Source organism: Somniosus microcephalus, chromosome 34, assembly GCF_052327205.1.
Source record: "Somniosus microcephalus isolate GS21.2 chromosome 34, FLI_Smic_1.0, whole genome shotgun sequence".
Lineage (NCBI taxonomy): Eukaryota > Metazoa > Chordata > Chondrichthyes > Squaliformes > Somniosidae > Somniosus > Somniosus microcephalus.
This window is the reverse complement of record NC_141020.1, coordinates 3,797,992-3,855,915: the sequence shown is the minus strand read 5'-3', so window position 1 is coordinate 3,855,915 and position 57,924 is coordinate 3,797,992. Positions and strand designations below refer to the sequence as shown.

Sequence of the window (57,924 nt, the reverse complement as noted above, 5' to 3'; positions counted from 1 at the left end):
GGAGGGACAGTACTGAGGGAGCGCTGCACTGTCGGAGGGGCAGTACTGAGGGAGCTCTGCACTGTCGAAGGGGCAGTACTGAGGGAGTGCCGCACTGTCGGAGGGACAGTACTGAGGGAGCACCGCACTGTCGGAGGGACAGTACTGAGGGAGCTCTGCACTGTCGAAGGGGCAGTACTGAGGGAGCGCCGCACTGTCGGAGGGGCAGTACTGAGGGAGCGCTGCACTGTCGGAGGGGCAGTACTGAGGGAGCGCCGCACTGTCGGAGGGGCTGTTTTTCAGATGAGACGTTACACCCAGTCCCCGTCTGCTCTCTCAGGTGGATGTAAAAGATCCCAAAACAATTATTTCGAAGAAGAGCAGGGGGGAGTTCTCCCCGGTGTCCTGGGGCCAATATTTATCCCTCAACCAGCATCACTAAAACAGATGACCTGGTCATTATCACATTGCTGTTTGTGGGAGCTTGCTGTGCGCAGATTGGCTGCCGCATTTCCTACATTACAACAGTGACTACACTTCAAAAAGTACTTCATTGGCTGGAAAGTGCTTTGGGACGTCCTGAGGAGGTGAAAGGCGCTATAGAAATACAAGTCTTTGTTTTTATACTCCCAGGATCTCCGAAACAAAATCTGTGTAAAAGACGACATTGTGAGCAGGTTTGTTGTTGGGATCGTCGGGAGCCCTGACCATTTTATCTCCTATTTGTCACTGGAGATCAGGCCTGGAGTAATTAAAACAAATCTCTACCTGGTTTGATGTCATTTTAACACCAAACAGCTACTTGGAGCCTCCAGCCTCTGTTTCTTTTCACAGATTATCTCTTCCAGTATAAACAGTTGCTCGCAGTGCTGGACGCTCATGAAAGGAAAAATACTTTCAGAACAGAATACCAAAAATGGTGAAGCAGTTTGAGTAACCACAATCCCTGTCAGCCTCCAGTAACCCCACTAATTCCATCAATATGTTGTAAACACACTTATCGCCAACTCATTTCCTGGTTGGTGTTACTGCAAAAACAAAGCTATTGGTCTTCGATATTTATGATACACGTGATCGACGAGGGCTTTATTGTTGTGTGCGTTTCATCCCAAAATACTTCAGTTTAATCACAGCTAAGTTAATGAATGAATACTGTCAGCGGGCAGCACTCTCGCCTCGGAGTCAGGAGGTTGTGGGTTCAAGTCCCATTCCAGGGACTTGAACACAAAAATCCAGACTGACGCTCCCAGTGCAGTACTGAGGGAGCGCCACACTGTCGGAGGGGCAGTACTGGGGGAGTGCCGCACTGTCGGAGCGGCAGTACTGAGGGAGCGCCGCACTGTCGGAGGGGCAGTACTGAGGGAGCGCCACAGTGTCGGGGGGGCAGTACTGAGGGAGCGCCGCACTGTCGGAGGCGTAGTACTGAGGGAGTGCCGCATTGTCGGAGGGGCAGTACTGAGGGAGCGCTGCACTGTCGGAGGGTCAGTACTGAGGGAGCGCCGCACTGTCGGAGGGTCAGTACTGAGGGAGCACTGCACTGTCGGAGGGTCAGTACTGAGGGAGCGCCGCACTGTCGGAGGGGTAGTACTGAGTGAGTGCCGCACTGTCGGAGGGGTAGTACTGAGTGACTGCCACACTGTCAGAGGGGTAGTACTGAGGGAGTGCTGCACTGTCGGAGGGGCAGTACTGAGGGAATGCTGCACTGTCGGAGGGGCAGTACTGCGGGAGTGTCGGAGGGGCAGTACTGAGGGAGCGCCGCACTGTCGGAGGGGCAGTACGGAGGGAGTGCTGCACTGTCGGAGGGGCAGTACTGAGGGATCACTGCACTGTCGGAGGGGCAGTACTGAGGGAGTGCTGCACTGTCGGAGGGGCAGTACTGAGGGAGTGCTGCACTGTCGGAGGGGCAGTACTGCGGGAGTGTCGGAGGGGCAGTACTGAGGGAGCGCCGCACTGTCGGAGGGGCAGTACTGAGGGAGCGCCGCACTGTCGGAGGGGCAGTACGGAGGGAGTGCTGCACTGTCGGAGGGGCAGTACTGAGGGATCACTGCACTGTCGGAGGGGCAGTACTGAGGGAGTGCTGCACTGTCGGAGGGGCAGTATTGAGGGAGTGCTGCACTGTCGGAGGGGCAGTGCTGAGGGAGTGCCGCACTGTCGGAGGGGCAGTACTGAGGGAGCGCCGCACTGTCGGAGTGGCAGTACTGAGGGAGCGCCGCACTGTCGGAGAGGCAGTACTGAGTGAGTGCCGCAGTGTCGGAGGGGTAGCACTGAGTGAGTGCCGCACTGTCGGAGGGGTAGTACTGAGGGAGTTCTGCACTGTCGGAGAATCAATACTGAGGGAGCGCCGCACTGTCGGGGGGGTAGTACTGAGGGAGCGCTGCACTGTCGGAGGATCAATACTGAGGGAGCGCCGCACTTTCAGAGGGGCAGTACTGAGGGAGCGCCGCACTGTCGGAGGGGTAGTACTGAGGGAGTGCCGCACTGTCGGAGGGGTAGTACTGAGGGAGTGCCGCACTGTCGGAGGGGTAGTACTGAGGGAGCCCTGCACTGTCGGAGGGGCAGTACTGAGGGAGCCCTGCACTGTCGGAGGGGCAGTACTGAGGGAGCGCCGCACTGTCGGAGGGGTAGTACTGAGGGAGCGCCGCACTGTCGGAGGGGTAGTACTGAGGGAGCGCCACAGTGTCGGGGGGGCAGTACTGAGGGAGCGCCGCACTGTCGGAGAGGCAGTACTGAGCGAGTGCCACACTGTCGGAGGGGTAGTACTGAGTGAGTGCCGCACTGTCGGAGGGGCAGTACTGAGGGAGCGCCACAGTGTCGGGGGGGCAGTACTGAGGGAGCGCCGCACTGTCGGAGGCGTAGTACTGAGTGAGTGCCGCACTGTCGGAGGGGCAGTACTGAGGGAGCGCCGCACTGTCGGAGGGGCAGTACTGAGGGAGCACTGCACTGTCGGAGGGGCAGTACTGAGGGAGCGCCGCATTGTCGGAGGGGCAGTACTGAGGGAGCACTGCACTGTCGGAGGGTCAGTACTGAGGGAGCGCTGCACTGTCGGAGGGGCAGTACTGAGGGAGCGCCGCACTGTCGGAGGGGCAGTACTGAGTGAGTGCTGCACTGTCGGAGGGGCAGTACTGAGGGAATGCTGCACTGTCGGAGGGGCAGTACTGCGGGAGTGTCGGAGGGGCAGTACTGAGGGAGCGCCGCACTGTCGGAGGGGCAGTACGGAGGGAGTGCTGCACTGTCGGAGGGGCAGTACTGAGGGAGTGCTGCACTGTCGGAGGGGCAGTATTGAGGGAGTGCTGCACTGTCGGAGGGGCAGTACTGAGGGAGTGCCACACTGTCGGAGGGGCAGTACTGAGGGAGCGCCGCACTGTCGGGGAGGCAGTACTGAGTGAGTGCCGCAGTGTCGGAGAGGCAGTACTGAGTGAGTGCCGCAGTGTCGGAGGGGTAGCACTGAGAGAGTGCTGCACTGTCGGAGAATCAATACTGAGGGAGCGCCGCACTGTTGGGGGGATAGTACTGAGGGAGCGCTGCACTGTCGGAGGATCAATACTGAGGGAGCGCCACACTTTCAGAGGGGCAGTACTGAGGGAGTGCCGCACTGTCGGAGGGGCAGTACTGAGGGAGCGCCGCACTGTCGGAGGGGTAGTACTGAGTGAGTGCCGCATTGTCGGAGGGGCAGTACTGAGGGAGCACTGCACTGTCGGAGGGTCAGTACTGAGGGAGCACTGCACTTTCGGAGGGTTAGTACTGAGGGAGCGTCGCACTGTCGGAGGGGTAGTACTGAGTGAGTGCCGCACTGTCAGAGGGGTAGTACTGAGGGAGTGCTGCACTGTCAGAGGGGTAGTACTGAGGGAGTGCTGCACTGTCGGAGGGGCAGTACTGAGGGAGCACTGCACTGTCGGAGGGTCAGTACTGAGTGAGTGCCGCACTGTCGGAGGGGCAGTACTGAGGGAGCGCCGCACTGTCGGAGGGGCAGTACTGAGGGAGCGCCGCACTGTCGGAGGGGCAGTACTGAGGGAGTGCTGCACTGTCGGAGGGGCAGTACTGAGGGAGTGCTGCACTGTCGGAGGGGCAGTACTGAGGGAGTGCTGCACTGTCGGAGGGGCAGTACTGAGGGAGTGCTGCACTGTCGGAGGTGCCATCTTTCGGATGAGACGTTAACCTGAGGCCCTGGTCTGCTCTCTCCAGTGGACGTAAAAGATCCCACGGCCAATATTTTGAAAATGAGCAGGGCTGTTCTCCCTGGTGCCCTGGGCCAATATTTATCATTCAATCAAAATCACAAAAACAGATGATCTGGTCATCATCACATCGCTGTTTGTGGGAGCTTGCTGTGCACAAATTGGCTGCCGCGTTTCCCACATTACAACAAAAAGTACTTCATTGGCTGTAAAGCGCTTTGGGACATCCTGAGGCCGTGAAAGGCGCTATAGAAATGCGAGTCTTTCTTTCTATTACAGCTCTTTACGTAAGAATTAGCAGCAGGAGTCAGCCATTCGGCCCCTCGAACCTGCTCCGCCATTCAATGAGATCATGGCTGATCTTCTACAGGAACTCCACTTACCCAGCCGATCTCCATATCCCTCGATTCCCTTAGAGTCTAAAATATCTGACCTGGTTGTATATTGCTAGGTATTTACCCAGCTCAGTAGTAAGAGAGTGGGTAGAATGTTCGAGCTGCTTAAGGGATCATTGCCATTGGGGTCTCCGGATATACACTGTGTGAACTCCCTCAGGAAACACAAGGCCATTCAGAGAACTAAACCTAACAGGGGCTGCACCTCAGAAGTGATTGACTGTAGGGTTTATTCCCCGATCGGGTAATTGCTTCCAGTTCCTGACCTCATGCCCCTTCAAACTGGTCCATGCGAGTGAGTACTCGATTGGGGAAATCAGCCCTCTAGACCTTGTTTTGAGGGACATCCTGAAGAGGACGTGCTCTATCAATGCAAGTTCCTTCTTCATATGATGCATCGTTCTAGTGATGTTGATTGAGGGATAAATATTGGCCCCAGGACATTGGGGAGAACTCCCCCCTGCTCTTCTTCGAAGTAGTGTCATGGGATCTTTCACATCCACCTGAGAGAGCAGACGGAACTTCGGTTTAACGTCTCATCCGAAAGACGACATCTCCGACAGTGCAGCACTCCCTCAGTACTGTCCCTCCGACAGTGCAGCGCTCCCTCAGTACTGCCCCTCCGACAGTGCAGCACTCCCTCAGTACTGCCCCTCCGACAGTGCAGCGCTCCCTCAGTACTGCCCCTCCGACAGTGCGGCGCTCCCTCAGTACTGCCCCTCCGACAGTGCAGCACTCCCTCAGTACTGCCCCTCCGACAGTGTGGCACTCCCTCAGTACTGCCCCTCCGACAGTGCAGCGCTCCCTCAGTACTGCCCCTCCGACAGTGCAGCGCTCCCTCAGTACTGCCCCTCCAACAGTGCGGCACTCCCTCAGTACTGCCCCTCTGACAGTGCGGCGCTCCCTCAGTACTGCCCCTCCGACAGTGCGGCACTCCCTCAGTACTGTCCCTCTGACAGTGCAGCGCTCCCTCAGTACTGCCCCTCCAACAGTGCGGCGCTCCCTCAGTACTGCCCCTCCGACAGTGCGGTGCTTCTTCAGTACTGCCCCCCTGACAGTGCAGCACTCCCTCAGTACTGCGACTCCGACAGTGCAGCGCTCCCTCAGTACTGCCCCTCCGACAGTGCAGCGCTCCCTCAGTACTGCCCCTCCAACAGTGCGGCACTCCCTCAGTACTGCCCCTCCGACAGTGCAGTGCTCCCTCAGTACTGCCCCTCCGACAGTGCGGCGCTCCCTCAGTACTGCCCCTCTGACAGTGTGGCGCTCCCTCAGTACTGCCCCTTGGACAGTGCGGCGCTCCCTCAGCACTGACCCTCCGACAGTGCAGCGCTCCCTCAGTACTGCCCCTCCGACAGTGCGGCTCTCCCTCAGTACTGCCCCTCCGACAGTGCGGCGCTCCCTCAGTACTGCCCCTGCGACAGTGCGGCGCTCCCTCAGTACTGCCCCTCCGACAGTGCGGCGCTCCCTCAGTACTGCCCCTCTGACAGTGCGGCGCTCCCTCAGTACTGCCCCTCCAACAGTGCAGCGCTCCCTCAGTACTGCCCCTCTGACAGTGCGGTGCTCCCTCAGTACTGCCCCTCTGACAGTGCAGTGCTCCCTCAGTACTGCCCCTCCGACAGTGCGGCGCTCCCTCAGTACTGCCCCTCCGACACTCCCTCAGTACTGCCCCTCCGACAGTGCGGCGCTCCCTCAGCACTGCCCCTCCGACAGTGCGGCGCTCCCTCAGTACTGCCCCTCCGACAGTGCGGCGCTCCCTCAGTACTGCCCCTCTGACAATGCGGCGCTCCCTCAGTACTGCCCCTCCGACAGTGCGGCGCTCCCTCAGTACTGCCCCTCTGACAGTGCGGCGCTCCCTCAGTACTGCCCCTCCGACAGTGCGGCGCTCCCTCAGTACTGCACTGAAGTGTCCGCCTAGATTTTGTGCTCAAGTCTCTGGAGTGGGACTTGAACCCACAACCTTCTGACTCAGAGGCGAGAGAGAGATACCCACTGGGCCACGGCTTGACATAGCATCAAACCGCGGTTTGAATGACCATCTAATACCACAGAGGCAGGCAGTAGAAATGAGCGAGGGGCGAGCTGGAAAAAACACAGCACTCGGGACAGCTGGAGAGTAATTGCACCCTTAAGTCCCTTTAATTTCGGAATATTTTTAACCACATGTGCTACCCTCATCTGATTAGTCCTTTGTGTGGTTAGGAATTATCTTGGAAACTACTTCAGAGAATTTCTCAACTCTTCCCAAAAATCCTCTGCCTCCTATTTCCTTGAAGTCTTTGTACAACCTTCCTCGATTCTGTTTAATTGCCCTATTCGTCGGTCTTGCGGACCCCTTATTAGCTCCATGTATTTTATTGGGTGTGTATATATCCTGTGTAGACAACATTATAATTTGAAGGGTTTCATTTGCCCTCAACCGTGGTTCCTGCTTAGCTTTTCCCTCATAGCTTTGAAGTTTTTTTTAAAGTTTCATATATATATATAATAATAATCGGTCTCCGTCCTTGCAGATAATAATCTATTTAAGTGTAATCGCGATGTGGTCACTGCTCCCCAGAGGCTGCGCCGCTAGATTACAGACAGTTACTCACTGAAACTAGGTCCAATTGCCAAATAAAGTTGGAGTAAAACAGCTTGGATTTAACGAGGGCTGCGTCGCCTCAAAACATCTGTGAAGATAATGGCCTCTACATTCGGCCGCACCGTGCCAGTGTTATTTCTGCCGTGGCTCAGTGGGCAGCACTCTCTCTCACCCTCTGAGTCAGAAGGTTGTGGGTTCATAGTCCCACTCCAGACACTTGAGCACAAAAATCCAGGCTGACACTCCCAGTGCAGTGCTGAGGGAGTGCCGCACTGTCAGAGGGGCAGTACTGAGGGAGCGCCGCACTGTCGGAGGGGCAGTACTGAGGGAGCGCCGCACTGTCGGAGGGGCAGTACTGAGGGAGCACCGCACTGTCAGAGGGGCAGTACTGTGGGAGCGCCGCACTGTCGGAGGGGCAGTACTGAGGGAGCGCCGCACTGTCAGAGGGGCAGTACTGTGGGAGCGCCGCACTGCCGGAGGGGCAGTACTGAGGGAGCGCCGCACTGTCAGAGGGGCAGTACTGAGGGAGCGCCGCACTGTCAGAGGGGCAGTACTGAGGGAGCGCCGCACTGTCAGAGGGGCAGTACTGTGGGAGCACCGCACTGTCGGAGGGGCAGTACTGAGGGAGCGCCGCACTGTCAGAGGGGCAGTACTGAGGGAGCACCGCACTGTCGGAGGGGCAGTACTGAGGGAGCGCCGCACTGTCGGAGGGGCAGTACTGAGGGAGCGCCGCACTGTCGGAGGGTCAGTACTGAGGAAGCGCCGCACTGTCGGAGGGGCAGTACTGAGGGAGTGCCGCACTGTCGGAGGGGCAGTACTGAGGGAGTGCCGTACTGTCGGAGGGGCAGTACTGAGGGAGCGCCGCACTGTCAGAGGGGCAGTACTGAGGGAGCGCCGCACTGTCGGAGGGGCAGTACTGAGGGAGCACCACACTGTTGGAGGGGCAGTACTGAGGGAGCGCTGCACTGTCGGAGGGGCGGTGCTGAGGGAGTGCTGCACTGTCGGAGGGCTGTACTGAGGGAGCGCCGCACTGTCGGAGGTGCCGTCTTTCGGATGAGACGTTAAACCGAGGCCCCGTCTGCTCTCTCAGGTGGATGTAAAAGATCCCACGGCCACTATTTCGAAGAGCAGGGGAGTTCTCCCCGGTGTCCTGGGGCCAATATTTATCCCTCAACCAACATCACTAAAAACAGATGATCTGGCCATTATCACATTGCTGTTTGTGGGAGCTTGCTATGCGCAAATTGGCTGCTGCGTTTCCTACATTACAATAGTGACTCCACTTCAAAAAGTACTTCATTGGCTGTAAAGCGCTTTGGGACTTCCTGAGGCCGTGAAAGGCGCTATAGAAATGCGAGTCTTTCTATATGAAAGCCCCAATATGGCGGGCAGGAAGCAAGCGCACATTCCCAGCCGGAAGTGCACCGCCCACCATATTGGAAATGTAAAAAAATATCTTGGTGCAGTTCCGAGGCCTGAAACTGGCGTTTGGCTCTTTGTGTTTGAAAATAAGCGGCCGATCGCTTGTTTGAGGCCCTCGCTGCAAGATCGGCCGGAACGATTCAGGAGCACATCTTGTACCCATCACAGGGGACGGACAGGCTGACACCCCTGGGAGAGCAGAACAGCTAAACCCTGGTCGCTGTCTTCTCTCGATTAATAATTCATCTCCTGCAGCTGATGTCTCTTGTCTAACAGGCTCTGTATCTGTGGCCAGGAGGGACTCGGTCCGAGCTGTGTCAGCAGAGGGCCAGCCTGCCCGGAGCTCGGCTATCACAGTCGCCCTGTCTTTCAAATAGAAACAAAAAAGAGGGAGGGATCTGCACAATAGCTTATTAAATGCTCAAGGCTTTCCCTCTCCTGCCTTCTGCTCAGAGTTGTGTTGTGAATTTTGCAACAGGTCACTGCTTTCAGGTTTATCCCACTTACCTCATTCGATGAAATCTTGAACTTTCATATCTGAAGATAGCGAGGAGTCAGTACTGCAGAAAGCCGAGAGGAGTAGAGACGGTGTTTTTGTGACTGGAAGGCGGTTTCCAGGGGGGTTCTGCAGGGCTCAGTACTGGGTCCCTTGCTTTTTGTGGTATATATGAATGATTGCAGTACTTTATTTAGACTTCAATGTAAAGGCATGATTAAGAAGTTTGCAGATGATACTAAAATCGGCCGTGTGGTTGATAATGAAGAAGAAAGCTGCAGACTGCAGGAAGATATCAATGGACTGGTCAGGTGGGCAGAACAGCGGCAAATGGAATTCAAGTGGAATTAAAAAGGAAATTAGGAAAGTCAAGAGAGGGCATGAAAACATATTGGCAAGGAAAACCCAAAGATGTTTTATAAATACATAAAGAGCAAGAGGATAACTAAAGAAAGTCTATTAGAGACCAAATAGGTAACCTGTGTGTGGAGGCAGGAGGCGTGGGTATGTATACTTTCTTAATGAATACTTTGCGCCTTTCTTCACAGAAGAGAGGGACGATGCAGACATTGTAGTTAAGGAGGGAGAGTGTGAAATATTAGATTGGATAAGCATAGTGAGAGAAGAAGTATTAAGAGGTTTAGCATCTTTGAAAGTAGATAAATTGCCAGGCCCGGATGAAATGTATCCCAGGCTTTTAGGAGAAGAAAGGGAGGAAATAGCAGAGGCTCTGACCATCATTTTCCAATCCTCTCTGGCTGCAGGCATGGTGCCGGAGGACTGCTAACATTGCACCATTGTTTAAAAAGGGAGAAAGGGATAGACCGAGTAATTACAGGCCAGTCAGCCTCACCTCGGTGGTGAGAAAATTATTGGAAAAAATTCTGAGGGACAGGATAAATCTTCACTTAGAAAGTCACGGATTAATCAAGGACAGTCAGCATGGATTTGTTAAGGGAAGGTCGTGTCTGACTAACTTGATTGAATTTTTTGAGGAGGTAACAAGGAGGGTCGATGAGGGTAGTGCGTTTGATGTAGTCTATGTGGACCTTAGCAAGGCTTTTGATAAGGGCCCGCATGGCAGACTGGTCATGAAGTTAAAAGCCCATGGGATCCAAGGGAAAGTGACAAGTTGGATCCGAAATCAGCTCAGTGGCAGGAAGAAAACGGTAATGGTCGAAGGGAAGATATCAATGGACTGGTCAGGTGGGCAGAACAGTGGCAAATGGAATTCACTACGGAGAAGTGTGAGGTAATGCATCTGGGGAGGGCTAACAAGGCAAGGGAATACACAATAAATGGTAGGACACTGAGAAGTGTAGAGGAACAGAGGGAGCTTGGAGTGCATGTCCACAGATCCCTGAAGGTAGCAGGCCAGGTAGATAAGGTGGTTAAGAAGGCATACAGAATACTTGTATTCTATGCCTCAGCTAATAAAGGCAAGAGCAGGGAGGATATGCTTGAACTGTATAAAACACTAGTTAGGCCACAGCTAGAGTACTGCGTGCAGTTCTGGTCACCACATTACAGGAACGATGTGATTGCACTAGAGGGGGTGCAGAGGAGATTTACAAGGATGTTGCCTGGGCTGGGGAATTTTAGCTATGAGGAAAGACTGGATAGGCTGGGTTTGTTTTCTTTGGAACGGAGGAGGCTGAGGGGAGACCTTATTGAGGTGTATAAAATTATGAGGGCCTAGATAGAGTGGAGAGGAAGGACCTATTTCCCTTAGCAGAAGGGTCAATAACCAGGGGACAGAGATTTAAAGTAATTGGTCAAAGGATTAGAGGGGAGTTGAGGGGAATTGTTTTCACCCAGAGGGTGGTGGGGGTCTGGAACTCACTGCCTGAAAGGGTGGTAGAGGCAGAAACCCTCATCACATTTAAAAAGTACTTGGATGTGCACTTGGGATGCCGTAACCCACAGGGCTATGGACCAAGAGCTGGAAAGTGGGATTAGGCTGGGTAGCTCTTTGTTGACCGGCGCGGACACGATGGGCCGAATGGCCTCCTTCCGTGCTGTAACTTTCGATGATTCTATGAAGACCGCCTCAACACCCACCTACAGCACATCAGGCGTTACTTCTCCACGCGCTTCCTGCGTACAAAGCCTTACTCCCTCCTCACATTTTTTTCACACTTTAACGTCAGCTTTCCATATCCGTATTTCATTCCCAAATCTGTCAATCTCCCTACAAAAAGAATTTGCAACTGTTAGATGCTGCTCTTTCGCCTGTGTTTGTTCGGTATATTTGCCTGTGTTTGTTCAGTATATTTGCCTGTGTGTGTTCGGTATATTTGCCTGTGTTTGTTCGGTATATTTGCCTGTGTTTGTTCCGTATATTTGCCTCAATTTGTTCGGTATATTTGCCTGTGTTTGTTCGGTATATTTGCCTGTGTTTGTTCGGTATATTTGCCTGTGTGTGTTCAGTATATTTGCCTGTGTTTGTTCAGTATATTTGCCTGTGTTTGTTCGGTATATTTGCCTGTGTGTGTTCAGTATATTTGCCTGTGTTTGTTCGGTATATTTGCCTGTGTTTGTTCGGTATATTTGCCTGTGTGTGTTCAGTATATTTGCCTGTGTTTGTTCAGTATATTTGCCTGTGTGTGTTCCGTATATTTGCCTGTGTTTGTTCGGTATATTTGCCTGTGTGTGTTCAGTATATTTGCCTGTGTTTGTTCGGTATATTTGCCTGTGTGTGTTCAGTATATTTGCCTGTGTTTGTTCGGTATATTTGCCTGTGTGTGTTCGGTATATTTGCCTGTGTTTGTTCGGTATATTTGCCTGTGTTTGTTCGGTATATTTGCCTGTGTTTGTTCGGTATATTTGCCTGTGTTTGTTCGGTATATTTGCCTGTGTTTGTTCGGTATATTTGCCTGTGTTTGTTCGGTATATTTGCCTGTGTGTGTTCGGTATATTTGCCTGTGTGTGTTCGGTATATTTGCCTGTGTGTGTTCGGTATATTTGCCTGTGTTTGTTCGGTATATTTGCCTGTGTTTGTTTGGCATATTTGCCTGTGTTTGTTCGGTATATTTGCCTGTGTTTGTTCGGTATATTTGCCTGTGTTTGTTCGGTATATTTGCCTGTGTTTGTTCGGTATATTTGCCTGTGTGTGTTCAGTATATTTGCCTGTGTTTGTTCAGTATATTTGCCTGTGTTTGTTCGGTATATTTGCCTGTGTTTGTTCGGTATATTTGCCTGTGTTTGTTCGGTATATTTGCCTGTGTTTGTTTGGTATATTTGCCTGTGTTTGTTTGGTATATTTGCCTGTGTTTGTTCGGTATATTTGCCTGTGTTTGTTTGGTATATTTGCCTGTGTTTGTTCGGTATATTTGCCTGTGTGTGTTCGGTATATTTGCCTGTGTTTGTTCGGTATATTCGCCTGTGTGTGTTCGGTATATTCGCCTGTGTTTGTTCGGTATATTTGCCTGTGTTTGTTCGGTATATTTGCCTATGTTTGTTCGGTATATTTGCCTGTGTTTGTTCGGTATATTTGCCTGTGTTTGTTCGGTATATTTGCCTGTGTTTGTTCGGTATATTTGCCTGTGTTTGTTCGGTATATTTGCCTGTGTGTGTTCGGTATATTTGCCTGTGTTTGTTCGGTATATTTGCCTGTGTTTGTTCAGTATATTTGCCTGTGTTTGTTCGGTATATTTGCCTGTGTTTGTTCAGTATATTTGCCTGTGTTTGTTCGGTATATTTGCCTGTGTTTGTTCAGTATATTTGCCTGTGTTTGTTTGGTATATTTGCCTATGTTTGTTCAGTATATTTGCCTGTGTTTGTTTGGTATATTTGCCTGTGTTTGTTCGGTATATTTGCCTGTGTTTGTTCGGTATATTTGCCTGTGTGTGTTCGGTATATTTGCCTGTGTTTGTTCGGTATATTTGCCTGTGTGTGTTCGGTATATTTGCCTGTGTTTGTTCGGTATATTTGTCTGTGTTTGTTCGGTATATTTGCCTGTGTGTGTTCGGTATATTTGCCTGTGTTTGTTCGGTATATTTGCCTGTGTTTGTTCGGTATATTTGCCTGGATTTTTATTGGTCCCCCCTACACCTAATACTGTAGATTGAAAATTAACCGAGAATGGAAACAATTGTTCTGCTTTTGGTAAATAATAACGGCATATTTTACTTCCACCTGGTTCAGGAGGATGTAGCTCATTAACCCACACAACCCACTTCTCTACAGAGCCATTTCTGCTCTGATTCTGCCTCATTCCATCCCCATGTATTCGGTCTGTTCTCCCTCTCGGCCTCTCTTCCCTCCCTAATCTGTATTAGTGTGTCTTTCGATGATTGTGTCTGATTCTCTCTCCCTGTGTCAGTCTCTCTCTCTCTCTCTCTGTCTCAGTCTTTCTCTCTCAGTCTCAGTCTCTCTCTTTCCTGCCTCTGCCTGTATTTCCCTCTTACTCTGCCCTCCCTCCCACCTTTTCCAACTGCACTACGAGACAATAAAAAAAAATAAACCCTTGGCTGTTAATTCAGCTCAGTGGAATAAAACAAAACTGTCCCTCTAAACAGAGACTTAAAAAAATCTCAGCTTCCCTTTTCAACTTTGCAGGTGGCTCTCTCGCACCTCCTGGTGGCTATGTCAGGAACAGCAGAATCCTGAAAGACTTGCATTTCTGTAGCGCCTTTCACAACATTGGGACGTCCCAAAGCAATTTACAGCCAATGAAGCACTTTTTGACATGTAGTCCCTGTTGTAATGTGGGAAACACGGCAGCCAATTTGCGCACAGGAGAAATGGGTTTTGCTTCCTGGGACACTGGCACCAGTACTGGGGCAGGAGGGAGCTGTTCCATTGGGACGGGCTTCACTTGGCCAGTGCTGGGACTAGAGTCCTGGCGGATCATATAACTAGGGCTGTAGAGAGGGCTTTAAACTAACTAGTGAGGGGGAGGTTCCTAGAGTGCAAATAATACAAATGACAACAGAGAAGGTCATAGACTTAGGTAGTAGTGGGGAAATTAAAAACCAGAGCGTGTCAGGAAGGGGCAGAAGGTATGGAGTAAAAGGTAAAGTAATAAAAAGGGCAAAAGCAGGAACTAAGTGTCACAAAACATCTTTGAAAGTTCTCTATCTGAATGCACGTAGCATTCGTAACAAAATAGATGAGTTAATGGCACAAATAACTACATATGGGTATGATCTTGTGGCCATTACAGAAACATGGCTGCAGGGTGACAATGCCTGGGAATTAAGCATACCAGGTTATTTAACGATCAGGAAGGACAGGCAGGAAGGAGGGGGAGGTGGGGTGGCTATGTTAATAAAGGAAGGAATCACTGTAATACAGAGAAATGATATTGGGTCAAAAGATCAGGACAATGAAACAGTTTGGGTGGAGGTAAGGAATAATAAGGGGAAAAAAACACTAGTGGGCGTAGTCTATAGGCCTCCGAACTGTGGCAACTCTGTTGGACGGAGTATCAATCAGGAAATAGTTGAGGCTTGTAATAAGGGAACATCTATAATTATGGGGGATTTTAACTATCATATTAATTGGACAAATCAAATTGGGCAGGGCTGCCTTGAGGATGAGTTCATTGAGTGTATTAGGGATGGGTTTCTTGAGCAGTATGTAACTGAACCGACCAGGGGGCAGGCAACCTTAGATCTGGTCCTGTGTAACGAGACAGGATTAATTAAAAATGTCCTAGTAAAGGATCCCCTTGGAATGAGTGACCATAACATGGTTGAATTCCATATTGAATTAGAGGGTGAGAAGGTTGGATCTCAAACAAGCATGCTAAGCTTGAATAAAGGAGACTATGAAGTTATGAGAGCGGAATTGAGTAGAGTGGATTGGGAAAATAGATTAAAGGGTAAGACGATACATGATCAGTGGTGTACATTTAAGGAGTTATTTTACAACTTCCAAAAAATATATATTCCACTGAGAAGAAAAGGGTGTAAAAGAAAAGACAGCCATCCGTGGCTAAGTAAAGAAATTAAGGATAGTATTCGACTAAAAACAAGGGCATATAAGGTAGCCAAATCTAGTGGGAGGATAGAGGATTGGGAAAACTTTAAAAGACAGCAAAAAATAACAAAAAGATTGATTAAGAAAGGGAAGATAGAATATGAAAGTAAATTAGCAAAAAATATAAAAACAGATAGTAAGAGTTTTTATAGTTATATAAAAAGAAAAAGGGTGGCTAAAGTAAATGTTGGTCCCTTAGAGGATGAGACCGGGAAATTAATGGTGGGAAATATGGAGATGTATCAGTCTCTACAGTAGAAGACACTAAGAATATCCCAACACTGGACAAACAGGGGGCTTAAAGGGGGGGAGGAGCTAAACACGATCAAAATCACTAAGGAAGTGGTACTTGGTAAAATAATGGGACTCAAGGCGGATAAATCACCTGGACCTGATGGCTTACATCCTAGGGTCTTGAGGGAAGTGGCGGTAGGGATTGTGGATGCATTGGTAATAATTTTCCAAAACTCCCTGGACTCGGCAATGGTCCCGGCAGACTGGAAAACTGCTAATGTAACACCCTTATTTAAAAAGGGCAGTAGACAGAAGGCTGGAAACTATAGACCGGTTAGCCTAACATCTGTGGTAGGTAAAATTTTGGAGTCCATTATTAAGGAGACAGTAACAGGACATTTGGATAATCATAATTTAATAGGACAAAGTCAGCATGGTTTTATAAAGGGGAAGTCATGTTTGACAAATCTGCTGGAGTTCTTTGAGGAAGTAACATACAGGGTGGATAAAGGGGAACCAGTGGACGTAGTGTATTTAGACTTCCAAAAGGCATTTGACAAGGTGCCACACAAAAGATTATTGCTTAAGATAAAAATCACGGGATTGGGGGTAATATTCTGGCATGGATAGAGGATTGGCTATCTAACAGAAGGCAGAGAGTTGGGATAAATGGTTCATTCTCAGACTGGCAATCAGTAACTAGTGGTGTTCCGCAGGGGTCAGTGCTGGGTCCCCAACTCTTTACAATCTATATTAACGATTTGGAGGAGGGGACCGAGTGTAACATATCAAAGTTTGCAGATGATACTAAGATGGGGGGGAAATTAGTGAGTGAGGAGGACATAAAAAACCTTCAAGGGGACATAGACAGGCTAAGTAAGTGGGCAGAGATTTGGCAGATGGAATACAATACTGGAAAGTGCGAGGTTATGCACTTTGGCAGGAAAAATCGTAGAGCAAGTTATTATCTTAATGGCAAAAAACTGGAAAGTACTGAAGTACAAAGGGATCTGGGGGTCCTGGTGCACGAAACTCAAAAGGTTAGTATGCAGGTGCAGCAAGTGATTAAGAAGGCCAATGGAATGTTGGCTTTCATTGCTAGGGGGATAGAATATAAAAATAGGGAGGTATTGCTTCAGTTGTACAAGGTATTGGTGAGACCGCACCTGGAATACTGCGTACAGTTTTGGTGTCCATACTTAAGAAAGGACATACTTGCTCTCGAGTCAGTACAAAGAAGGTTCACTCGGTTAATCCCGGGGATGAGGGGATGGACATATGAGGAGAGGTTGAGTAGATTGGGACTCTACTCATTGGAGTTCAGAAGAATGAGAGGCGATCTTATTGAAACATATAAGATTGTGAAGGGGTTGGATCGGGTGGATGCAGGGAAGATGTTCCCGATGATGGGTGAAACTAGAACTAGGGGGCATAGTCTTAGAATAAGTGGCTGCTCTTTCAAAACTGAGATGAGGAGGAACTACTTCACTCAGGGTGGTAGGTCCATGGAATATGCTGCCCCAAAAAACTGTAGAAGCTACATCATTACATAAATTTAAAACAGAAATAGACAGTTTCCTAGAAGTAAAGGGAATTAAGGGTTACGGGGAGCGGGCAGGAATTTGGACATGAGTCTAGGTTCGGATCGGTCATGGCCCTGTGGGTAGCGGAGCGAGCCCAGGGGCCGTGTAGCCTGATCCTGCTCCTATTTCGTGTGTCTAATTCTGTTAGATGCAGGAGATAGTCCTGTCATAGTGGATTGGCGGTTAGGATCAGATCAGCCATGATCTTATTGAATGGCGGAGCAGGCTCGAGGGGCCGATTGGCCTACTCCTGCTCCTATTTCTTATGTTCTTATGTTCTCCCACAAACAGCAAAGTGATAATGACCAGATCATCTGTTTTTTTAGTGATGTTGATTGAGGGATAAATATTGGCCAGGACACCAGGGAGAACTCCCCTGCTCTTCTTCGAATAGTGCCATGGGATCTTTCACGTCCACCTGAGAGGGCAGACGGGGCCTCGGTTTAACGTCTCATCTAACAGGGCACGGAAAGAGATGATTGGGATCCCAAACTCCGCGTGTTGCAATGATCAGCTGTCTTGAGTCTTGTTTAATGACGATTACTTCGTTACATTGGTAGAAGTGAGCAAAGTCTCTTAGCCCCACATTAACCTGGATCAGGTTAACAGGTGGGGGTTTACGGGACTGAAAGTAGCCGAATGTGGAGATTGCGTAAGCAGTGAGAGTGGATCCGCTGAGGGAGAGGTCCCCTTCAGGCGTCTCCTGCCTGATGCACGCTCGCCCCGAGACCGCTTGTGTCTCTTCGAAGAAAGTTCAGAGAAGGAAGAGGTTTGAGGAACCAGGGAGATGAGGAACAATGACATCTCCAAGAGCTTGACGTTGATGCCTCAGGTCACAGCAGGTTGTCAATGGTACTAACACTGAACGCACTTGGAGCAAAATCCTCTCTCCATTATTTTAATAGAGGGGTTAAACTGTTTATTTCAAATAAATGAACATCTCTGTCAAAATAGGAGAGAAGACTTTCATATGAACACATTAAATGTTTGTAACATCACACAAAATGATCTCCAGACCGGTAGAATTAGAAATGGTGACAGTAGAATTAACATTGAACAGGAATAGAACGCTGTCAACTCACACATCTGTAGTGTATGTAACGTTCCACCTTTAAGAGAACTATTTTAAGGGTTGCACTACTTTGTCTTGGCTACTGTATACTGTAATACCGGTGGTGACCACACCGGTATATAAGTGCTGTGTAAGGATTGATTGGGCAGATTCGCCCTGACCTTCGAATAGTAAAGTCCTGTTAAAGTTACTCTTGTAGTCTGTGTATTAATTCACCATATAACCCACAGACTTTACAGTGGCGACGAGTTCGATCTTACCCTGCGGCAGCGATACATCCGAAGCAGTTAACGAGCGTCGAGAGGAGGCACCCGCCCTCGTCATTCTGCTGAGAGAAGACTCGAGTCTGCAGAGCAAGGAAGAAGGAAGAATTCAGACACGAAGCCTTCCATCAGCAACAGGCAGTGATCGTCCCTTCTGCCACGGTGGTGAGTGAGCCGATCAGCCACGAGAAGCAAGTCGGCCACGTTGACTGTGAGTAGGGGGAAAATTAAAAAAAAGAACGGAGGAAGGGCGGTGAACTCGACCACGGTCGGGGGGGAAAGGAGCCGGACAGAAGTCGGGCTCAGAGGCGCTGAGACTGGGGCAGCGTGGGGCACGGAAGCCGCGGTGCAAGCGGGAACGCAGCCGGGGTGAGAGACCGGGCTACCAGCGGGAACACAGCCGGTGAGAGAGACCGGGCTACAAGCGGGCTGGGAGACGCAACAGCGTCGTGAGACAGCTCGACCGCGACCGGTGAAAGGCCGGGCAGCTACCGAGGCCGCGAGGCGCTGCGACCGGGATCGTAAGGCGCGGGAAGAAATAAAAATAAGAAACCGCGGAGAACTCAGCCGCAGCCGGGGGAGGAAAGGACCGGACTGCGAGAGGGCTGGGAGGCGCGATTGGAAGCCGCTGAGGGAGAGACAGAGCCCGAGCGAGCGGGAGAGACAGAGCCGAGCGAGGGAGACCGAGGAGATTCAGCCAGCGGCTGGAACTGTTAGCCGTCAACGGGTTGTCCCCAGCGCCGGTTGCCCTGCCGAGAAAAGGGAACAAAGAACGCACTGAAGCCGGCGCGCAGGCTGCGAACCTCGAAAGCCAGCAGTCGTCGCCCGAGGGAAAAGCTTACCCCTCCCGCCAGTAGGCGGAGAAGAAGACAGGAGCGGGAAACCGCCATTTTGAAAGTGGGCGGGGAAGAAGACAAGCGCGGGAAACCGCCATTTTTGGAAAAAAAAAAGTTAAAGAAAAATTTCGTTGTTGTTTCTCAGGAAGATTGTGAAGATGCCTAAGCGTGGCAACATCAACGAATTCGATTCTGATGTGGAAGATTGGACCACGTATGTAGAACGCATCGAGATATATTGTAAGGTCAATAAGATAGCAAATTATGATAAAGCTCTAACCTTACTAAACTCAATGGGTGCGAAGACATACGGGTTATTGAAGCATCTTCTATCACCAGCTAAACCGGCGGATCAGTCTTTCGCTAATATTGTTGCTGTCCTGAAGGATCATGTGAACCCCACACCGCTGATGTTAGCAGAACGAGCTAAATTTTACGGGAGAACGCAACTAAAGGAGGAAAGCAACGCGGAGTACCTGGTTGAACTGCGTAAGCTAGCAAAATACTGTCAGTTTGGGGTAAATCTGACAGAGGCACTGAGAGACAAGTTCGTGTGCGGGATGTCGAAGGAAGGAACACAAAAGCGACTGCTCGAAGATAACGATCTTACACTTGATAAGGCTGTCCTTATTGCAGCATCGCACGAAGCCGCAGCGAGAGGCACGGCGGAAATGCAGCTGAAGACAGCGGTACTCAGTGTGGATCAAATGACTTCGGGTACAACAAAATGTTACCGTTGTGGGAAGACAACACACGACCAGAACCAATGTTGGTTTAAAAACCAGGAATGTAGAAAATGTGGCAAACTTGGTCACATAGCTAAAGTATGCCGGTCAGGAAAGAAGACCAGCAACAATAAGTCACCGCAGAAGAAGTACAGAAAGGTACATAAGGTGACTGTGAAGAGTCCAGATGAACTGAATTCGGATTCAGACCCCAACAGCAAGGAACTGGGTAGTCTGAGGATTCACAATGTGAGTAAAGAAGCTGACCGACAAACTATCTGGGTCACACTGCAGATTGCAAAAGTCCAAGTGAAGATGGAAGTGGACACCGGATCGGCGTTGACGGTCATGAATAAACAAGAGTACAAAAAGTTATTCAAACATATTCCCCTACGGGATACGGAGATAGTATTGCAGACATACACGGGGCATAAAGTATACCCCATCGGAAAGATAAAAGTCAAGGTGAGACACAAGGGCAAAGATCACCAAGGAATGGACTTATATGTACTACCCGAGGGAGGTCCACCACTTCTGGGACGGGAGTGGATCAGGAAAATAAAGATAGACTGGCACTCACTAAACACAATGACGGTAGATTTCGGAAAGAAAGATGTCAAACCTGAACGGTTGTCCAGAATATTGGACGAGGCTAAAGAGGTATTCCAGCAGGGACTGGGAACACTGAGAGGAATTAAGGCAAAAATCAAGATTGCAGAACATGCAAGCCCAAAATTTTTCAAAGCCAGATCGGTACCTTACGCGATACGACCTGCTGTGGAGGCAGAACTGGAGGAGCTTGAACGTGCAGGGGTACTGTCGAAGGTGGACTGGAGTGAGTGGGCCACGCCCATTGTTCCCGTCATGAAGTCTTCATCAAGTAACAAGCCAGGGGGACCGGGGAAGGTCCGCATCTGCGGAGACTTCAAGATCACAGTTAATCCGGTGCTTCACACGGTACAATACCCGATTCCGCGGATTGAGGATATCTTTGCTTCATTGTCTGGCGGGAAACACTTCACCAAGATAGACCTGGCACAAGCATAGTTACAGATGGAGGTCGAGGAAGAGTCACGCCAGTATCTCACAATCAACACGCACAGAGGCTTGTATCGATATAATAGACTGGTTTTTGGAGTAGCTTCGGCTCCAGCAATTTGGCAGAGGGCCATGGAGCAGGTCTTACAGGGTATTCCAAGCACTCAGTGTTACTTGGATGATATCCTGATTACGGGAGAAGACGAGGAGGAACACCTCACAAATTTGAAACTGGTGCTCACCAGGTTGAAGGAATATGGCCTTCGAGTTAATCGCCAGAAATGTGAGTTCTTCCAGAAACGGATCTCGTACTGCGGTCATGTCATTGACCAAGAGGGGCTGCACAAGTCACCTGACAAGATCGAAGCGGTCGTGAAGGCCCCCGCTCCGGAAAATGTATCACAGTTGAGGTCGTTTCTGGGGTTGATTAATTATTACCATAAGTTTCTGCCAAATCTATCCACGGTGCTGCATCCGCTGAATGCTCTGTTGCGGAAAGAAGTACCATGGAAGTGGAGCGAGGACTGTAAGAAGGCCTTTCGCAGAAGCAAGGCGTTGATTACCTCTGAGGAAGTGTTGGCTCACTTCAACCCAACGCTACCTCTTCGTCTAGCTTGTGATGCTTCCCCTTATGGTATTGGAGCTGTACTCTCACACAAGTTACCAAATGGCTCGGAAAGGCCAGTCGCATTTGCGTCCCGATCATTGACCTCCGCTGAGCGAAATTACGCTCAGATAGATAGGGAGGCTCTCAGCCTTGTGTGGGGAGTAAAGAAATTCAATCATTACCTGCAGGGCAAGAAGTTTACATTGCTGACAGACCACCAGCCGTTGGTGTCCATATTCAACCCTAACAAGGCCGTTTCCACTATGACAGCACAAAGGCTACAGAGGTGGTCCGTTCTACTAGGGGCACACCAATATGACATCGAATACAAAAGGTCCAAACAGCATGGAAATGCTGATGGGTTATCGCGCCTACCGTTGCCAGTGGAAGAAGAGGCGACTACAGTGGACCCAGTGGAGATGTTCCACTCAACCATAATGGAATGTCTACCAGTAACAAATTCCATGATCGAAAAGGAAACAAGAAATGACCCGACTCTCTCACGAGTCTACGATTTAACGGTGGAGGGATGGCCAGTACATGGCGAACCAATGCTGCCAGCATTTTCGCACAGAAGAGAACAGCTGTCAGTGTGCCGAGGAACCTTGATGTGCGGATCTAGAGTGGTGATTCCACCCAAACTCCAGCAGAAAGTACTAAAGGAACTTCACGAGGGGCATCTGGGTGGAGTGAAAATGAAGAACCTAGCCAGAGCATTTGTGTGGTGGCCAGGTATTGATGGAGACATCGAAGAAATAACCAAGAGCTGTCTAGGATGCCAGAAGGTTCAAAACGCGCCACCACAAGCTCCTCTGCATCCATGGGAGTGGCCCTCATCTCCATGGCAAAGGGTACATATCGACTTTGCTGGTCCATTTATGGACTCAATGTTTTTAATCACGGTGGATGCACACTCCAAGTGGCCGGAGGTAATAAGAATGTCCTCCACCACCACGGAAAAAACCATCACAGTATTAAGGACCATATTTGCCAGGAATGGGCTGCCGGAACAGATCTGTTCTGATAATGGACCGCAATTTGTGTCCGAAGAATTCAGGAAGTTCTTAAAAAGCAATGGGGTTAAGCACTATACGTCCGCCCCATACCATCCCGCCACCAATGGATTAGCTGAAAGGTTTGTCCAGACCTTCAAGAAGGCCATAAAGGCCATGGGCAATGAAGACATAAATCTACAACATAAGGAAGATAACTTCTTGTTGGCGTACAGGAATGCAACACATGCGGTCACAAACCAAACTCCCGCCATGATGTTTTTCAATAGAAGAATAAGATGCCGGCTGGATTTGATTAAGCCAAACATCAGAAGGGACGTAGAGAACCGGCAATTTCAAGGCATGAATGAAAGGCCAACTAGATCCTTTCAGATAGGTCAACAAGTTTTGGCCCGGGACTACCGTACCGAGAAATGGCAGCCTGGAACTATTGGAAAAAGGCTAGGACCGTTGATGTATACCGTGGACATTGGTGAAAGCATAATAAGGCACCATGTTGACCAGATCATAGAATCATCCACAAAGGCCCAACCTACTCCACAACTCTATACGTCTAATGTTGAAGCAGAGATACCCAGAGCATCTACCTCCGATCCGGTAATACTGGAATCCAATGAACCTGAAACGGTCCTTCAAGCCGAATCAACCTTGCCAGAAGAACCTACTACACCACCGAAAATGACTACACCACCGAGGAGTTATCCGGACAGAGTCCGGAAGCCTCCAGAGAGACTGAATCTGTGAACTGTTTCACATAAAGTTGTATATATGTTAAGATGTTATATTAATGGGAATATGTATATATTGTTAACCTAAAAAGGGAGGATTGTAGTGTATGTAACGTTCCACCTTTAAGAGAACTATTTTAAGGGTTGCACTGCTTTGTCTTGGCTACTGTATACTGTAATACCGGTGGTGACCACACCGGTATATAAGTGCTGTGTAAGGATTGATTGGGCAGATTCGCCCTGACCTTCGAATAGTAAAGTCCTGTTAAAGTTACTCTTGTAGTCTGTGTATTAATTCACCATATAACCCACAGACTTTACAACATCCACCAGTGAGTGAGAAAGAAGGGTGTGGATTAACTTCTGATATACCACCCAAAATGGAAGGAGGAGGAAAATGGGGTGAGGAAGCCTTCAGTTCTTCTCCTCTCCTGAAGGTGTTAACTCATTCAGTATTGCACACAGCGTTCATGAGGCAGGTTGTCAAGGAGACCGAGCGTGCGATCTCCAACATCTTCAAGGTGGGGGGTGAGACGGAAGAGGTCGCCACCCACCTGGAGAACCCCGTGACCGAGATCGAGCGGGAACATGGCGGCGGCAACGGGCTGCGGTACGGGCTGGGCGCCATGCAGGGCTGGCGGGTGGACATGGAGGATGCCCACACCATCGTGCCCAGCCCACCCGCCCGCCGGGCTGGACGCCTGGTCCTTCCTCGTGGTCTTCGACGCGGGGTCGAAGGTGACCCGCTATTGCTCGGCCCACCTGCTGCAGCACGAGCTGACTAACCAGGATTTCCCCCCCCCCCCGGGGGGGGCGGGCCTCAGCGGGAAGAGCGGGATCCCGACGGGGTTAGGGAGAGAGTTCCAGGATTTTGACCCAGCGACGATGAAGGATCGGCCGATATATTTCCAGGTCAGGATGGTGTGTGACTTGAAGGTGGAACTTGGAGGTGGTGGTGTTCCCATGCGCCTGCTGCCCTTGTCCTTCTAGGTGGAAGAGGTCGCGGGTTTGGGAGGTGCTGCCGAAGAAGCCTTGGCGAGTTGCTGCAGTGCATCTTGTAGATGGTACACACTGCAGCCACGGTGCGCCGGTGGTGGAGGGAGTGAATGTTTAAGGTGGTGGATGGAGTGCCAATCAAGCGGGCTGCTTTGTCTTGGATGGTGTCGAGCTTCTTGAGTGTTGTTGGAGCTGCGCTCATCCAGGCAAGTGGAGAATATTCCATCACTCTCCTTACTTGTGCTGGAGGTGCGAGTGGCCTCAATGGCCCTTGGGAAAGAGAAATGAAAAATCAGCGAGAGAAAGGGAAAGAGAGAAAGAAAGAGAGAGAGAAAGGGAAAGAGAGAAAGAAAGAGAGAGAGAAAGGGAAAGAGAGAAAGGGAAAGAGAAAGTAAGAGAGAAAGGATGGATGGATGCTTGCATTTCTATAGCGCCTTTCACAACCTCAGGACGTCCCAAAGCGCTTTACAGCCAATGAAGTATTTTTGAAGTGTAGTCACTGTTGTAATGTAGGAAACACGGCAGCCAATTTGCACACAGCAAGATCCCACAAACAGCAATGAGATAATGACCAGATCATCTGTTTTTGTGATGTTGATTCAGGGATAAATATTGGCCCCTGGACACCGGGGAGAACTCCCCCCTGCTCTTCTTCGAAATAGAGCCATGGCATCCTTTACGTCCACCTGAGAGAGCAGACGGGACCTCAGCTTAACATCTCACCCGAAGGACAGTGACCCCGGTGTGGGCGGCCAGTGAGGAGAGGGTCAGCTCTGATATGATGCCCTTCACAGTTGAATATTCCCCCGGTACTCTATCCGGACTCACACAAGAGCGACGGGCACTTCGGTGAGGTTCCAGAGACCTTGTGCTCAGCAGCTCCCGTCCTCCGGTGAGAGCCAACACTTTCAGAAGAGAAAGAGAAATTAAAATAAATAAAGGCGTGTCTGTTTATTGAAGTGGGTTTTTGGACTGGTTGTGACCCAGTTGCCTTTACTTTGTGTCTCAGGAGTGAACTGATCTTCAATGTTTACAAGAAGCTGAAGGGTGAATACATGGCAGCGGTGAGTGGAGGGGAATCTCCGCGTGTTTCTCCGTAACATCGCCCGTCTCCGCCCCCGCCTCAGCTCATCCGCTGCTGAAACCCTCATCCATGCCTTTGTTACCTCTAGACTTGACTATTCCAACGCACTCCTGGCTGGCCTCCCACATTCTACCCTACGTAAACTTGAGGTCATCCAAAACTCGGCTGCCCGTGTCCTAACTCGCACCAAGTCCCGTTCACTCATCACCCCTGTGCTCGCTGACCTACACTGGCTCCTGGTTAAGCAGCGCCTCGATTTCAAAATTCTCATCCTTGTTTTCAAATCCCTCCATGGCCTCGCCCCCTCCCTATCTCTGTAATCTCCTCCAGCCCCACAACCCTCCGAGATCTCTGCACTCCTCTAATTCTGGCCTCTTGAGCATCCCTGATTATAATCGCTCCACCATTGGTGGCCGTGCCTTCTGTTGCCTGGGCCCTAAGCTCTGGAATTCCCTCCCTAAACCTTTCCGCCTCGCTACCTCTCTCTCCTCCTTTAAGACGCTCCTTAAAACCGACCTTTTTGACCACCTGCCCTAATTTATCCTTATGTGGCTCGGTGTCAAATTTTGTCTGATAATCGCTCCTGTGAAGCGCCTTGGGACGTTTTACTACATTAAAGGCGCTATATAAATACACACTGTTGTTGTTTGCTCACAGACACTAGTTCAAGCTGGTAAAGGTCCAGTTCAGGATTGGAGTCAGGGAGTTTTTTACCTGAAGATTGATCAATGTGGGGAACAGGTGGGCCGAAAACCCAGAGTTAGTTCAGATGTTGCAAGTATTTTGTTTGTTGAGTGAGCTCAGAGGGGACCAATGCTGATCCTTATCGGTATCCTCCAGCCCTACAACTCTCTGAGATCTCTGCGCTCCTCCAATTCTGGCCTCTTGCCCATTCCCCGATTTCCATCGCTCCACCATTGGCGGCCATGCCTTCAGCTGCCTGGGCCCCGAGCTCTGGAATTCCCTCCCTAAACTTCTCCGTCTCTCTCCCTTCCTTTAAGACGCTCCTTAAAACCGATCTCTTTGACCAAGCTTTTGGTCACCTAGTCATAGAGTTATACAGCACAGAAAGAGGCCCTTCGGCCCATCGTGTCCACGCCGGCCATCAAGCCCTGTCTATTCTAATCCCATTTTCCAGCACTTGGTCCGTAGCCTTGTATGCTATGGCGTTTCAAGTGCTCATCTAAATGCTTCTTGAATGTTGTGAGGGTTCCTGCCTCTACCACCCTTTCAGGCAGTGAGTTCCAGATTCCAACCACCCTCTGGGTGAAAAAGTTTTTCCTCAAATCCCCTCTAAACCTCCTGCCCCTTACCTTGAAACTATGCCCCCTGGTTATTGACCCCTCTACTAAGGGGAAAAGTCCCTTTCTATCTACCCTATCTATGCCCCTCATAATCTTGTACACCTCAATCAGGTCACCCCTCAGCCTTCTCTGCTCGAAGGAAAACAACCCCAATATCTCCTTATGCGGCTCAGTCAATATTTGTCTGATAGTCGCTCCTGTGAAGCTCCTTGGGATCTTTTACTATATAAATACAATTTGTTGTTGAGGCTGCATCGAGCCAGGCAAGTGGTGAATATTCCATCACACTCTTGATGTGAGCGTTGCAGAGGGTGGAGGGGCTGTGAAGGGTCAGGGGGGGCGAACCACTCGTTGCAGAATACCCAGCCTCTGCACTTGCAGTGGGAGTGGTGATGTGACTGGTCCGGTTCAGCTTCTGGTCAGTGGTGAGCTCGAGCGTGAAGACGATGAGAGACTCGGCGACGGACAGGGGGGAGCGAGTAGCTGGGCTTTCTCTCGCTTGAGGTGGTCATTCCCTGGCACCTGCGCGGCACGAATGTTACCTGCTGCTCGGCAACACAAGCCCGGATGATGCTGTCGGCCATTTCATTATCGGAGGAGTTGTGAATCGGGCTGAATATTGGCTAATCATGTTGGCCTTTTAATTCTGAGCTTAGAGAAATAGCTCGCAGTACACAGGGCTACTTTAAAGAGCGGAATCTCAATTATTTTCCCCCAGAGTTCAGAGTTCCAAAGATTCAGAAGAAAGCTGTTAACCGCCAGATTCCGAGGACGCAACATTCCTGTTCAATATTTCAAAATTCATTTAAACTGAAGCCTGGTTCGATCCAGGAGTTATGACTAGTCAGAATGTTTGAGTGATTGGACTGTACCTTTAAAGCTCGGCCCCTTGAGCCCTCCTGCGTGTGTAACTCGTTTCCCCCGTCCGCTGAGGATGTGGGCCAATCGATCGGCTGTTTCTGTTTGTCTCCGGGACGCACTGGCCTGTCCCGTCAAGCTCTGGCCAGCTCCGTGTGGAGATCATGGAGTTTGGAATTTGGCCCCAGGCGGCTGGCTATTTGGGGGGGATTTTGACCAATCAGGGAACGGCCTGAGTCTCATTGAATGGCGGTACAGGCTCGAGGGGCTGAATGGCCTCCACCTCTTCCTAATGTTCCTTTACCAAAACTTGGAGCCTGGGGATTTGAAAGACCTGAATTGTCGAGGGGGAAGGGTGAGGGAGGAGGGTGTGAGGGGTGAGGGAGGAGGGAGGATGGGTGAGGGAGGAAGGGTGAGGGAAGAGGGGTGAGGGAGGAGGGTGAGGGAGGAGGGTGAGGGAGGAGGGTGAGGAGGGGGGGGAGGGTGAGAGAGGAGGGTGAGGGAGGAGGGGTGAGGGAGGAGGATGAGGGAGGATGGGGAGGGAGGAGGGGTGAGGGAGGATGGGGAGGGAGGAGGGGTGAGGGAGGATGGGTGAGGGAGGATGGGGGGGGAAGGGGGAGGGAGGATGGGAAGGGAGGAGGGGGGAGAGTGAGGGAGGAGGGTGAGGGAGGAGGGGGAGGGAGGAGGGGGCAGGGGGGGAGGGGGCGACTTTTCTGTGTGTGAAAATTCTCACATTTTGTTCTGAGGGAGTTTTTGTACTGTGCGGGTTCTGTGCGCGATTGTGCTGTTTATTCGTTACTCTCACTCTCTGCGTGTTTGCAGCGATTTGCATTTCATGAGTGTGATCTCGCACATTTGTGGTGAGGAATCCTCAATCACTGTGTAATCGTAGAGAATCTTACAGCACATTTGGCCCATCGTTCCTGTGCCGGCTCTTTGAAAGAGCTCTCCAGTTAGTCCCACTCCCCCTGCTCTTTCCCCACAGCCCTGCAAATTTTCCCCTTCAAGTATTTATCCAATTCCCTTTTGAAAGTTATTATTGAATCTGCTTCTACCGCCCTTTCAGGCAGCGCATTCCAGATCACAACAACCCTCATCTCCCCCTCTGGCTCTTTTGTCGATTATCTTCACTCTGTGTCCTCTGGTTACCGACCCTCCTGCCACTGGAAACAGTTTCTCCTTATTTACTCTATCAAAACCCTTCATGATTCTGAACGCCTCCAGCAAATCTCCTCTTAACCTTCTCTGCTCTAAGGAGAACAATCCCAGCTTCTCCAGTCTCTCCACATCACTGAAGTCTCTCATCCCCTGGAACCATTCTAGTAAATCTCCTCCGCACCCTCTCCAAGGCATTCCTAAAGTGCGGTGCCCAGAATTGGACACAATGCTCCAGCTGAGGTCGAACCAGTGATGATATAAGCAGGTGAGCAATATTTTATTAGTGTGAGATGTTATTTACTGATTTACTGGCGGGGGATTCACTCCGCTTGCACTGGTGCAGTGACAGGAGCGAGAGGTGATAGCTGTGATCAGTCACTAGGGAGCGATGTCTGCACAGTTACTGATCCAACACACTCGCTCTCTCAGCATTCTACACAGGCTCGACTTAGACAAGCTTCCGTGAAGTGCAACGTCATCCTCTGCTGCAGATCTGTTATTGCAGCAGCTTCCTGTTACTGATGGCAATTTGGCAAAAAGTGTAGAATTTAACAGATTCTCTCAATGCATAAAAAAGACTTGCATTTATATCGCACCTTTCACCACCTCAGGACGTCCCAAAGCACTTTACAGCCAATGAAGTACTATTTTGAAGTGTAGTCACTTGTAATTTAGGAAATGCGGCAGACAATTTGCACACAGTAAGATTCCACAAACAGCAATGTGATAATGACCAGTAATTTGTTTTTTTTTAGTGATGTTGGTTGAGGGATAAATATTGGCCCAGGACCCCGGGGAGAACTCCCTCTGCTCTTCTTCGAAATATTGGCCGTGGGATCTTTTACATCGACCTGAGAGAGCAGACGGGGCCTCGGTTTAACGTCTCATCCGAAAGACGGCACCTCCGACAGTGCAGCGCTCCCTCGGTACTGCCCCTCCGACAGTGCGGTGCTCCCTCAGTGCTGCCCCTCCGACAGTGCGGTGCTCCCCCAGCACTGCCCCTCCGACAGCGCAGTGCTCCCTCAGTACTGCCCCTCCGACAGTGCGGCGCTCCCTCAGTACTGCCCCTCCGACAGTGCAGCACTCCCTCAGTACTGACCCTCTGACAGTGCGGCGCTCCCTCAGTACTGCCCCTCCAACAGTGCGGCACTCCCTCAGTACTGCCCCTACGACAGTGCAGCGCTCCCTCAGTACTGCCCCTCTGACAGTGCGGTGCTCCCTCAGTACTGACCCTCCGACAGTGCAGCGCTCCCTCAGTACTGCCCCTCCGACAGTGCGGCACTCCCTCAGTACTGCCCCTCCGACAGTGCGGCACTCCCTCAGTACTGCCCCTCCGACAGTGCGGCGCTCCCTCAGTACTGACCCTCCGACAGTGCGGCGCTCCCTCAGTACTGCCCTCCGACAGTGCGGTGCTCCCTCAGCACTGCCCCTCTGACAGTGCGGCGCTCCCTCAGTACTGTCCCTCCGACAGTGCGGCGCTCCCTCAGTACTGCCCCATCAACAGTGCAGCGCTCCCTCAGTACTGCCCCTCCGACAGTGCGGTGCTCCCTCAGTGCTGCCCCTCCGACAGTGCGGCGCTCCCTCAGTACTGCCCCTCCGACAGTGCGGTGCTCCCTCAGTGCTGCCCCTCCGACAGTGCGGCGCTCTCTCAGTACTGCCCCTCCGACAGTGCGGCGCTCCCTCAGTACTGCCCCTCCGACAGTGCGGCGCTCCCTCAGTACTGCCCCTCCGACAGTGCGGCGCTCCCTCAGTACTGCCCCTCCGACAGTGCGGCACTCCCTCAGTACTGCCCCTCCGACAGTGCGGCGCTCCCTCAGTACTGCCCCTCCGACAGTGCGGCGCTCCCTCAGTACTGCCCCTCCGACAGTGCGGCACTCCCTCAGTACTGCCCCTCCGACAGTGCGGCGCTCCCTCAGTACTGCCCCTCTGACAGTGCGGCACTCCCTCAGTACTGCCTCTCTGACAGTGCGGTGCTCCCTCAGTACTGCACTGGGAGTGTCAGCCTAGATTTTTGTGCTCAAGTCTCTGGAGTAGGTCTTGAACCCACGACCTTCTGACTCAGCGGCGAGAGTGCTGCCCACTGAGCCCCGGCCTTCACTCCAAAGGAAAGATTCTTCGATCAAAATAAGAAGGACATTTTTGGAAATTAGTGTAACAAAAGGGAGTCCATCTTAATTGGTGAGATTTGACTGGAGCGGAGGATCAGAGGGACCTTGGTGCGGATACACCGGCCATTGAAGGTGTCAGTGTAAAGATATAAGGCCATTAAAATGACAGACTGAATCCTTGGTTTCATATCTAGATACAGAGACTATAAAAGCAAGGAGCTAATCTTGAACTTGAGCAAGGCCGTGGTTAGACTGCAGTTGGAGTATTGGGTAGAGATTGAGCCTGCCAGTATAGGAAGGATCCGAAGGCCCAGTAGGATGTGCAGTGTCGATTCACTGGGATGGGACCAGGGTGAGGGGCCGGTGTTATGAAGAGAGAATTGAGAAGTTAAGGGCGTTTTCACTAAAGCTGAGAGGGTTAAGGATTTTCTGAAGGCGTTTGACAAAGTACCACATAGGAAGCTGGTTAACAGAATTGAGGCTCATGGAATAGGTGGGTCAGTGGCAGCTTGGATAAGGAATTGGCTTAATGACAGAAAACAGTGAGTTGTGGTAAATGGCTGATTTTCAGACTGGAGGATGGTAGACAGTGGTGTTCCTCAAGGGTCAGTGCTGGGGCCACTGCTTTTTGATATATATAAATGACCTGGATATTGGAATAGAGAGTAGAATTTCTAAATTTGCCGATGACACCAAACTTGGGGGTGTGGCAAACAGTGAGGATGACACCAATCGACTGCAACAGGACATAGAAAGGCTAGCAGAATGGGCAGACAAGTGGCAGATGGAATTTAATACAGAGAAGTGTGAGGTGATGCATTTTGTCAGAAGGAACAGGGAGAGGCAATATACACTTAATGGCACAGTTTTACAGCGCGTGCAGGGACAGAGGGACCTGGGAGTTAATGTGCATCGGTCCCTGAAGGTGGCGGGACATATTGAGAGAGTGGTTAGCAAAGCATAGGGATCTTGGGCTTCATAAATAGAGGTATTGAGTACAAATGTAGAGAAGTTATGCTGAACCTTTATAAAGCGCTGGTTCGGCCACAACTGGAGTATTGCGTCCAGTTCTGGTCACCGCACTTTAGGAAGGATGTGAAGGCCCTGGAGAGGGTGCAGAGGAGATTTACCAGAATGGTTCCGGGGATGGGGGATCTTAGCTACAAGGACAGGTTGGAGAAGCTGGATTTGGTTTCATTAGAGCAAAGGAGGTTGAGGGGTGATTCGATAGAGGCGTACAAGATTATGACGGGTTTGGATAGGCTAGACGGGGCAAGGCTCTTCCCACTAGTTGATGGTACAAGGACTAGGGGGACACAGATTTAAGGTTTTGGGCTAGAGATACAGGGGGGATGTGAGGAAAAACTTTTTACGCAGCGAGTGGTGAGGACCTGGAACTCGCTGCTGACGGAAGTGGTGGAAGCGGAGACACTCAATGTTTTCAAGGGGAGACTGGATAGGCACTTGAGGGAAATAAACTTGCAGGGCTACGGGGATAGAGCGGGGGAATGGGACTGACTGGATTGCTCTACAGGGAGCCGGCACGGACTCGATGGGCCGAATGGCCTCCTTCTGTGCCGTATGGCTCTATGACCTAATTATAACGGATTATGATAAGTTAAATATGGTTTCCGCTGTTCAGCGAGATGGTACTGTAACATAAGGCACTAATTTAAGATCTTCAGAAAAATTAACGGTAAGGTTAAAAAATTCATCCTGTGCACAGAGGGTGGTCGGTGTGGGACTCTCAGTCAGTCACAAGCTGTTATTGAAGCAAAGTTCACCAATTCTTTTAAAAGGGAATGAGATCATTGCTTCAGAAAAAGAGACTTGTTAAAGGGTACGGGGAGTGAGGGGAGAGTGGGATTAGGCTGGGTGGGATATTAAAGGGTACGGGGAGGGGAGAGTGGGATTAGACTGGGTGGGATATTAAAGGGTGTGGGGAGTGAGGGGGAGAGTGAGATTAGGCTGGGTGGGATATTAAAGGGTGTGGGGAGTGAGGGGGAGAGTGGGATTAGACTGGGTGGGATATTAAAGGGTAGAGGAGTGAGGGGGAGAGTGGGATTAGGCTGGGTGGGATATTAAAGGGTACGGGGAGTGAGGGGGAGAGTGGGATTAGACTGAGTGGGATATTAAAGGGTGCGGGGAGTGAGGGGGAGAGTGGGATTAGACTGGGTGGGATATTAAAGGGTGCGGAGAGTGAGGGGGAGAGTGGGATTAGACTGGGTGGGATATTAAAGGGTGCGGGGAGTAAGGGGGAGAGTGGGATTAGACTGGGTGGGATATTAAAGGGTGCGGGGAGTGAGCAGGAGAGTGGGATTAGGCTGGGTGGGATATTAAAGGGTGTGTGGAGTGAGGGAGAGAGTGGGATTAGACTGGGTGGGATAGTAAAGGGTGCGTGGAGTGAGGGAGAGAGTGGGATTAGACTAGGTGGGATATTAAAGGGTACGGGGAGTGAGGGGGAGAGTGGGATTAGACTGGGTGGGATATTAAAGGGTACAGGGAGTGAGGGAGAGTGGGATTAGACTGGGTGGGATATTAAAGGGTGTGGGGAGTGAGGGGGAGAGTGGGATTAGACTGGGTGGGATATTAAAGGGTGTGGGGAGTGAGGGGGAGAGTGGGATTAGACTGGGTGGGATATTAAAGGGTGCGGGGAGTGAGCAGGAGAGTGGGATTAGACTGGGTGTGATATTAAAGGGTACGCGGAGTGAAGAGAGAGTGGGATTAGACTGGGTGGGATATTAAAGGGTATGGGGAGTGAGCGGGAGAGTGGGATTAGACTGGGTGGGATATTAAAGGGTAGAGGAGTGAGGGGGAGAGTGGGATTAGGCTGGGTGGGATATTAAAGGGTAGAGGAGTGAGGGGGAGAGTGGGATTAGGCTGGGTGGGATATTAAAGGGTACGGGGAGTGAGGGGGAGAGTGGGATTAGACTGGGTGGGATATTAAAGGGTGCGGGGAGTGAGGGGGAGAGTGGGATTAGACTGGGTGGGATATTAAAGGGTGTGGGGAGTGAGGGGGAGAGTGGGATTAGACTGGGTGGGATATTAAAGGGTGCGGGGAGTGAGGGGGAGAGTGGGATTAGACTGGGTGGGATATTAAAGGGTGCGGGGAGTGAGGGGGAGAGTGGGATTAGACTGGGTCGGATATTAAAGGGTGTGTGGAGTGAGGGGGAGAGTGGGATTAGACTGGGTGGGATATTAAAGGGTGCGTGGAGTGAGGGGGAGAGTGGGATTAGACTGGGTGGGATATTAAAGGGTGCGGGGAGTGAGGGGGAGAGTGGGATTAGACTGGGTGGGATATTAAAGGGTGCGGGGAGTGAGGGGGAGAGTGGGATTAGACTGGGTGGGATATTAAAGGGTGCGGGGAGTGAGGGGGAGAGTGGGATTAGACTGGGTGGGATATTAAAGGGTGCGTGGAGTGAGGGGGAGAGTGGGATTAGACTGGGTGGGATATTAAAGGGTGCGGGGAGTGAGGGGGAGAGTGGGATTAGACTGGGTGGGATATTAAAGGGTGCGGGGAGTGAGCAGGAGAGTGGGATTAGACTGGGTGGGATATTAAAGGGTGTGGGGAGTGAGGGAGAGAGTGGGATTAGACTGGATGGGATATTAAAGGGTGCGGGGAGTGAGGGGGAGAGTGGGATTAGACTGGGTGGGATATTAAAGGGTGCGGGGAGTGAGGGGGAGAGCGGGATTAGACTGGGTGGGATATTAAAGGGTGTGGGGAGTGAGGGAGAGAGTGGGATTAGACTGGGTGGGATAGTAAAGGGTGTGTGGAGTGAGGGAGAGTGGGATTAGACTAGGTGGGATATTAAAGGGTACGGGGAGTGAGGGGGAGAGTGGGATTAGACTGGGTGGGATATTAAAGGGTGTGGGGAGTGAGGGGGAGAGTGGGATTAGACTGGGTGGGATATTAAAGGGTGTGGGGAGTGAGGGGGAGAGTGGGATTAGACTGGGTGGGATATTAAAGGGTGCGGGGAGTGAGCAGGAGAGTGGGATTAGACTGGGTGGGATATTAAAGGGTACGGGGAGTGAGCGGGAGAGTGGGATTAGACTGGGTGGGATATTAAAGGGTACGGGGAGTGAGCGGGAGAGTGGGATTAGACTGGGTGGGATATTAAAGAATGTGGGGAGTGAGGGGGAGAGTGGGATTAGACTGGGTGGGATATTAAAGGGTGCGGGGAGTGAGCAGGAGAGTGGGATTAGACTGGGTGGGATATTAAAGGGTACGGGGAGTGAGCGGGAGAGTGGGATTAGACTGGGTGGGATATTAAAGGGTACGGGGAGTGAGCGGGAGAGTGGGATTAGACTGGGTGGGATATTAAAGAATGTGGGGAGTGAGGGGGAGAGTGGGATTAGACTGGGCGGGATATTAAAGGGTGTGGGGAGTGAGGGGGAGAGTGGGATTAGACTGGGTGGGATATTAAAGGGTATGGGGAGTGAGCGGGAGAGTGGGATTAGACTGGGTGGGATATTAAAGGGTACGGGAAGTGAGCGGGAGAATGGGATTAGACTGGGTGGGATATTAAAGGGTGCGGGGAGTGAGAGGGAGAGTATGATTAGACTGGGTGGGATACTAAAGGGTACGGGGAGTGAGGGGGAGAGGGGGATTAGACTGGGTGGGATATTAAAGGGTACGGGGAGTGAGAGGGAGAGTATGGTTAGACTGGGTGGGATATTAAAGGGTACGGGGAGTGAGGGGGAGAGGGGGATTAGACTGGGTGACTCGTGGTTAGCTGGCCTGTTTTCTCAGTCTCCAGTCAACCTGAACAAACTTTATCCAAGTTTCTTTTCTTTCTGTTGTACAAATACATCTCAATTTTCCCTTTCCGCCCAGCTTCTCCCGCCCCCCCGCCCCACTCTCACCCCCCGCCCCCCCGCCCCAATCTCACCCCCCGCCCCCCCAGCCCCACTCTCACCCCCCCCGCCCCCTCGCCCCCCCGCCCGCCCCCCCTTGCCCCCCCGCCCCACTCTCGCCCCCCCCACCACCCCCCCTCCACTCAGACACCAAGCAGGACCCCCCTCATTTTTGTAACTTTATTAGAAAATACACTTTCATTAGAAACTTTCACAATTATTGCATCTCATCCAAATTCTGCAGGAGCCGGCCGGTGAAGGAGTGGGGGGTCCCGGACCTGTCCCGGGGCAGCAGTGGCCCCGCGACAACCGACAACCACTCAGCCCCTCCGTGCACAGAACAGCCAGTGTCTGCACCTTGCCTGGCCGCACCCTCTCACCTCGCCCTCTGTAGACCGGCCTACTTGATTAGTAAAATAGATTTCCGCTAACTAGTTCAGTAGTTTTTCATAACTTTAAACTAAGTTTGTAAACTTTTCTCCTAACTTTATTTTTTTTTTACAATTTAATAAATCTTTTAGTGCTGAATTTCCGTTCCGTCACTGGGCGACTTCCTGCTCGCTGCCCGAACCCAGTTTTTGCTTCTTCTTTTTCCCCTCAAACCATCCCCTTCCCAAATCATTTTCATCCGTTCAGGAGCCCAGGTCCACCAGGCTGGAGGTGAGAGATCCAAGGATGGAGTCCTGCAACATGCGAGGGTGCATGAGCTCCGGGTGCTGAAGGCCGGCGCTGGTCAGCGGGAGGATGGAGTTCACCGACTGAGGGTACAGAAGTCCAGGGGCCCCAGCTCGAGGGTCCGGGCTCTGGTCTGGAGAGACCTCCTCTTCGTCGGAGCTGCTCAGGAGGAGTTTCACCCCGGACAGCTGCTTCTGGGGCTGTTTGCAATGAGGGTTTGAATTCTCCGTGTTCTCCCTGAATGGAAGGAAGAATGGGTCCATTATTTCCAAGATCTTCATCAAGGTATCAGTGAGACCGTTAATGCTATCTGTCAAACAGATCAATAATCTATGGATTAGATCAATCGTTTTTAGTGTGCCCCACCTTAAAGACTGAGATTATCTGCAGCACCCCTGGGACCAGCAAACAGGGTGAGACAGTGTCAGCCCTGGTTTAGTGGTATCCCAGGCCCTTCCCGTTCCTGGATTACTCCCTATCCTCTTCCCTTCCTGTTCCTGGATTACTCCCTATTCCCGACATTCCTGTTCCTGGATTTTTTTTTTATTTGTTCATGGGATGTGGGCGTCGCTGGCAAGGCCCTCATTTATTGCCCATCCCTAGTTGCCCTTGAGAAGGTGACGGTGAGCCGCCTTCTTGAACTGCTGCAGTCCGTGTGGTGAAGGTGCTCCCACAGTGCTGTTAGGGAGGGAGTTCCAGGATTTTGACCCAGGATTACTCCCTATTTCCAACCCTTCCCATTCCTGGATTACTCCCTATCCCTCGCCCTTCCATAAGACCATAAGAACATAAGAAATAGGAGCAGGAGTCGGCCATTCGGCCCTCGAGCCTGCTCCGCCATTCAATAAGATCATGGCTGATCATCGACCTCAACTCCACTTTCCCGCCCGATCTCCATATCCCTCGATTCCCCGAGAGTCCAAAAATCTATCGATCTCAGCCTTGAATATACTCAAAGACTCAGCATTCACAGCCCTCTGGGGCAGAGAATTCCCAAGATTCACAACCCTCTGAGTGAAGAAATTCCTCCTCATCTCAGTCTTAAATGGCCGACCCTTTATCCTGAGACTATGACCCCCTAGTTCTAGACACTCCAGCCAGGGGAAACAACCTCTCAGCATCTACCCTGTCAATCCCCTTCAGAATCTTGTATGTTTCAATGAGGTCACCTCTCATTCTTCTAAACTCCAGAGAGTATCGGCCCATTCTACACAATCTCTCCTCATAGGACAGCCCTCTCATCCCAGGAATCAATCTAGTGAACCTTCGTTGCACCGCCTCCAAGGCAAGTATATCCTTCCTTAGATAAGGAGACCAAAACTGTGCACAGTACTCCAGGTGTAGTCTCACCAAGGCCCTGTACAATTGTAGCAAGACTTCCTCACTCTTATACTCCAACCCCCTTACAATAAAGGCCAACATGCCATTTGCCTTCCTTATTGTTTGCTGTACCTGCATGCTAGCTTTCTGTGTTTCCTGTACGAGGACACCCAAATCTCTCTGAACACCAACATTTGAAAGTTTCTCACCATTTAAAGAATATTCTGTTTTTCTATTCCTCCTACCAAAGTGAATAACCTCACATTTCCCTACATTATACTCCATCTGCCACCTTACTGCCCACTCACTCAGTCTGTCTATATCTCTTTGCAGACTGTGTGTGTTCGCCTCACAGCTTACTGTTCCCACTCCTGGATTACTCCCAATCCCAGCCCTTCCCATTCCTGGATTACTCCCTATCCCTGGATCCCATTCCTGGATTACCCCTTATCCCTGGATCCCATTCCTGGATTACTCCCTATCCCTGGATCCCATTCCTGGATTACTCCTTATCCCTGGATCCCATTCCTGGATTACTCCTTATCCCTGGTTCCCATTCCTGGATTACTCCTTATCCCTGGATCCCATTCCTGGATTACTCCTTATCCCTGGATCCCATTCCTAGATTACTCCTTATCCCTGGATCCCATTCCTGGATTACTCACTATCCCTGGATCCCATCCCTGGATTACTCCTTATCCCTGGATCCCATTCCTGGATTACTCCCTATCCCTGGTTCCCATCCCTGGATTACTCCCAATCCCTGCTTCCCATTCCTGGATTACTCCTTATCCCTGGTTCCCATTCCTGGATTACTCCTTATCCCTGGATCCCATTCCTGGATTACTCCCTATCCCTTCTTCCCATTCCTGGATTACTCCTTATCCCTGGTTCCCATTCCTGGATTACTCCTTATCCCTGGATCCCATTCCTGGATTACTCCCTATCCCTTCTTCCCATTCCTGGATTACTCCTTATCCCTGGTTCCCATTCCTGGATTACTCTCTATCCCTGGATCCCATTCCTGGATTACTCCCTATCTCTGGATCCCATTCCTGGATTACTCCCTATCCCTGGATCCCATTCCTGGATTACTCCCTCTCTCTGGATCCCATTCCTGGATTACTCCCTATCCCTGGATCCCATTCCTGGATTACTCCTTATCCCTGGATCCCATTCCTGGATTACTCCCTATCCCTGGATCCCATTCCTGGATTACTCCCTATCTCTGGATCCCATTCCTGGATTACTGCCAATCCCTGCCGCTTCCCATTCTGCCGGTACTCCGGCCTCTACCTGTCTTTGGTCTCGGCCGCTCTGTCCCGCTGTCTTCGGTTCTTGAACCAGTTGCTGACCTGTGTGGTGGTCAGTCCAGTGGCTTCGGCCAGTTCCCTCTTCTCCCGAGGTGAGGGGTACGGATTGTGCAAATACCATTCCCGCAAAACACCCCGAGATTTCTCCTAAAGAGCAGGAAAGGACGGAAGACAGAGGAAGAATCGGAGAGAAAAGGGATGAGGTCAGGAAGGAGGAGTTAAAATGAAAGCTTCTGAAAAATCAAACATTCCGCAAATATCAAATAAATTCTAATGATGTTACTAAATTAAATAAATATTTAATTCAGTTTAAATCAGTGTTTCTCCAGCACTTAAATTGAAAAAGACCCATTCATTTCTAATATCAGGAATCAAACTGTCCCTTAGAGAGAGAAACAGAGACAGACACTGCCAGAGGGACGGAGACAGAAACTGCCAGAGGACAGAGACAGACACTGCCAGAGGACAGAGACAGAGACAGACACTGCCAGAGGGACGGAGACAGACACTGCCAGAGGACAGAGACAGACACTGCCAGAGGGACGGAGACAGACACTGCCAGAGGGACGGAGACAGACACTGCCAGAGTGATAGGGGACAGAGGATGACATGCATAGACCCACTGCCACAGACAGAGACAAAAGACGCATGACAGACAGACACAAATAGCAAGTGGTGTGTAGAGTCACACAGACACAGACACAGTGGTGTCACAGATAGTGATAAATGATCCACACAGAGAGTGATACTGACAGAGACTCAAACAGGCAGACATAAGTGACACAGGGAATCATCCTTGACACAGACACAGATACATGGACACAGATTCACAGGCACAAAGAGTGAGACGGAGAGATATGGATACACACACACAGATACATGGACAGACACAGAGAGACACTGTACACAGACAGATTTCAACACCGACGCCCCCCCAACACCGACCCCCCCCAACACCGACCCTCCCAACACTGACCCCTCCCCCAACACTGACCCCCCAACACTGACCCCCCAACACCGACTCCCCCAACTCCGACCCCCCAACACCAACCCCCCCAACACTGGCCCTCCCAACACCGACCCCTCCCCCAACACCGACCCCTCCAACACTGACCCCCCCAACACCGACCCCCCCAACACCGACCCCCCCCAACACCGACCCCTCCCAACACCGACCCCCCCAACACTGACCCCCCCCCAACACCGACCCCTCCCAACACCAACCCCCCCAACACTGGCCCTCCCAACACCGACCCTCCCAACACCGACCGCTCCCCCAACACTGACCCCCCCAACACTGACCCCTCCCCAACACCGACCCCCCCAACTCCGACCCCCCAACACCAACCCCCCCAACACCGACCCCTCCTCCAACACCGACCCCCCCAACACCGACCCCCCAACACCGACCCCCCAACACCAACCCCCCAACACCGACCCCCCAACACCGACCCCCCCAACACCGACCCCCCAACACCGACCCCCCCAACACCGACCCCTCCAACACCGACCCCCCAACACCGACCCCCCAACACCGACCCCCCCAACACCGACCCCTCCAACACCGACCCCTCAACACCGACCCCCCAACACCGAACCCCCAACACCGACCCCTCCTCCAACACCGACCCCCCCAACACCGACCCCTCAACACCGAACCTCCAACACAGACCCCTCCTCCAACACCGACCCCCCCAACACCGACCCCTCCCCCAACACCGACCCCCCCAACACCGACCCCCCAACACCGACCCCCCCCAACACCGACCCCCCAACACCGACCCCCCAACACCGAACCCCCAACACCGACCCCTCCTCCAACACCGACCCCCCCAACACCGACCCCCCAACACCGACCCCCCCAACACCGACCCCTCCAACACCGACCCCCCAACACCTACCCCCCAAACACCGACCCCCCAACACCGACCCCCCAACACCGACCCCCCCAAACACCGACCCCTCCAACACCGACCCCCCAACACCGACCCCTCCAACACCGACCCCCCCAAACACCGACCCCCCAACACCGACCCCCCCAAACACCGACCCCTCCAACACCGACCCCCCAAACACCGACCCCTCCAACACCGACCCCCCCAACACCGACCCCCCAAACACCGACCCCTCCAACACCGACCCCCCAACACCGACCCCTCCAACACCGACCCCCCAACACCGACCCCCCAACACCGACCCCCCCAAACACCGACCCCTCCAACACCGACCCCCCAAACACCGACCCCTCCAACACCGACCCCCCAACACCGACCCCCCAAACACCGACCCCCCCAACACCAACCCCCCCAACACCAACCCCCCCAACACCGACCCCCCCAAACACCGACCCCCCAACACCGACCCCCCCAACACCGACCCCCCCAACACCGACCCCCCCAAACACCGACCCCTCCAACACCGACCCCCCAACACCGACCTCCCCAACACCGACCCCCCCAACACCGACCCCTCAACACCGACCCCCCCAACACCGACCCCCCCAACACCGACCCCCCAAACACCGACCCCCCCAACACCGACCCCCCAACACCGACCCCCCAACACCGACCCCCCAAAACCGACCCCCCCAACACCGACCCCCCCAACACCGACCCCCCAACACCGACCCCCCCAACACCGACCCCCCAAACACCGACCCCCCCAACACCGACCCCCCAACACCGACCCCCCAACACCGACCCCCCAACACCGACCCCCCAACACCGACCCCCCAACACCGACCCCCCAACACCGACCCCCGCAACACCGACCCCCCCAACACCGACCCCCCCAACACCGACCCCCCCAACACCGACCCCCCCAACACCGACCCCCCCAACACCGACCCCCCAACACCGACCCCCCAACACCGACCCCCCAACACCGACCCCCCAACACCGACCCCCCCAACACCGACCCCTCCAACACCGACCCCCCAACACCGACCCCCCCAACACCGACCCCCCCCAACACCGACCCCTCAACACCGACCCCCCAACACCGAACCCCCAACACCGACCCCCCCAACACCGACCCCTCAACACCGAACCCCCAACACCGACCCCTCCTCCAACACCGACCCCCCCAACACCGACCCCTCCCCCAACACCGACCCCCCCAACACCGACCCCCCCCAACACCAACCCCCCAACACCGACCCCCCAACACCGAACCCCCAACACCGACCCCTCCTCCAACACCGACCCCCCCAACACCGACCCCCCAACACCGACCCCCCCAACACCGACCCCTCCAACACCGACCCCCCAACACCGACCCCCCCAAACACCGACCCCCCAACACCAACCCCCCAACACCGACCCCCCCAAACACCGACCCCTCCAACACCGACCCCCCAACACCGACCCCCCCAAACACCGACCCCTCCAACACCGACCCCCCAACACCGACCCCCCAAACACCGACCCCCCAAACACCGACCCCCCAACACCGACCCCCCAACACCGACCCCCCAAACACCGACCCCCCAACACCGACCCCCCAACACCGACCCCCCAACACCGACCCCTCCAACACCGACCCCCCAACACCGACCCCCCAACACCGACCCCCCAACACCGACCCCCCAAACACCGACCCCCCAAACACCGACCACCCAACACCGACCCCCCAACACCGACCCCCCAACACCGACCCCCCAACACCGACCCCCCAACACCGACCCCCCAAACACCGACCCCCCAAACACCGACCCCTCAACACCGAACCCCCAACACCGACCCCTCCTCCAACACCGACCCCCCCAACACCGACCCCTCCCCCAACACCGACCCCCCCAACACCGACCCCCCAACACCGACCCCCCCCAACACCGACCCCCCAACACCGACCCCCCAACACCGAACCCCCAACACCGACCCCTCCTCCAACACCGACCCCCCCAACACCGACCCCCCAACACCGACCCCCCCAACACCGACCCCTCCAACACCGACCCCCCAACACCGACCCCCCAAACACCGACCCCCCAACACCGACCCCCCAACACCGACCCCCCCCAAACACCGACCCCTCCAACACCGACCCCCCAACACCGACCCCCCAACACCGACCCCCCAACACCGACCCCCCAAACACCGACCCCCCCAAACACCGACCCCCCCAACACCGACCCCCCAACACCGACCCCCCAAACACCGACCCCCCAAACACCGACCCCCCAACACCGACCCCCCAACACCGACCCCCCAACACCGACCCCCCCCAAACACCGACCCCTCCAACACCGACCCCTCCAACACCGACCCCCCAACACCGACCCCCCAACACCGACCCCCCAACACCGACCCCCCAAACACCGACCCCCCAAACACCGACCCCCCAACACCGACCCCCCAACACCGACCCCCCAACACCGACCCCCCCAACACCGACCCCCCCAACACCGACCCCCCCAACACCGACCCCTCCCCCAACACCGACCCCCCCAACACCGACACCCCCAACACCGACCCCCCAACACCGACCCCCCCAACACCGACCCCCCAACACCGAACCCCCAACACCGACCCCTCCTCCAACACCGACCCCCCAACACCAACCCCCCCAACACCGACCCCCCCAACACCGACCCCTCCCCCAACACCGACCCCCCCAACACCGACCCCCCAACACCGACCCCCCCCCAACACCGACCCCCCAACACCGACCCCCCAACACCGACCCCCCAACACCGACCCCCCCAACACCGACCCCTCCCCCAACACCGACCCCCCCAACACCGACCCCCCAACACCGACCCCCCCCAACACCGACCCCCCAACACCGACCCCCCAACACCGACCCCCCAACACCGAACCCCCAACACCGACCCCTCCTCCAACATCGACCCCCCCAACACCGACCCCTCCCCCAACACCGACCCCCCCAACACCGACCCCCCCAACACCGACCCCCCCAACACTGACCAACTCCAGCCTCAAACACAAACTGATTCTGAACACAAACACCCCAAACAGCCAACTACAGGAAACTCTTTGGTATCCGGCACCGACGGGACCGGCGTGTTGCCGGTTGATTAAAAATTCCGGATGACGGAGAGGGTTATCTACCGAGGCTATTTTTAACAAAGAAAAATTAAAAAATCAAGAAATGTGCAGTATACAGTAATTGGGTACTCACCTACAGAATGTTGTGTTAAATGGATGGTGGAAGATGCTTGATTAAGTACAGTACTGCCAGTTGAGGGTAATCCATAACTCTTTAATTACTTAACAGTAAAACAAAACTTATACAGTAAACAGAAAAATGGCGGATCGGAAGAGACTCCCGGCAGCGCGGGAGAGTCAGACTCCTGTTATTGAGGTGTTCCGACTTCCGACAGTGCCAAGAAGCCGAGTAGTGGCAGTTTGGAGAACTACCCCCACTGACTAACTGGGCCACCGTGGGAGACTCGGACTCGGCAACATTGCCGGTTATTGAGGTGTTGTTTTCAGAGTGAGAATTTTGCCGGTTAATAGAGAATTCTGGATATTTAGGTGCCGTTTAAACAAGAGTTTCCTGTATCTCCAAACACCAGCTGACACCAAACCTCAATCCCAAACACCGGTCAGCTGAAAAAATCAACCAAATAACACTTTCAGAATCATCGATTTATTCCCCAAAACACCAACCAACCCAATAAATGTCAACTCAGCCCCAAATCTCAAACCAACCCCTCCCAAAGCAAACCCGCCTCCCCAAACAACCCTCGGAACATCAACTGTCTCAACCTCAACACCCAAATACTGACCAACCCCCAAATACTGACCAACCCCCAAATACTGACCCTTCAAATACTGACCAACCCCCCAATACTGACCCCCCAAATACTGACCAACCCCCAATACTGACCCTTCAAATACTGACCAACCCCCAATACTGACCCTTCAAATACTGACCAACCCCCAAATACTGACCCTTCAAATACTGACCAACCCCCCAATACTGACCCTTCAAATACTGACCAACCCCCAATACTGACCAACCCCCCAAATACTGACCCCCAAATACTGACCAACCCCCCAATACTGACCAACCCCCAATACTGACCAACCCCCAATACTGACCAACCCCCAATACTGACCAACCCCCAATACTGACCAACCCCCCAATACTGACCCTTCAAATACTGACCAACCCCCAATACTGACCAACCCCCCAATACTGACCCTTCAAATACTGACCAACCCCCCGATACTGACCAACCCCAAATACTGACCAACCCCCGATACTGACCAACCCCCGACACTGACCAACCCCCGACACTGACCAACCCCCGACACTGACCAACCCCCGACACTGACCAACCCCCGACACTGACCAACCCCCGACACTGACCAACCCCCGACACTGACCAACCCCCGACACTGACCAACCCCCGATACTGACCAACCCCCCAAATACTGACCAACCCCCAAATACTGACCCCCAAATACTGACCAACCCCCAATACTGACCAACCCCCAATACTGACCAACCCCCAACACTGATCAACCCCCCAAATACTGACCAACCCCCAATACTGACCAACCCCCAAATACTGACCCTTCAAATACTGACGAACCCCCCAATACTGACCCCCCAAATACTGACCAACCCCCAATACTGACCCTTCAAATACTGACCAACCCCCAATACTGACCCCCAAATACTGACCAACCCCCCAATACTGACCAACCCCCCAATACTGACCAACCCCCAATATTGACCAACCCCCAATACTGACCAACCCCCAATACTGACCAACCCCAAATACTGACCAACCCCCAATACTGACCAACCCCGATACTGACCAACCCCAAATACTGACCAACCCCCGATACTGACCAACCCCCAGTACTGACCAACCCCCGATACTGACCAACACCCGATACTGACCAACCCCCGATACTGACCAACCCCCGATACTGACCAACCCCCGATACTGACCAACCCCCGATACTGACCAACCCCCGATACTGACCAACCCCCAAATACTGACCAACCCCCAATACTGACCAACCCCCAATACTGACCAACCCCCAATACTGACCCTTCAAATACCGACCAACCCCCAATACTGACCAACCCCCCAAATACTGACCCCCAAATACTGACCAACCCCCAATACTGACCAACCCCAATACTGACCAACCCCCAATACTGATCAACCCCCCAAATACTGACCAACCCCAAATACTGACCAACCCCCGATACTGACCAACCCCCGATACTGACCAACCCCCGATACTGACCAACCCCCGATACTAACCAACCCCCAATACTGATCAACCCCCCAAATACTGACCAACCCCCGATACTGACCAACCCCCGATACTGACCAACCCCCGATACTGACCAACCCCCAAATACTGACCCTTCAAATACTGACCAACCCCCAACACTGACCAACCCCAACACTGACCAACCCGCAATACTGACCAACCCCCGATACTGGCCAACCCCCGATACTGACCAACCCCCGATACTGACCAACCCCCAATACTGACCAACCCCAAATACTGACCAACACCCAATACTGACCAACCCCCAATACAGACCAACCCCCAATACTGACCAACCCCCGATACTGACCAACCCCCGATAGTGACCAACCCCAACACTGACCAACACACAATACTGACCCTTCAAATACTGACCAACCCCCAAATACTGACCAACCCCCAATACTGACCAACCCCCAATACTGACTAACCCCCAATACTGACCAACCCCCCAATACTGACCAACCCCCGATACTGACCAACCCCAAATACTGACCAACCCCCAATACTGACCAGCCCCCAATACTGACCCTTCAAATACTGACCAACCCCCAATACTGACCAGCCCCCAATACTGACCAACCCCCAATACTGACCCTTCAAATACTGACCAACCCCCAAATACTGACCAACCCCCAAATACTGACCAACCCCCAATACTGACCAACCCCCAATACTGACTAACCCCCAATACTGACCAACCCCCCAATACTGACCAACCCCCGATACTGACCAACCCCAAATACTGACCAACCCCCAATACTGACCAGCCCCCAATACTGACCCTTCAAATACTGACCAACCCCCAATACTGACCAGCCCCCAATACTGACCAACCCCCAATACTGACCCTTCAAATACTGACCAACCCCCAATACTGACCAACCCCCCAATACTGACCAACCCCCAATACTGACCCCCCAAATAATGACCAACCCCCAGTACTGACCAACCCCCAATACTGACCAACCCCCCAAATAATGACCAACCCCCAGTACTGACCAACCCCCAATACTGACCCCCCAAATAATGACCAACCCCCAATACTGACAACCCCTCAATACTGACCCCCCCCCCAACACTGACCCCCCAAACCCCAACACCAACCAAACATCAAAAATCAACTTCCAGAACAACACGAACCCCCAACAACAACTGACCCCCCCCAAACACCAACCAACCCCACAAATGTCAACTCAACTCTCGGAACGCCGACCATTGGCGCTTGCTGCTCCTGCCAATTTCGGGGAGGGATGGGGTGGAAATTCCTGCCCCTGCCCGGACCTCTCGCCGTCATTTCCTCCGTTGAATAGTTTAACCCTCTCCCCACGGTCACCGGCCCGCTGAGCCGGGATGGGACCGGCGTTTTGGGGGCTTCGAATAGCCCCATTGGGCTGGTCCCCCGGTCTATACCCCGGGCTCTAACCCAAGAGCTTCTACATAAAAGTTGCCGAATATCCGCGCACAGGAGGAGCCGAGGTGAGATTGGGAAGCCCACCTTGAAGCAATAGCTGGTCTCCTCTCCATCCCAGATGGTCCTGGGCAGCGGAAATTTCCTCCGGACCCTGTACTTGCCCACTGCCCCTAAGGGTCTTCCCCTCAGCTTCTCAGCCTCCGTGTAATGAGCCTTCAGCCACAGCTGCTGGAGCTTGGGGTGACTCTGGATCGAGAACTGGCAGCTCTCCAGGATCTTGTAGAGCTCCCGGAAGTTGCCCCGGTGAAAGGCCACCGCTGCCTTGGCTTTGAGGACACTCTCGTTCTTGTGGAGGTGGTCACAGGCCGGCAGTGACCACAGGAACCTGCCCAGCCTCTCGATGCTGCCTCCCTGCTGCAGAACCTCGCAGACACAGGCCACCTGCTCCTCGGTGAAACCAAACGAGGTCAACATGGACATGTTTCCAGGGAAGGCCCACAGCTGCAAAGAGTGGGAATGGGGCAGCACAGAGGTCCTGCTGCGCTTGTGTCTTGGGTCAGTCTGCAAACCCCCTCAGCTGAACTCTGGATAACTGCTCCAGCAACAACACCCACCCTTCACCACAGCTATTGGCTGCTCATCAGACCCCTGGGGGAGGGAGCAGGATCAAGTTTTCTTCAATAATTCACCAAAGAGATCGTGTCACTAACAGAAACCCGATCCCCCGCTAAGGCCAAGCATTCTCCAGCCTCCTGAGGCAGACGCGGCTGTTAAGCAGAGATTTAGACTGGAAAGTGAAGACTACACTTTGAATTAACAACAATAACTTGCATTTATACGGCGCCTTTAGCGTAGTAAAACGCCCCAAACTGCGTCACAGGAGCGATTATCGAACACAATTTGACACCGAGCCACATAAGGAGATATTAGGACAGGTGACCAAAAGCCTGGTCAAAGAGGTCGGTTTTAAGGAGCGTCTTAAAGGAGGAGAGAGAGGCGGAGAGGTTCAGGGAGGGAATTCCAGAGCTCAAGGCCCAGGCAGCTAAAGGCACGACCGCCAATGGTGGAGCGAAGGGAGTGGGGGTTGCGCAAGAGGCCAGAGCTGGAGGAACTCAGAGATCTCGAAGGGATGTAGGGCTGGAGGACATTACAGAGATAGTGAGGGGCGAGGCCATGGAGGGATGAGAATTTTAAATTTGAGGCGTTGCCGGACTGGGAGCCAGTGTAGGTCAGCGAGCACAGGGGGTGATGGGTGAACGGGACTCGGTGCGAGTTGGGATATGGGCTCCTGGTCCAGCAATGCCTTGATTTTAAAATTCTCATCCTTGTTTTCAAATCCCTCCATGGCCTCGCCCCTCCCTATCTCTGTAACCTTCTCCAGCCCCACAACCCTCCGAGATCTCTGCGCTCCTCCAATTCTGGCCTCTTGCGCATCCCCCGATTTTAATCGCTCCACCATTGGTGGCCGTGCCTTCAGCTGCCTGGGCCCTAAGCTCTGGAATTCCCTCCCTAAACCTCTCCGCCTCTCTCTCCTCCTTTAAGACGCTCCTTAAAACCGACCTTTTGGCCAATTTTGGTCAACTGTCCTAATATCTCCTTGTGAGGCTTGGGGTCAAATTGTGTTCGATCACGCTCCTGTGAAGCTCCTTGGGACGTTTTACTACGTTAAAGGCGCCGTATAAATGCAAGTTGTTGTTGCTAAACCTCCTTGAATGGTTATCATTGTCCTCGGCTGCCTACTGGAAACAAGGGGACGTGTTAATCTCCAGGACTTTGTGCAGGTGTTGGGTTACGTGTTGGCTGCTAAGACGGAATATCAACTTATCCCACAGAACAGGTCAGGAGGCTCTCAGGTAACGAATACAAACAGCTTCCTCCAATTTCCACCTTTCAATAAGAGCACGTTGAAATTGTTCGGATAAAATTACCTTTGTACAGCACAATTAGATGGGTGCGAGAGGGAGGCATCGTCGTGGCAACCAGAGTCATGGCCCTACACGTGACACTCGGTGTTTGTGTGTTCAGACCAGTATTTTGCAAAGGACTCTTGCCCCATTTCTCCTCTGTATCATATAATATTGTTTTGAAATAGTAAAGGGTCTTTGGGGAGGAAGTTATGCATGAGTTATATAAATGCCAGGTTAGACCCTCTGTAGACCCTAGAGGTCTACAGAGCAGCAGTGATACCCGCCCTGCTGTATGCCTCAGAGACATGGACCATGTACAGCAGGCACCTCAAAGCACTGGAGAGGTACCACCAACGTTGCCTCCGCAAGATCCTGCAATTCACTGTACAAAACACTAGTTAGGCCACAGCTGGAATACTGTGTGCAGTTCTGGTCGCCACACTATAGGAGGGATGTGATTGCATTGGAGAGGGTGCAGAGGAGATTCACTAGGATGTTACCAGGGCTGGAGCGCTTCAGCTATGAAGAGAGACTGGACAGGCTGGGGTTGTTTTCCTTAGAGCAGAGAAGGCTGAGGGGGGACCTGATTGAGGTGTACAAAATTATGAGGGACATAGATAGGGTAGATAGAAAGGAACTTTTCCCCTTAGTAGAGGGGTCAATAACCAGGGGACATAATTTGAAGGTAAGGGGCAGGAGGCTTAGAGGGGATTTGAGGAAAAACTTTTTCACCCAGAGGGTGGTTGGAATCTGGAACTCACTGCCTGAAAGGGTGGTAGAGGCAGGAACCCTCACAACATTCAAGAAGCATTTAGATGAGCACTTGAAACGCCATAGCATACAAGGCTACGGACCAAGTGCTGGAAAATGGGATTAGAATAGACAAGGCTTGATGGCCGGCGCGGACACGATGGGCCGAATGGCCTCCTTCTGTGCTGTAACCATTCTACGATTCTATGATTCATATTGCGAAGACTGAATCCATTGTTTTCGGTCCCCGCCACAACCTCTGTTCCCTAGACACTGACTCCATCCCTCTCCCTAACATCTGTCTGAGGCTGAACCACACTAGTGTTCGCAACCTTGGTGTCATATTTGACCCTGAAATGAGCTTCCGACCACATATCCGCAGCATAACAAAGACCGCCTATTTCCACCTCCATAACATTGCCCGTCTCCGCCCTTGCCTCAGCTCATCCGCTGCTGAAACCCTCATCCATGCCTTTGTTACCTCTAGACTTGACTATTCCAACGCACTCCTGGCTGGCCTCCCACATTCCACCCTACGTAAACTTGAGGTCATCCAAAACTCAGCTGCCCGTGTCCTAACTCGCACCAAGTCCTGTTCGCCCATCACCCCCTGTGCTCGCTGACCTACATTGGCTCCCGGTTAAGCAGCGCCTCGATTTAAAAATTCTCATCCTTGTTTTCAAATCCCTCCATGGCCTCCTCGCCCCTCCCTATCTCTGTAATCTCCTCCAGCCCCACAACCCCCCGAGATATCTGCGCTCCTCTAATTCTGCCCTCTTGAGCATCCCTGATTATAATCGCTCAACCATTGGCGGCCGTGCCTTCTGCTGCCTGGGCCCTAAGCTCTGGAATTCCCTCCCTAAACCTCTCCGCCTCGCTACCTCTCTCTCCTCCTTTAAGACGCTCCTTAAAACCTACCTCTTTGACCAAGCTTTTGGTCACCTGCCCTAATTTATCCTTATGTGCCTCAGTGTCAAATTTTTTGTCTTAAAATACTCCTGTGAAGCACCTTGGGACATTTTACTACGTTAAAGGCGCTATATAAATACAAGTTGTTGTTGTTGTTGGATTCTATCTAAATACATTTTCAATGATTGCTGTTTGTGAGTGATGCGGTTTCTCGCTGCGCTATCGCTTATTGAAGCGATGGTTAGTCAGTGATGTGGAGAGCCTGGAGAAGTTGGGGTTGTTCTCCTTGGAACAGAGAAGGTTAAGGGGAGATTTGATGGAGGTGTTCAAAATCATGAAGGGTTTTGATCGAGTAAATAAGGAGAAACTGTTTCCAGTGGCAGGAGGGTCGGTAACCAGAGGACACAGATTGAAGATAATCGGCAAAAGAACCACAGGGGAGGTGAGGAGAATGTTTTTATGCAGCGAGTTGTTGTGATCTGGAATGCGCTGCCTGAAAGGGCGGTGGGAGCCGATTCAATAGTAACTTTCGAAAGGGAATTGGGTAAATACTTGAAGGGAAAAAATTTGCAGGGCTCTGGGGAAAGAGCAGGGGGGAGTGGAACTAATTGGAGAGCTCTTTCAAAGAGCCGGCACAGGCATGATGGGCCGAATGGCCTCCCTCTGTGCTGTATGACTCTGTGATTATTATTGGTCTACAGCGCAGCAGTGATACCCGCCCTGCTGTATGCCTCAGAGACATGGACCATGTACAGCAGGCACCTCAAAGCACTGGAGAGGTACCACCAACGCTGCCTCGGCAAGATCCTGCAAATCCATTGGCAGGATAGGCGCACCAACGTCAGTGTTCTCGCTCAGGCCAACATCCCCAGCACCGAAGCTTTGACCACGCTCGATCAGCTCCGATGGACAGGTCACATTGTCCGCATGCCCGATACGAGACTCCCAAAACAAGCGCTCTACTCGGAGCTCCGGCACAGCAAGAGAGCCCCAGGTGGGCAGAGGAAACGCTTCAAGGACACCCTCAAAGCCTCCTTGAAAAAGTGTAACATCCCCACCGACACCTGGGAATCCCTGTCCCAAGACCGCACAAAGTGGAGGAGAAGCATCCGGGAAGGCGCCGAACACCTCGAGTCTCTTCGCCGGGAGCAAGCGGGAAGCCAAGCGCAGGCAGCGCAAGGAGCGCACGTCAACCCAAGCACCCCACCCACCCGCCCCTTCAACCACCGTCTGCCCCACCTGTGACAGAGACTGTAGGTCCCGTATTGGACTCATCAGTCACCTGAGAACTCATTCTTAGTGTGGAAGCAAGTCATCCTCGGTTCCAAGGGACTGCCCAAGAAGAAGAAGAAGATTATTGATCCTCTCTCCCCGGCTCCCTACGCTTCTGACCCTCGGGATCTCTGGCGTTCGCTGCAGCTTCAGTTCTCACGGTTCGGCCTTCCCGCGCTCGAGCTTGGCAGCCTGGGCCTGAGGTGGTGTCTGTCTCCCCACCCCCCCGAGTCGCCATGGCAACCGGGTTAAATGTAATCCCAAAGCGTAACCGGAACCGCGGGCAGCTGCACTTGGTCCCGGTCTCCGGTTACCCCAGTGACAAAAGCCGGCAGCTTGCAGGATTACATTCCTCTCCCTCTCTCGCTCGCTCCCTCCCATCTGGGGCCCTCGGAACATCTGCTCTGAATTACTCCGGCTGAATAGAAGCCGAAATCGGATCCTGGTGAACAGGGTCGACGCTGCCTGCAGGAAGGGCTGCTCCATTTCGCCGTCTACCTGAGAGGATAAAGGATGGGATTGAGCCCGGAGGTCTCCATTCATCAGACAGCCAATTCATTAAACAAAGAATTCACTGTTAACCCAACAGTAAAACCATCCCCAGCCTCCTGGGCCTTTGCGATAAGCACTTTCCACCCAGCTCATTTACCAGTGCGAGGTAACTCCGGCAAAAGTGGGTCAAATATTAAAATTAAATCGCCCAGGACAGGCCATCTCTCGAAGGCTGTGCATCTTTCAAAGCAGGAGAATCTCCATTTACAAGGCCGAGGCTTCCCAAACATGGCCACTCTCAAACAGGCAGTGTGATGTCTGTCAGAACAGTGGACACAGAGAGAGTTTAATCAGCCCGAGGACCACAGCACGGTCTGTCTGGCTGTCTGACTGTCTCGTTCAGTACCTCGCCTGAACCTGAGGCACTGACTGTTCCACTGGTTACCCACCAGTTATTTAGTCAGACTGTAATTCGGCTCAGTGAGTGTCAGCATGACATTCGAGCACGGAGGGCATCGCAGGAGAATTTGAGCCTGATTCTGTCCCCACCTGGCACACTCACACCCACACACACCCACACACACTCACACACAGACACACACACACACACTGACATATTCACACCCACACACTGACACACACTGACACACACACCCACACACTGACACACACACTGACACACACACTGACTTACTCACACCCACACACACACACACACTCACACCCACACACACTGACACACTCACACACACACACACACACACACACACACACACACACTCATAGAAGCATAGAAAAATCGCAGCAGGAGTCGGCCATTCGGCCCTTCGAGCCTGCTCCGCCATTCAATGATCATGGCTGATCCTCTATCTCAATACCATATTCCCCCTCTCTCCCCATACCCCTTGATGCCTTTTGTGTCTAGAAATCTATCTATCTCCTTCTTAAATATATTCAGTGACTTGGCCTCCACAGCCTTCTGTGGTAGAGAATTCCACAGGTTCCCCACCCTCTGAGTGAAGAAATTTCTCCTCATCTCAGTCGTAAATGTCCTACCCCGTATCCTGAGACTGTGACCCCTCGTTCTAGACCCCCCAGCCAGGGGAAACATCCTCCCTGCATCCAGTCTGTCTAGCCCTGTCAGAATTTTATACATTTCAATGAGATCCCCTCTCATTCTTCTAAACTCTAGTGAATACAGGCCTAGTCGACCCAATCTCTCCTCATACGACAGTCCTGCCATCCCAGGAATCAGTCTGGTGAACCTTCGCTGCACTCCCTCTATGGCAAGTATATCCTTTCTTAGGTAAGGAGACCAAAACTGCACACAGTACTCCAGGTGTGGTCTCACCAAGGCCCTGTATAACTGTAGTAAGACATCCTTGCTCCTGTACTCAAATCCTCTTGCAATGAAGGCCAACATACCATTTGCCTTCCTAACTGCTTGCTGCACCTGCATGTTTGCTTTCAGTGACTGGTGTACAAGGACACCCAGGTCCCTTTGTACATCAACATTTCCCAATCTAGCACCATTTAAATAATACTCTGCTTTTCTGTTTTTCCTGCCGAAGTGGATAACTTCACATTTATCCACGTTATACTGCATCTGCCATGTATTTGCCCACTCACTCAACTTGTCTAAATCACCTTGAAGCCTCTTTGCATCCTCCTCACAACTCACAATCCCACCTAGTTCCGTGTCGTCAGCAAACTTGGAAATATTACATTTGGTTCCCTCATCCAAATCCTTGATCTATATTGTGAATAGCTGGGGCCCAAACACTGATCCCTGCGGTACCCCACTAGTCACCACCTGCCACCCCAAAAAAGACCCATTTATTCCTACTCTCTGTTTCCTGTTTGTTAACCAATTTTCAATCCATGCCAGTATATTACCCCCAATCCCATGTGCTTTAATTTTGCACACTAACCTCTTATGTGGGACTTTATCAAAGGCCTTCTGAAAATCCAAATACACCACATCGACTGGTTCTCCCTTATCTATTCTACCAGTTACATCCTCAAAAAAACTCCAGTAGGTTTGTCAAACACTATTTCCCTTTCATAAATCCATGTTGACTTTGTCTAATCCCGTTGATATTTTCTAAGTGTCCTGTTATCACATCCTTTATAATAGACTCTAGCATTTTCCCTACTACTGATGTTAGGCTAACCGGTCTATAGTTCCCTGTTTTCTCTCTCCCTCCTTTTTAAAATAATGGGGTTACATTTGCCACCCTCCAATCTGCCCGAACTGTTCCATAATCTATAGAATTTTGGAAGATGACAACCAATGCATCCACTGTTTCCATGGCTACCTCTTTTAGTACTCTGGGATGCAGATTATCAGGCCCTGGGGATTTATCAGCTTTCAGTCCCATTAATTTCTCCAGCACTATTTTTTTACTAATACTAATTTCCTTTAATTCCTCCTTCTCACTAGACCCTTGGTTCCCTAGCATTTCTGGGAAGTTATTTGTTTCCTCTTCCGTGAAGTCAGAACCAAAGTATTTGTTTAATTGCTCTGCCATTTCCTTGTTCCCCATTATAAATTCTCCCGTTTCTGACTGTAAGGGACCTACATTTGTCTTCACTAATCTTTTTCTTTTTACATACTTTTTACATACTCACACACTGACACACACACAGACACACACACTCACACACACACACACTGATACTCTGACACACTCACACACACACGCTAACACACACACACACACTCACTGATACACTAAAACACTCACACACACACTCACACACACTAACACACACACACTAACACACACTCACACACACTCACACACACACTCACACACACACTGATGCACTGACACACACACTGATACACACACACACACACACTCACACACACACACTCACACACACACTCACTCACACACACACACTAACACACACTCACACTCACACTCACACACACACACACACTCACACACACACTCACACTCACACACACACACTAACACACACACTCACACACACACTCACACACACACACTCACACACACACTCACACACACACACACTAACACACACACTCACACTCACACTCACACACTCACACACACACACTAACACATACTCACACACACACTCACACTCACACACACCAACACACACACTCTAACACACACACTCACGCTCACACACACACGCTCACACACACACACTCACACACACACTCACACTAACACACACACTAACACACACACACACTCACACACACACTAACACACACACACACTCACACTAACACACACACCAACACACACACACACACACACACTAACACACACACTCACACTAACACACACACACACTAACACACACACCAACACACACACACACACTAACACACACACCAACACACACACACACACACTCACACACACACACTCACACTCACACACACACTAACACACACACACACTCACACACTCACACTAACACACACACCAACACACACACACACACCAACACACACACACACACTAACACACACACTCACACACACTCACACTAACACACACACACACACACACACACACACTAACACACACACCCACACACACACACACACACTCACACTAACACACACACACCAACACACACTCACACACACACTAATACACACACACACTCACTCACACACACTCACAGACACACACTGAGGTTAATAGGAGTCCCCCCTCACAGATCGACAAGCGTTGCCTGGTAGTTGGCGAGGAGACTGAGTCGTGAGTGCAGGCAGTGAAAGTGCGGATGCTGAGATTCTGCGTCTGTTTACACACGATGTAAACCCGTCTGAAACCGAGTTACACGGAAACCCACCGGGGACGGTGAGGCTGCAGCTCTTGCCCCCGTGCCCTCCCAACCCTCACAACAAACAGAAAAATCTCAACGTTAAATTCATGATCCATGGGCACTGACTCCCAGAGACCCACTCGCCCCCAATACGCCCCTCAGCCTCCCATTCCCCCCTTGCCCCCTATCCCAATAGAATGGGTCAAACTGTGACCAATAGGCATTTATCTTTATGATTGCCGCTTTCTCTGAACTTGACTACTGATGACTCCCAGTGACCGACCAGCTCCTCATCCACTTCCCCCGGGACAGACACACGCCTCCTGGTGGCGAGGCGAGCAGACTGCGGCTGGTCCCAACTGAAAAAGCAACCTGGCTTTTAGTCCAGATGTTGAACACTCGGCTTGTCGTTTCCAATTTTAACTTCCCCGGCCAAGGCCCCCCAAGTCACCTGGAACAGGCCGTGCGGGAGGGAGAGAGATCCTGAGATCCGCTGGCGGAAAGAATCCTGTTTTCTGGCAGTGAATCAGCTTCAGTTCCTGGTGCACTTGGATTGAGATCAGTGACTGAGCTCTCCAGAAGGTGGCAGTCTCGCCTCACGCCCCCTGGGTTTAGGCGACGCAGTCATTGCAAAGAAGCAATTTTCATTCACAACATCCCAAAATAATTCACAGCCAATACATTACTTTCTCAAGGTGCTCCCTGTTAGGTTGAGGAGACTACGCCTACGTTCCCTAGAGTTTAGAAGAATGAGAGGTGATCTCATTGAAATATATAAGATTCTGAAGGGGGTTGACAGGGTAGGTGCTGAGGTTGTTTCCCCCTGGCTGGAGAGTCTAGAACTAGGGGTCACAGTCTCAGGAAAAGGGGTCGGCCATTCAGAACTGAGATGAGGAGAAATTTCTTCACTCAGAGGGCGGTGAATCTTTGGAATTCTCTGCCCCAGAGGGCTGTGGAGGCTCAGTCTTTGAGTGTATTCAAGGCTGAGATCGATAGATTTTTGGGCTCTAGGGGAATCAAGGGATATGGAGATCGGGCGGGAAAGTGGAGTTGAGGTCGAAGATCAGCCATGATGTTATTGAATGGCGGAGCAGGCTCGAGGGGCCGAATGGCCGACTCCTGCTTCTATTTCTCATGGTCTTATAAAGGCAAACAGGACATCGTTAAACCGGACCCAACCGAAGGCTACAAGCAGCCAACCAAACAAAAGGCAAACTCGCATCTCTCCAGCGCCTTTCACCCCTTCGGGACGTCCCAAAGCGCTTTACAGCCAATGAAGTACTTTTTG

General features: G+C 52.1%; 1 protein-coding gene across 1 annotated transcript; it reads right to left on the bottom strand.

The window, feature by feature from the left end:
• Window positions 1–35,959: 35,959 nt before the first annotated feature.
• LOC147096653 (homeobox protein SIX1-like) lies at window positions 35,960–48,272 on the bottom strand. The gene is made up of 3 exons (XM_085973207.1): window positions 47,566–48,272; window positions 38,786–38,949; window positions 35,960–36,406 (listed from the first exon to the last, which is right to left on the bottom strand). The coding sequence occupies exons 1-3, from the start codon at window positions 47,959–47,961 to the stop codon at window positions 36,127–36,129; spliced, it is 840 nt and encodes a 279-aa protein (XP_085829333.1). The 5' UTR covers window positions 47,962–48,272; the 3' UTR covers window positions 35,960–36,126.
• Window positions 48,273–57,924: the final 9,652 nt, after the last annotated feature.

Coding starts and splice junctions, on each gene's coding strand:
- LOC147096653 (XM_085973207.1), bottom strand. CDS start 47,961: ATGTCCATGTTGACCTCGTTTGGTTTCACCGAGGAGCAGGTGGCCTGT. Junction 38,950..47,565: donor AGACCAGCTATTGCTTCAAG/GTGGGCTTCCCA, acceptor CCTGCTCTTTAG/GAGAAATCTCGGGGTGTTTT. Junction 36,407..38,785: donor GCGGCCGAGACCAAAGACAG/GTAGAGGCCGGA, acceptor CCTTCCATTCAG/GGAGAACACGGAGAATTCAA.